Source organism: Bombina bombina, chromosome 1 (assembly GCF_027579735.1).
Source record: "Bombina bombina isolate aBomBom1 chromosome 1, aBomBom1.pri, whole genome shotgun sequence".
Classification (NCBI taxonomy): domain Eukaryota; kingdom Metazoa; phylum Chordata; class Amphibia; order Anura; family Bombinatoridae; genus Bombina; species Bombina bombina.
Genome location: NC_069499.1, coordinates 947,567,136 through 947,639,224, shown reverse-complemented (window position 1 = coordinate 947,639,224; position 72,089 = coordinate 947,567,136). Strand labels below are relative to the sequence as shown.

General features: G+C 37.3%; 1 protein-coding gene across 1 annotated transcript; it reads right to left on the bottom strand.

The window, feature by feature from the left end:
• Positions 1 to 36,606: 36,606 nt before the first annotated feature.
• RBM38 (RNA binding motif protein 38) lies at positions 36,607 to 69,127 on the bottom strand. The gene is made up of 4 exons (XM_053704238.1): positions 68,675 to 69,127; positions 65,966 to 66,089; positions 63,142 to 63,196; positions 36,607 to 37,490 (listed from the first exon to the last, which is right to left on the bottom strand). Exons 1-4 carry the CDS (start codon positions 68,840 to 68,842, stop codon positions 37,196 to 37,198), a joined length of 642 nt encoding a protein of 213 aa, XP_053560213.1. The 5' UTR covers positions 68,843 to 69,127; the 3' UTR covers positions 36,607 to 37,195.
• Between the last annotated feature and the right edge of the window lie 2,962 nt (positions 69,128 to 72,089).

The window sequence follows — 72,089 nt, the reverse complement described above, 5'->3', positions numbered from 1 at the left end:
AGTGGAAAAGAAACCTAACAACCTACTTGCGCGCAAACCAGATAACATATTCTCAAGTGCGCTAATCCGACATGAAAATATGAATATTTCACATTCCAATGTTCTTCAAATAGCAGAATATGTTCTTTTTATTCATAAATACATATTTCTATATCTATCTGATGCACAAATATATATAATGAACAAATGAAATTACCTGTGTTGGAACTAATCACAGCCGTAGGCCTCGGTGCAGGTAAAAATCAACTTTATTTTCAGTAGATTAACCTTCACAGGGTGAAACAGACTCAGGGGTACACTGAGAACAAACGTCCGACGCGTTTCCTGCCCGGAGGCACTTCATCAGGGACTTACATAGTCAAAACACAAACAGCTTAAAAAGGCTTACTTGCTTACGTAACGAAATTAGCACCTGTTCATTTTAGTTAAAGGGGCAAATGCTACCGTCTATGGAAGCAGGCTACTGCTGGGTTTTGAAAAAACCCTTTAAGGCTTTCAGCAAGGATAGCATTGTATCTAAGGTGCCATATGTGTATGAATCTTGTATCAATATTAGTAACACAAAAGATACAATGTAAACGCCGATAAATAATAGGATGTTAAAATATAATATTTCACATTCCAATGTTCTTCAAATAGCAGAATATGTTCTTTTTATTCATAAATACATATTCATATATAGATATATACAGATATATATAGGAATGCCTATTTATAAATACATAGAACATATTCTGCTATGTGCAGAACATTGGAATATGAATGTTTTTAAGTAAATACACAGTATAACAATTTATTAAATATAAATACTGCATAAATGTGCTTTAACATGTTTTCATCTACTTTAAGAGACAGCCAACACTGTGGTTGTGGCTCTGGTTCTGGGCTTAGTGTTGCACATTGCGAGTTGAGGGCTTATTTCTAACTCCGGTGTTCTGACAGATCACATTGCCTGGTACTATCTATCTAAGATCTCCTTAAATATGTTGACTAAAACAAGAAATGCTAATTTTGGCTTCTGTCACCAGTTCTGTTCTATGTAAGTAAAAGTATCAGAATAGTGTTATCGCCAAGTAGTCCATACATACAGGTGTATGTGCTAGGGGCAGCCTGAGGAATATTGCACAAACACGCGGAAAGAGAACAGAACTGGTGACAGAAGCCCGGCAAAACGTAGTTCACGAGCGTGACTCATCACGCACAACACTAAGCCCAGAACCATATCCATAAAGCCAGGGAAATAGTGACGTCACGAGTAGGAGGGATAAGGCAGCCATTTCAAGATGGCCAGTGCTTCAAAACAATATTTTTTCTGTCTCTCCCTCTCTCTCTCTCTCTCTCTCTCTTTCTCTCTCTCTCTATTGTTTCTCACTCTCACTCTCTCTCTCTCTCCCTCTTCGTCTCTTTCTCTCTATTTCTATCTTTCTTTCTCACTCACTCGCTCTCTCTCTCTCTCTGTAGATTTATTCAACAAAAGTGATCTTTCAAAGACTTCTCCCTTTGCAGTTAACATAGCAATAGTGTGACAACAATACAAAAAAATAAAAAATACAACAATCATGTGACAAAATACAATACAGTGCTGGACAACTACTACAACAGCATTGTTAAAAAATTGATTTTATTTTTAAACCCTTGCCTGTAGCACAGTGTGCAAAAACCGTAAAGGTTTCCCCAGAAGCTGACATATGGGGAGAAAAGTAGGGGAACAAAATCAGTTTTTCCCCAAGATGAACAAATGGGCCTTAGGTACACTGACAAAAAAGAAGTACACATGCTGTCCACAATAAGGTGACCAGATTTTTAAAATGGAATCTGGGGGCATTTTTTTAACCCCTTACAGTAAATTATATTTTGCCCCTTCAATCATCACTTGCAAAACTAACCGGCCAGGTCAAATCCCACTTATGTGTTTAATACCTGCTTTGTTCTCCTAAAAAAAAAAAAAAAAAAAAGGCCTAGAAAATTTTAGAAAGCCAGAGGGTTTCCCACATTGCTTCCCTATCTTCTACCACCAGTCCAAGCAGCGTGATCCATCGAGGCCGAGGATTCCAGGCCTGTATGGGACCAGCTCAAAAACCTACATAAAAAAAAGTTATTTTTTGATAATCTTATTCTTTTAAAGAGAACTAGAATTCCTTCTTTTCCCAAAAAACACAAGTAAAAATGTTAAACATATACTATAACATACCCCTACAAGAAACACAATACCCTTTTGGTTTTTGACACGCACACGTTACTCAACGTCAAAGATACACATCTCTTATACTCGCTTTAATAATAATGCCTCACAATAGGCCACTAGTAAAATCAATCAGCAGAATATACCCCTACTTTGTAGTTTTTGACCAATCAAATTCTTAGAAAGATTACGTACTTCTAAACATTCCAATTTAACATACTAGACTTATCCAACAAGGTCTCAGCCTCTCGGTTCCAATGCGCCTGCACATATCATGCTTCGGCTATTAACTAAACACTAACAACTAACGAGAACTTACCTTGCACCTTTGAGCCCTTGTAAAGCGGGGCTGGCAACCCCGTGCAGCACCTCACAACCTATATAGAGAGGGCTCCGAAACTTTTATCTTCTGCTGCGCTGTGAGCGCCAGTGGTGAAGTATCCAGGGGAATCAGAACTAATCAGTGTCTAAAACAGATAAATCTATCAACTTCCCACGAGCACCGATAGCATACACAGGGCTCTGACCGTCTTCCAGGGGACATTTACGGGGACATAATTTGTCCGGGGACTGTCCCCTAAAATTGGGGACGTCTGGTCACCCTAGTCCACATTGCACAATGAAATTACAGTGCCAGTGTCTGTGAAAGGAAAAGGTGCACAGATCCATAACCAAAGTGCATTGTGGAGAACACGGAATAGATTTAGCTGACCAGTGCAATGGGTGCATACAGCCATATCTGCTTCAGAGAAAGACCACAACCTGGTACAAAAAAATAGTCATTTATGTAATGCAGGCCGCAGTGAGTAATGCACATGTGCGGTATAAAAAAGCAGACACAGGGAAACCATACACTTTTCTGGAGTTTACGTTAAATATTTTATCAGATATTTTGTTTAATCAGACCCCTAATCCTCCCACATTTCAATCAGAAAATGTACAGTCAGAAAATGTACAGAGACTTTGCAGCACTCCAAGGTCATGATAAATTAACTACACAAAACAACTCAAAATACCCCTTTTAGAATATCCTGAGTTATCTACTTTTGCAAATGGTATGACATGATGGGGTTAATTTACTTTCCTGGGCTGCCATACTGTCTCAAAGGCAACATAGGCCCAGAAAATCAAATTTGCATGTAAATGGGCAGGCCCCATGTTTGGCCCTATAACTTCTCAAAACCCCATAAAACCTGTACATGGTGGGTATCGTTATAGTGGGAGTTGGCTAAACACAAATATGGGTGTTTTAAAGCAGTAAAACATATAAGGATGATGATAAAAACAAGCAAAGTACGGTGTTTGTGTGAAAAACGCATAACAAAAATATGACCACTAAATTTGATTTGGCCAGGTGTTGTGACTAAGGGGTAGATTTATCATAGTGCGAGCGGACATGATACAATGTAGCGTATCATGTTCGCTGCACATCGATAAATGCCGACAGCATATGCTAGCAGGCAGGGGGTGCCAATCAACCCGATCATATTTGATCCGGTTGATTTCTGTCCGCGGCCTCAGAGCAGACGGACAAGTTATGGAGCAGCGGTCTTTAGAAGACTGGTGCGGAAACAACACAATGTGGCTACAAAAAAAGACTGGATATATCCCTTTTGGAAGTAATTTAAATTATTGGGCTACCATAATGTCTCAAAGGCAACATATGCCCAGAAAATCAATGTGCCAAATTTCCATGTAAATGAGCAGGCCCATATTTGGCTCTGTAACTTTCGAAACACAATAAAACCTGTACATGGGGGGTATCACTGAACATAAATATGGGTGTTTTATAGCAGTAAAATATATAAGGATGATATAAACAGTGAAAAGGCAGTGTTTGTGTGATAAATGGCTACAAAAAAGGACAAGACACAGCCCTTTTGGAATACCCTGGGTTGTCTACTTTTGCAAATGGTATCCAATGATAGGGTAATTTTCATTATTAGGCTTCCATAATATCTCAAAGGTGACATAGGCCCAGAAAATCAATGTGCCAAATTTCCATGTATAAAGACTGAAATGAGCAGGCCCCATATTTGACCATGTAACTTCCTGAAACTAAATAAAACCTGTATATGGGGTACTGTTGTACTCGTAGGACATCGCTGAACACAAATATGGGTGTTTTATAGCAGTAAAACATATAAGGATGATGATAGAAACAGCCAAACTGCAATTTGTGTGAAAACCAAAAATAAAAAAACTAATTACCAATAAATTTGGCCAGGTGTTGTGACTAAGTGGTAGTTTTACCCAATCTTAAGACCGCTGCTCCTTAACTAGTCCACCACCTCTGAGGTAGCAGACTGCAATCATCCTGATCATATACGATCGGGATGATTGACACCCCCTGTTGGCGGAAGATTGCCGGTGAATGTGCAGGGGGAGGCATTGGACAAGTATTTCACCAGAAATGCTTGTGCAATGATAAATGCCGACAGCAATTTAGCGATGTCGGGCGGACATGATTCGCTACATTGAGTCATGTCCGCCCGACATTTGATAAATCGGCCCCTATGTGGCTACAAAAAAAGACTAGACACAGTCCTTTTGGAATACCCTGGGTTGTCTACTTTTGCAAATGGTATGCCATGATGGAGTAATTTTCATTCCTGGGCTAACATAATGTCTCTAAGGCGACATAGGCCCAGTATATCAATGTGCCAAATTTCCATGTATTTGGCCCTGTAACTTCCCCATAAAACCTTTACTTGGGCTTATTGTTGTACCCATGGGACATCACTGGACACAAATATGGGTGCTTTATTGCACTAAAATCAGTATTATAATATTCACAGTAAAATTGCTTAGAAAACATAACATTTCTTAATTTCTCACACTTACTTAGATTTTACTCAGGGGTCATTTTTCATTCCTGGGCTTCATAATAACTCAAATGCTACATAGGCCAAATTCCCATGTAAATTGGAAGGCCCCATGTTTAGCCCTGTAGCTTCCTGAAACCCCATAAAACCTGTACATGGGGGGTACTGTTGTACTCGTAGGACATTGCTGAATGCAAATATGGGTGTTTTTTTTTTATTTTTTATTAAATATTTTTATTAAGTTTTTACAACTAGTGTACATATATTGAGAATTTACATTTGACATCAGCGTACAAGGAATATCAATATAAATATAATTGTGAAAATGTAGTATTTTAGTTCTCAGGATTTTTCTGTTAGGTTGAGAGTCCATGTAAATATATCTCATTTATAGATACTGCAGTATTGGTGAAAAAAGTTCAGTTATTTAACAGATAGATAGTAGGGATGGGCAAATGTGTTTATATTCAAATTTGAATGTTAGAACAAATGTTATTGTAGAAATTCGATTTACATAATAGAATGTTGATAAGAACCAATATTTTTAAAAATTCTATTATCGAATGTTATTTACAGTTTTCGAATGTCACATTCGAATTTGAATATTACATTTATAAAACACAATTGTAGACTAGAAATACTATTTCAAATTCGAATGTGACATTCGAATTTGAATGTCACATTCGAATTCGAATATTACATTTATAAAACATAGTATTAGACTAGAAATACTATTTCTAATTCAAATGTCACATTCGAATTTGAATGTCACATTCAAATTCGAATATTACATTTATAAAACAAATGTGACATTCGATTCAAATGTGACATTCGATTTTGAATGTGACATTCCAATTCGAATGTCACATTTGAATTAGAATATTACATTTAAAAAACACAGTATTAGACTAGAAATACTATTTCGAATTTGAATGTCACATTCAAATTCAAATGTAGCATTCTAATTTGAATACTACATTTATTATACACAGTTGTAGACTAGAAATACTATTTTGAATTTGAATCTTACATTCAAACTCGAATGTCACATTGGAATTCGAATATTACATTTAAAAATTAAATGAATACATAGCTAAACATTCTATTATTCAAACAAATATTTTGAATTTTATTGAAAAATTCGAAAACGAAAATTCAAAAATAGAATGTTAGAATGTTATATAAACATTCAAAATTTGATTCAAACGAACGTATCAAAATTCGTTTTAAATTTCGAACTTTTAGAAACATTCGCCCATCCCTAGGTAATTTTAACAGTACAAAAATAAAGTTAAAGGAGAATATATAAAACAGTTCAATCCCTCACATTATGACATAACTGCTTATCATCTAAACACATAATTTTTATTTGACACAATTAATGATAATTCAGGATGTTCTTTGTTCCCATATGTATATTATGTCTGAAATAAAGTCTTGTTTGCCTACGAAAGTGTAATGTATTTTTTCTAATGATAAAACGTATTCAACTTCTCTGAGCCATATTGTGTAACTTGGTGTTTGGGATTTCTTCCAGGGTCTGGGTATAAGTCGTTTGGCACAATTGAGCATGCATTGGAACAGTTTAGTGTGATATTGGCAGGGGATGGGGGGTATGTCATTCAATAAGACTATAGTAGGTGTGAGTTCAATAGAGGATCCTAGGGTGTTGTTGATACATTTGTTGTGTTCCCAGTAATTTTTGAGAAGAGGACAAGGCCACCAAATATGGGTTAATGAGCCTATTCCACCAAAGTCTCTACAGCATAATCGGGGGGGGGGGGGGGTTTGGAAAGATGCTGTGAAGGCATTGTGGGGCCAGGTACCACCTGGAAATCAGTTTATAATTCATTTCTGCAATAGTTAGGTATATGGAAGATTTTTTTGGTCTTGGTGAAAATGCGACTCCACTGGGAATCTGTCAGGGTGATCTCTAGTTCTTTCTCCCATCTCACCATATAAGCTGGTTTCTTACTGGGGAAAGAGCCTCTGAGTAATTTATATATTATGGAAATATGTAACCTGTTTATCGAGAGGGACGTACATAGAACTTCAAAAGGGCTAAGGTGTCTGGTGAGATCTATTTTATGAGGATTATTAAGTATAACGTGACACATCTGTATGTAGAGGAACCAGCGGTGGAAGGGAGGTCTCAGAATCTGGGATACCTCAATCTGAGGTCGGGGTGGTCCCTTGTGCAGTATCAGGTGTACTGGGACGTTAGAAGGTATGTCTGCGATAATATGTGTTTATATTGTGCCAGATGGTATTAGGATAGGATTATTTAGGAGGGGTTTAGGGGGAGGGGGCTGACTATATATAGTATTGGGGAAGACATTATTTTGTCCCATATTTGCAATGTAGCTCAATATGTCTAGATTTGGCTGGAATCCAGCATATGTCTCCCAGATTTATGTCCCCAGCTAGAAGGGATTCCATATGAACCCATGGTTTATTGGGCTGAGAATGTTTCCACGCAAGTATTCGTGCCATATGTGTTGATTTATAATAATCTAGCAAATTAGGAGCTCCCATACCGCCATGATCTCTACTTAGGTATAAGGTATCTTTAGACAATCTAGATCTTTTCTGGGACCAAATAAATAGGTAAAATTTTTGCTGTTGTTTCAATAAGTATTGGGGGGGGGGTAAGTCAAGGGGGAGGACTTGGAAAAGATAGAGGTATTTAGGGAGAATATTCATTTTTATTGCATTGATGCGTCCCATCCTAGAGAGGTATCCTTGCTTGTTAAAAATTTCTAGTGTGTTTTGGGTGGTTTTTTAAAGGGGGATGTAGTTGAGGTCATATAAGTCTGACTGTTTAGGAGAGATTTCAATTCCCAAGTAATGTATTTTTTTTTAAGTAGTGAGGTGAGGTATTGGTGTCCGTCTTTTGTAATGTGTACCGGCATTAAAACTGACTTTTCCATGTTAACAGAAAAGTTTAAGACTTGCTTATAGACTTCTAATTCTTTGAGAAGGGTAGGGAGGGAGGTAGTCGGGGAGCAAATATGGGTGTTTTATAGCAGTAAAACATATAAGGATGATTATAGAAACAGCCAAAGTTCAGTGCTTGTGTGAAAAAGGCAAAAAATGAATATATATATATATATATGTATATGATTACTAAATTTGCTCAGATGTTGTGACTAAGTGGCAAAAAAAGACTAGAGCCCTTTTGGAATACCCTGGGATGTCTACTTTTGCAAATGGTATGCCATAATGGAGTAATTTTCATTCCTGGGCTAACATAATGGGGCCTATTTATCAAATTCCTTGCGGACCTAATCCGACAGTGCAGATCAGGTCCTCAAGACATTGCTGAATAAGGAGAGCAATACGCTCTCCGTATTCAGCATTGCACCAGCAGCTCAGAGCAGACGGACAGGGTTATGGAGCAGCGGTCTTTAGACCGCTGCTTCATAACTGCTGTTTCTGGTGAGTCTGAAGACTCGCCAGAAACACGGGCCGTCAAGCTCCCTACGGAGCTTGATAAATGGGCCCCATTGTCTCTAAGTCGACATAGGCCCAGTATATCAATGTGCTAAATTTACATGTAAATTTCCCCATATTTGGCCCTGTAACTTCCCCATAAAACCTTTACTTGTGGTTACTGTTGTACCCGTGGGACATCACTGGACACAAATATGGGTGCTTTATTGCACTAAAATCAGTATTATAATATTCACAGTAAAATTGCTTAGAAAACATAACATTTCTTAATTTCTCACACTTACTTAGATTTTACTCATATAAAATTATAGTTTATATATAGAAAATGTTGATGTTAAAAGAAAGCATGGGTGCACTTAATATGAAAGAGGTAAATTACAGTTAAACACACATAGAGCTCAGATTCTAGGTTTTGTTAATGTTCAGAACTAGGACTATAGTCTCCGTATTGAAGGGGTTAACAATGCTTTACAATACTTAATTGTTTGTTCATAATAATAAATAAATATTTTATTATAAAGTTTTCCTTTGTCTAATATCTGAACTACATTAATGAAAAAACAGATATAATATTACATTGTGCTTTTCTAAGTCAAGATCACACTGGAGAATTGTGCCCATTGAACTAAGTCACAGTTGTATGGAATCGTCTGATTGCGACAAGAAATTCAGCCTCCTTGCATTCTTCCAGTCTTCAGGGAGTTCTTCATCAAGGTCTGGTACTTCATATGATCCGCACAAATTAAATAGAGCAGCCTTGATGCTAAATGGGTTCAGTTAGTTGAATATTTCATCTCCAGTTGTTCAGACACTGCTACAATGCAGGAAACAATCAAACTCCATAAGTCTACCTTAATTTTTCTATGCTGGCTTTGAGCAAGGTCTCTCTACTGCCATGCTTAAGGTTCAGGTTTCAGCAATATCTTTGTTATCTTGAGTCTAATTGGTTCAGAATCCTATACACACTCTGTCATATTATCTTTCATTCCCTCATGACCATTTGTTCTTGCTTGATGTTCACATGAAACCACCATTTGAGCTACTTAAATATTATTATTTTTTTGTTCTTGACCCTCAGTTTTTTCTGATTGCAATGAGTTAATATCAGTAGATTAACCACTTCTTTAAATAATAGAAATAGTACATACTACTCCAGAGTTTATAGTAAAGGTGGTGACAGATTTAGATTCATAAAAGGATATTATGCAACTCTCTTTTTGTTCACATAAAAAATGTGGATGTAAAAACTCTTTGTAGTTTGGATGTTTTTCAGTCTCTACAATATTATGTGTATGTTACTAAATATTACTGAACGGTGGCTATTTATTTTACCTCTCTGTCATCATAAGGGTCAAATTGCCCGATAAGACTACAATTTTTTTGTTGAATTGTCTAGAGCTATCAAATGCAAATCAACTTTGAAACTTCCTGTTCCTGAAGAACTCAGGGAACATCCTACTCGAGCTATAACAAAATCTTTGGCACTGCAGAATGATGCTTCACTTTTCCATATCTGTCAAGCTGATGTCTGAAAGCTTTCTCACATTATGGCACACCAGACTGCCTCTTCTAAGTTTGGTAGGAAATTTTTGACAATTATTTTTTTGCATTTTACCTTATTTTGTTCCTATGCTTCTATTGTACTGTGTCATATTTAACTCATCTGGTAATAACTAGGAGAGACAAGATAATTAGAACTTAGATTGTCTGTTGCAGAGATTTCTATATCTTAGCCTATACACTAGTTTATACTAACCAGGATTCCTATATCTTCAAGGCCGGATTGGCCTACCAGGATACCAGGAGATTTCCTTGTGGGCTGCAGCAGCTAGCGCTGAAAAGCTACAATTTAAAGGGGTGATTAATGGATGCAATTGGGTTGTAGGATAACCTGGCACTTATTTTTTTTTTTTTATACAAACTAATATAATACTATTATATTTTCCAATATAATACTGACTCAATGGAAAATAGGGCTGCTCTCCATATTATCCAGGGCTGCTTTTTATCCCCAGTCCGGCCCTGTATATCTTGATTCATTTCTGTGATGGACATACTAGGAATGCAAGTTATGCAACCCAGGTCACCTTTATATAGGTAAAGGTGGAGTGATTACTTTCTGACTATGACCCCTTTTGAGAGGGTATTTCACCTATGAAGTATTAGATAGGGTATAGGCCAAAATATAGACATTTATGCTTTAGATTTGTTAATTCAAAAACATTTTTAGCATGCAGTTTTAAGGTTATGAGCAATAGGATGAGAGTTGACACTCAAGTTAAAATAAACATTTATGATTCAGATAGAGCGTGCAGTTTTAAGACACTTTCCAATTTTCTTCCATTATTACATTTTGCACAGTCTTTTTATATTCACACTTTCAGGGGAACAAGATCCTACTGAGCATGTGCACAGACTCACATGGTATACGTTTACTAGTCTGTGATTGACTGATGTCTGTCACATGATACAGGGGCCGGGAAATGGGAGAACAAAATTATTCTACTATGCAATTCTACTGCATTAATTGGCCCTTTGATGGAGCAGGTCTTTCTATTACAATTGAATCAACCTTTATGAACTGTGATTTTCTCAACCCCTTATTGTTTCTATTAATTACAAATATGGTGCTACTGTAAAATGCATTTAACTTTGATCAAATGTTGCTCTTTGCTTCACAGCAACAAGACTTATGTCTGACTAGCTCATTAAAAGTCAGTCAAAATTAAAGTTTCATGATTCAGATAGAACATGCCATTTTAAGCAACTTTCAAATTTACTCATATTATCACATTTTCTTTGTTTTCTTGTTATCTTTATTTGAAAAGGCTGGAATGTAGGCTTAGGAGCCGGCCCATTTTTGCCTCCCAAAGAACAGGCTTCCCACCCCCACTGGTCACCAACATCACCGTACCCAATGTAGGGGCTTTCATTTTTTTTTTTTTCTGTAGTGTAGTGATCCCTCCCAAAGGGACAGTCTAGTCAAAATTAAACTTTCATGATTCAGATACGACATGCAATTTTAAACAACTTTCAAATGTACTTTTATCATCAAATTGACTTTGTTCTCATGGTATATGTTGAAAGCTAAACCTAGGACTAATTTCTAAGCCCTTGAAGGCTACCTTTTATCTCACTGCAGTGAATTTTGACAGTTTTTCACAGCTAGAAAGCACTAGTTCACGGGTGCCATATAAATAACATTGTGCTCTCTCCTGTGGAGTTATTTATGAGTCAGGACTGATTGGGTAAAATGCAAGTCTGTCAAAAGAACTGAGATAAGGTGGCAGTAAAGATACAAGGTAACCACAGAACTAAAAAGTTTATTAATATAACAGTGTTAGTTATGCAAAATGGGTAATAAATATCTATCTTATTAAACAATAAAAATTCTGGAGTAGACAGTCGCTTTAAACCCTCCCACTTGTCATCACCATCTTAGGTACTGGAAGACTAGTATAAGAATCCCCCTCCAAGCGATCAGATTTTTAAAATCTAAGGACCCACTTTCCCCCTTCTAGCCAGTTTTTCATAGTGTAGGGACCCATGGCTACCTCTTCCCTTATAACTCCTTTTCTGTAGCTCAGGGTCCCACCCCTGCTTCCCCCCTCCTGCAATGGGCAACCCACCAGCCTCCCTCATTCCCAAACAGCACCAATACAGACAATATAAAAAGTATAAGCAGGGATAGAGGCGCCAATGGTGCAGGTAAATGGTGGTACAGATGGCAGTAATAGCCCAGTATACACAGGGTACTCACATTTATTGAAGGCACTCACTTGTACCTATGGAGACGGGCTGGATTTTAGCAGCAATCCAGCTGGCTGATCCGGGGTGAACTGGCTGGTTTGTGGGTGTTAGAGTGCAGATACTCTAAAGTAGCATAGCAAGGCAGTACCATATATAACACTGAGAGTGGGTTTATATAAAAAATGGATTTATTTAAAACATATAAAAAGGTTTACCACTCATCATAGTGTTAAAAAAGTAATTGGTACATCAGGAATACATGCGACGCGTTTCTCAGTTAAAAACTGTTTCCTCGGGCATGTTTCTAAACAAATATTTACTCCTTATATAGGGCTATGCTACTAAACAACACCCACACCCCACCCCCAACAATTGGCATGACACAAACCAATCAGTATCCCTCATTCAAAATGGATCCACCCCTGTGGTGATGTGATCATATAAATACTTGGTTAAGGATGTAATTACTTATAATATATATAGATGACCTTACTGCTTCTTAAATTGTGTGTATATGTATATAAATATTTCGTGGTGACATAGTGTTTTTATGGCCAATATTTGACGGTTACGAATGTTCGTCAATTCTATGTTCTAATTGGATGTCCTAGCCGTCAATCATCGTGTATTACTAGGACTAAGAATATCTTATAACTTTGATAGATTTCATACTCAAACATAACTACTTTCAATTTTTGGACCAGTTTTACCTACAGACCAAGGGAACGGCCATGGGCACCAGATTTGCCCCCAGCTTTGCTAATCTCTTCATGGGGATCTTCGAAGAAACTTACATCTACAATACAAAGTGGAGGGGCAATCTGGTGTTCTATGGCCGTTACATAGATGATCTACTGTTCATTTTTGAAGGCCCTATTGAAGAAGCTCAAGAATTTGTAAACTTCCTAAATAACAACAATATGGGTATAGACTTCACATCCAATATACAGATACAAACAATAGAATTTTTGGATTTATTGCTTACGTGGGAGCCTAATGGTACTGTTTGTACTTCTACTTACTTCAAGTCAGTAGACTGTAATAATTTCCTACATTACTCCAGTAACCACTATAACAACTGGAAAATTAATATTCCTTACAGCCAATTTTGCCGCATTAGGCGTAATTGTAGTTCTATTAATATGTATGATGAACAGTCTTGTATATTGAAGGACAGATTTAGGGAAAAAGGCTATCCAAAGGGCCTAATAGAATATGGCTACAATAGAGCTAGATCACTAGACAGGAATTCGTTATTATCCTGTAAGACTAAAAAAGGGACAGAAAACACAGGCCATCAGGGACAACCCTTATTTGTCACACAATATAATTCCAACTTTAAAGCAGTTAATAGAATTATAAAGAAACACTGGCACATCTTGCTCAGAGATCCCGTACTAAAAAAAGTGCTGGCCCCCCAACCCAGGATAGTGTTTAGGAGGGCGCCAACCCTGAAACAAAAACTAGCACCTAGTAAGGTAGTCATGACAAAGAAGCATATTAAATGCAATAGGAATGGGCCTAGAAGTCAGGATCACATGAATGGGAGGACTAGTAACAACATTGGGACTTATAGATGTGGACATAGACGGTGCCATATGTGTAAGTTCATCACACATGGAAGAAAATCCATAATATCACATACAACAGGGGAAGAACACCAGATCAGAGAACATCTGACATGTAACTCTGGTTATGTTATCTATGCACTCACCTGTGCATGTGGGGTCCAGTACATTGGACGCACCTCTAGGAAGATACGCCTCAGGTGGGGGGAACACAAACGGAATATAATCAAACATTCATCTAAACACAGTGTATCAAGGCACTATTGCATTAAAAGTAGGACAGGCAAATGCCAATTCAGTATTACACCTTTGGAGAGTATTCCCAATAGTCATCATTATAATAGATTCACGCGTCTGAGACAAAGGGAAACATACTGGATTTTCAAATTCCAAACACTCTTCCCCACAGGGCTAAATGAAGTTATAGATTCTATGGCTTTTGTTTAACATTATGGTTGACGGTTAGTCTACATGTATCCCAATAAAGACCGAAATAGTGTAGCACCCACAATTAGTTCTGACACCCTTTTATAGGGGGGATCGCCCTATATAGGGGTATATCTTAGTAGACTTATGAGCCCTATGATCCACAAACTGGACACCTGAGATATTTGGTTTATCTCGTGTTCAGATCGGATAAATGTATCATATTAATATGCTTCATGACCTATAGACTGGACACTTGAGATATAGGGTTTATCTCGTGATCTGATAAATATATCATATTAACATACTTTACACTTACCAGTGTTTATGTTTGATAGACCAAGCAATAGGTTCCTAAAGGTACACTATATTCATATACGAATCATCACTTTTATTCACACCTTTTTAGTTTTAGATAGAACATAAGTATATTCATATGTATGATTTAATTACATTAGCACAACCCACTTAGGGTTCTTATAACACATAGATTCTAAGTCTAGCACAACCCACTTAGGGTTCTTATAACACATAGATTCTATTCTTATTACAGATGTTTTATTTATTATATGGTGGCTATACATATATGAGTATGAGGTTCACCTATCACTTACACTTTAATTTCACTTATACTTTAATTTCACCCACTTCGTATCCATCCACGTTTTGGATGCACTAAAATGAGCAAATTTATTGCGTAATGTATTCACACATACATCACTTTTTACATTTATTCATGTAGTGGATGTATTTAAATGAGCAAATATACAGCGCTATTTATTGACACCATCACCGTTTAAATAATATTGATCAACAGATTGTTTACCTTTATTTATATTTATACTTATTCATATCCATTCACAGATCTAATAACATCACTTTGTAGAGCGATCGCTCTTTTTGATACCGATATTACCCGGGGTCCTGACCAATAGGGCACTTTGTTTACATTACCCGCTGACCAATAGTGATCCCCGCTCCAATATAACATCCGGCAGTAGAACCAATGGGATACACTGTCTACAATCACTATGGAGCAACTAATATATTTCCTCGATGGGCGTCTATTGTAGTGTACTACTTATGACAGCAAAGTAGGGGCACGCCCGATATTAGCCTTTCCATTGGACGCTCCACTTACTAGTAACAAGTTTTGATTGACGGCTACATAGACGAATCCTAAGCAAGCAGCCCAGGTCCTAGTAATACACGATGATTGACGGCTAGGACATCCAATTAGAACATAGAATTGACGAACATTCGTAACCGTCAAATATTGGCCATAAAAACACTATGTCACCACGAAATATTTATATACATATACACACAATTTAAGAAGCAGTAAGGTCATCTATATATATTATAAGTAATTACATCCTTAACCAAGTATTTATATGATCACATCACCACAGGGGTGGATCCATTTTGAATGAGGGATACTGATTGGTTTGTGTCATGCCAATTGTTGGGGGTGGGGTGTGGGTGTTGTTTAGTAGCATAGCCCTATATAAGGAGTAAATATTTGTTTAGAAACATGCCTGAGGAAACAGTTTTTAACTGAGAAACGCGTCGCATGTATTCCTGATGTACCAATTACTTTTTTAACACTATGATGAGTGGTAAACCTTTTTATATGTTTTAAATAAATCCATTTTTTTATATAAACCCACTCTCAGTGTTATATATGGTACTGCCTTGCTATGCTACTTTAGAGTATCTGCACTCTAACACCCACGAACCAGCCAGTTCACCCCGGATCAGCCAGCTGGATTGCTGCTAAAATCCAGCCCGTCTCTATAGGTACAAGTGAGTGCCTTCAATAAATGTGAGTAGCCTGTGTATACTGGGCTATTACTGCCATCTGTACCACCATTTACCTGCACCATTGGCGCCTCTATCCCTGCTTATACTTTTTAGATCTCCTCCTACTGGATGCTGATAGAGAGCTGCTTCCTGGTTCAGCCAGCTGGATTGCTGTTAAAACCCAGCCTGTGTCTACCGGTACAACTGAGTGCCTTCTCATATTGTGAGTACTTAGTGTTCACATACGTTTTGGTATACTAAAAATCTCCATTGATCTGCACCATTGGCGCCTCTTTCTTGTTGCTTTTTCCAATACAGACAATGACACTGTCACTGGCTTTGGGCTATAATACGAGTGGAGCACTAAGTGTAGTGCGCAAGCGATAAGGGGTATTTTGCGTATCTATACACCTGTTGGAAATAGCGTGCGTATTAGGAGCTGAAAGTAAACGGGTTTGCTTAAAGGGATAGTCTAGTCAACATTAAACTTTCATGATTCAGATAGAGCATGCAATTTTAAGCAACTTTCATATTTACTCCTATTATACATTTTTCTTAATTCTCTTGGTATCTTTATTTGAAAAAGCAATAACGTAAGCTTAAGAGTTTAGGAGTAAATTAGAAAGTTGCTTAAAATTGAATGCTCTATCTGAATCCTGAAAATGTAGTTTTGACTAGACTATCCCTTTAAGCACAATCGAATTTAACGCGCATTGGGTTAGCGTAACCTCAAAACTGTTCCGCAAGACAAAAAAGTTGCACAAAATTTTTTTTTATTACAGTATGTTTAATCATTTTTATACATTTTCTTCTGTGAAGAACATTTGTAATGTGAAATATTAATATATCATGTTGGGTTTAGTGCTTTTGAATTTGCTCCATTGGTTACCGGGTGAGTATGGGTCTTAGTTGTTTTGAGGTTTTTTTGCAGTTTTTACGCACAAACATTTTACCTTAAACTTGTATTATGAGTGCAACCCGGCGAGTGCAAAAAGCTTCAGTCTAGTAAAGTTTACGCTCAAGCGGGAGTAATAAATAGCCCTTTATCGTCAATCTGGCTTCATATGGTAAGGGAGCAGATGCATTCTAACCCTGCATTGCAGCGTTGGGACATAGGTATTATTTCAACACAGTATCAATGCTGAGCAAAGTACTGTGTGAAGTAAATATGCCCAACTGGTGCAAGGTGTTAAAATTGCATGCTAAATCTGAATCATGAAAGTATTTTTTTTTAATCTTTACTGTCCTTTAAATGTTTTACAAATATATCATTTAAATGTATGGTGTCATTAGAAAATAGCTGTTTTTTCCTGTGGAAACCACCACCTATACAGAAAATTTCAGTACTGCAGTATTGGCTTTTAGAAGCTATGCAAACAAGAGGTGTAAATCAGAAATAAACCTTCCAATGGGAGTAACAGAGGAAAGTAGACCAGTCCATTTAAATGGGTGTTCCTGCAGCAGCTTTAAATACAGTGGATCAACTGCTTGCTTCTTAAAGGGACATGAAACCCCAAAAAATTTTAAAGGGACATGAAACCCAAACCCCACGTCCTCTGAGTCAACCTTGTTACTTTCACCTCCAAAATAAAAGAGCTCACAATAGTGTAGCAGATTTCAGACAATGTGGTAGGCGCACAAACTGGTTATACTCACAAGATTGCAGTTAAAATAAGCCTTTTATTAAAATCATCAGATGCTCTTAATAAAGGCTTCTTTTAGCCGAAGCTTGTTGAGCTGTATTTTAAATAAAACCTGATGCTGCACCTGAAGACGCCTTTGTGATGATTTTAATAAAAGGCTTATTTTAACAGCAATCTCTTGAGTATAACCAGCCTACCACACTGTCTGAAATCTGCTACACTATTGTGAGCTCTTTTATTTGGGAGGTGAAAGCAACAAGGTTGACTCAGAGGACGTGGGCAGCTTGGTTCCCTGGAGATGACACAGAACTGCCACTTTCAACACTTTCTGCTTCTATACACGGTTTGGGAGAACCGGGGCTGGCAGCGAGCACCTGAAGGGAAGTGCTAACATTGCTTCATACTTTATCCTTTCTAACACACAGTCAAGAGTAAGGTCTCAATGAAGCTATTGGTTCAAAAAGTGTGATTTCAAAGCTGGAATCAGATGATGGGGGACTGGCTACGCTGCTAGGTATTCGCCCAGGCCGATCCTTGCCTTCATCAAAGGGGGAACCTGCAGGACGCCATATATGGTAGGATGAGCCATGCTGTCCTAACGGCGTTAAAGCCCAGTGCTGTTAGGACAGCATGGAAAGTCGTAATGGCATGAAGGGGTTAAAAGGACATAAAATGTTTCTCATTCATGAATCAGACAGAGCAAATAATTGTAAACAATTTTTCAATTCACTTCTATTATCTAAATTGCTTAATTATCTTGATATTCTTTGTTCAAAAGTATTCCTAGGTAGTAAAGTTGCCAGCTGCCCTCCATAAAAAACTGGACAATCTGTAGGGGAGTTATTACTATGGTCTATTGGGTTATACAACCCCCCCCCCCCAACAAAGCTCAACCTTAGACCCCCATTCTAATCATGTATAATTTTCCCAACTAAGCAGTGATTTTACCACTTTGCTGTCAGTAACATACAAATAATTGTAACTCTCTGGTTATGAGTAATACTTGTAAACAGTAGAGATTTGCCCCCCTTACTTCTTTCTGCTCCATATTTACAATGCATTTAGGCATAGGGAGCCTTTTACTTTTAACACTCAGGGACTCCAGTATTTTTCAGAAGATTTTAATGTATAGTATGTTAAAATACTGGACACCTGGCAACCCTACTAAGTAGGCTCAGGAGGTGGGAGCTAGCTGCTGATTGGTCGCTGCATATAAATGCCTCCAGTCATTGGTTTAGTAGTGTTTAGCTATCTCCCATTAGTGCATTGCTGCTCCTTCAACAATGGATACCAATAGAATGCAGCTAAATTGCCAATAGAAGTAAAATAGAAAGTTGTTTAAAATTCTCTACTTTGTGGGTTACATGTTCCTTTAAAAGCAGTACTAATAGAACCGTGTAGGAGCTTTATATTTATATCTTGTCCTACCTGGCTACAGAAAGAGAGATCACATACACATGCGGGTTTTCAACAAAATGAAAACTCCCCCCCCCCCCTATCTTTTAAATATTTCACTGTCCAACTGTTAATCTATGTTATACATCTGTAAACCATTTGCCTTTAATTCTGTGAACATTAACTCCTTAAATGCAATCATGTTCCAATCATTGGGGGGATGGTCTTTCATACTCTTTAGCCAGTAATAAATCTTTTGTCTTCAAGGGCCAAACCAGTATGTGCAACATCACCATGATGTATGTACGTGATAATGTCACACAGGGTTAGGAAGCACCAAGGGGCAGCCACCTCCTCACGGTTTGTATAAGAACAGCTCACCCTCAGCACTCACACACCTCATAACATCTACGGTCAAGCAACAGTTACTTGTAAAGAATTAAATCTGCCCTTTAAAAAGTCTCATAACACACTAAGATGCACGTAATCACCATAAAACAGTGATCAGTTAAACTACTAATCATCTGCCATGCCCTGGATTTTTGTTATGGTTATCCTCTGGTTTAATTTGAGGAGAATAAGACCCCTTATTTGAAAGAGGATATTCTCCACTTATTTGCAGATAAGGGTGGCTATTTGCCCAACTAGACTCCAAAGATGTGTTGTCATAAGTTCTTGTTTCAAAAAGGTAAGTATGACCTTTTATATCAGGCTTGGAAAAGACATATAATGATCAAGTGATCACCTGGGCACAGCATTTGCCACAAGTTGTGTTGCAGCAAGTGTCACAGAGATTTATCTGCATTAATTGAATCATAGAACACACACTCACAATCGCTATTGCTTTGCTTTATGTAGATTTGGGGGTTTTTTTGTTTGCCATTGTTGGGTATTTCTGCAAACTAAAAGTAATTTTTTTAAATTGCTTTGTCTGCCGGAAAGAAAACTAAGAACAATTTATTGTTTTTGCAATTTTTCTCTCTCCTTTGTTTACCCAATAATCATACAATCCTAATAATTTTACCTATTGGAGTGTATTAAATGTAAAGTAGGCATCTCTGCTTAAAGGGCCAGGAAAACCAAATGTTTTTTTCTATTATTTAGATAGAGCACAACATTTTAAACAACTTTTTCAATGTACTTCTATTATTTAATTTGCTTCATTACTTAGGTACCCTTTATTGAAAAGCATAGTTAGGTCAGAGTCTGTGTGCTATTTGCGGATTGGTGGCTGCACGTTATATTTCTCTCATATTTCTATATGTCTCTCTCCTATCTCTATATGTCACTCTCATATCGCTATATATCTCTATAATTATATATATATTATCTTTCTCTGTCTGCATTTTATAAACATAATTACTGTAAATGTAACCAATCATTGCGTTCCAGATCACATTACCTGGGACAAAAAAAATTGAGATCTGAGAAAAGGGAGGGGAGAAGAGAATGGAAAATACTTTTTCCCCATATTAGGAAAACATTTTTTAAGGCACAGTAAACACAAAAGTATACTGCATTCTCCCTTCTAACACTTGATGCATCAGTAACACAATACACAATTCTACTGATTATAGTTTGTTTGTAGGTAGTGGCTATGCCCCTTTAACAAACTTAGTGTGATCGATTTTTCTTAACAGTGGTATTATTTAGCTAAACCTGTGCTCCTCTCTGACATTTAAATATTTTTTATTACATTAGATTAGTGTTTAAACTCAAACATTTGTGACAATAACACAAATTATACATCAGCCAATGGTAGTTACAAACCATTGTCACACAGAGTATAACTGCATTTCTGGATTCCAACCCAGCAATTAAGAATCTGACACAAGCTTCCTTTTTCCCCACATCTACATTAAAAAACAAAAACAAATTGCTAACATTTAATTTGACCTTTTTTTTTTTTTTGCAATGAACCAATTGTGTTCATATATTCATACACCCAGTAAATAAGAAGTGCTTAGTGTCATGATACTGGCCTTAAAGGGTCAGTCTACTGTAGAATTTTTATTTAAAAAGATAGATAATCCCTTTAGTACCCATTCCCCATTTTTGCACAGCCACCATGGTTATATTAAAGGGTATACAACCGTATACAACAATTTTCATATAACTGCATGTAAAAGAAACTACTATAAAGAATAATATTCACAGATACTGATATAAAAATCTAGTATAAAACAGTTTAAAAAAAAAAAACTTACTTAGAAGCTCCCAGTTTAGCTTTGTTGAAAAGGTTAGGTGGAACACCCACTGAAAGTGGTTCTATAGCACACACAAAAAGCAGACTCCCCCCGCCCCTTCCTCTGAAAAGACTCTTTATAAAAACATGAGCAAGCTGGAGAAGGTATACATCAGTAATCTCCTAAAACTTTGGGGCTTGGTTAGGAATCTGAAAATCAGCACAATGTTATTTAAAAATAAGCAAAACTATACTTTTTTAAAAATTTTTTTTAAAAAAACCTATATAGGCTATATAAATGGATCATCTAAAAAACATTTATGCTAAGAAAAATCTAGTGTATAATGTCCCTTTAATATACTTTTTACCGCAGTCATGTGATCAGGGGCTGTCAGAAGAGGCTTAGATAGAAGGTAGTGCAGTGTCGTGCACAACTCCATGGGAGAGAGCACAATGTTATCTATATGGCCCACATGAACTAGCATTCCCCTGTTGTGAAAAGCAAATAAAAAAACATGCGATTAGAGGCTGTATGTAGTGGCTTAGAAACAGGCAGAAATTTAGATGATTAAAGGTACAGTCTACCATAGAATTGTTATTGTTTTAAAAGATAGATAATCCCTTTATTACCCATTCCCCAGTTTTGCATAACAAACACAGTTATATTAATACACTGTTTTTACCTCTGTGATTACCTTGTATCTAGGAACCTTCTTCCAGTCCCCTGATCACATGACTGTGACTGTTTATTATCTATTGTCTTGCATTTAGCATTGTTTTGTGCTAAATCTTAAATAACCCCCTGTGCCTGAACACAGTGTTATCTATATGGCCCACGTGTACTTTCTGTCTCTTTGTGTTGAAAAGAAATTTAAAAAGCATGTGATAAGAGGCAGCCCTCAAAGGCTTAGAAATTAACATATGAGCCTACCTAGGTTTAGTTTAAACTAAGAATACTAAGAGAAAAAAGCAAATTTGATGATAAAAGTAAATTGCAAAGTTGATTAAAATTAAAAGTCCTATTTGAATAATGAAAGTTTAATTTATACTAGACTGTCCCTTTAAATGTTATAAAGTATATTAATATAACGATGTTGGTTGTGCAAAGCTGGGGAATGGGTAATAAAGGCGTTATCTTTTTAAACAATAACAATTTTGGAGTAGACTGTCCCATAAAAGGACAAATTGTGCTTTATCCCCAAAAGGAGGCCAAAAAGCAAATTCTGTAACCTGCAAATCAAATAGCTGTTTTAGACAATTTGCAAAATTAAAATCAATCCAAATAAAACCAAAACATTAGATTAAAAAAAAAAATAAAAAAAAAAAAAAAAATAAAGAAAACAAAATCACTTGTCTCGCTCTCGCTAGAAGGGCCAAAAAGCTACTTTTTAATGTCCCTTTATTTAAAGGGACAAAACAAAAATGGTCTTTAATGAATTAGAAAGCATACAACTTTCCAATTTACTTCTATTATCAACTTTGCTTCATTCTCTTGGTATCCTTTGTTATAGCAGAGTCTGCATGAAACATGTATGGCATAGAGAGTTGTCTGGGAGCTAGGTGAACCAATGGCAAGAGGTATATATGTGCCACCGCCAATCTTTCCTGAGACTATATAGGTATGCTTATCAACCAAGGATACCACAAAAACGAGAGAGAGGAGTCGAGAGAGAAGTGAAGAGAAAGAGGAGAGAGAAGAGAGGAGAGAGAAAATACAATAAAAAGTAATTGAGACATAAGGTGGAAACATGATAAACCATAATATAGATTGCACACTATCAGTTTGTATTATATGAATTCTGCTCTGAGTATAGATGTCATTTACAACTATAAGAGGTCAAAATGAGATTGCTAGAGTTTCCAAAAATCTATTGAATACATTTAGGGATGGGGGGGAGGGGGGTTAAGGATGCAAAAGACACAGCCAAAAATGGCACTTATATACAGGCGTTGTGGCCAATAAATAGATTAGGTTCACACAAATACTGACCACTTAAATTTAGGATTATATAGAAAAGCAAGAGAGTGGAGCGAAAAAACGAAAACCTTCACTAGATTAAAATGCACATTAAAGTATTTTTTTTTTATAGATGCATATTATAAAAGTTCATACAAAATAAAATGTTTTACATTTAGAAGATCTTTTCCTAGCACAATTTGTATTGTTTTGCAAATAAAGATCAAAAACTTCACGTAAACAGTCCACTAAGGTAATGATAATGAGCTCCTGCACCGATCTATGCAATCACTGTGGCATGTAGCCTCGGTCTATGCAATCACTGTGGCATGTAGCCTCGGTCTATGCAATCACTGTGGCATGTAGCCTCGGTCTATGCAATCACTGTGGCATGTAGCCTCGGTCTATGCAATCACTGTGGCATGTAGCCTCGGTCTATGCAATCACTGTGGCATGTAGCCTCGGTCCAATTGTAACAAAACTAAAGCCAGGTTATGCACTCCAACCTCTCAGAAGTGGAATACGTAACATTTTCAGTTTACTTTTAACCACAATAAATCATGAACGCATGTTACAATGTTTTATTATCCTTAAATAGTTAATGGAGTAAACAATGGAGTTTAAAAGGGACAGAAAGCCTTAAAGGGGCAAAGGACAAAATGTTTTCTTGAATGATTCAGACAGAGCATACAATTTTAAAAACTTTTCACATTTTTGCTTCATTCCCTTGGTATCCTTTGTTAAAAAGCATAGTTTGACAGGCTCAGGAACCGCAATGCACTACTAGGTTCTATCTGCTGATTGTTGGCTGCTCATATATGTTCAGCTAGTTCCCAGCAGAGTTGCGGCTCCTTTAACAAAGAGAATGAAGCCAAAATTGTAATGCACATTTTTTGCAACATACATGTATTAGCATAAATGCCTCTAGTAAATGTTATAGCCGTTTCAAGAGTATACTTAAGTATGCTCAATGCACCAGCATTTTAAACTGCACTTGCTTAGAGAGACTCAGGTGCTTGTATCATCTGGTAATGACTCTATTTGCATCATTGCTGACAGGATACAAGCCCCACTGGCTCTCAGAGCAGCTGCAGTATTTTAAATTCTGGTGCACTTAGAATATCTAGCTATGCTTCACATGTACATGCAGAGAAAAAGGCTAACATTTAAACAGTATATTGTTAATATGTTTCTATCCAAAGATGTCATTTATCTATGTGCATTTCAGATTTGGGCACAATGTCCCTTTAAGCATTTTGTCTTGCAACTTTTAAAAAAATAATTTGTGCTGCCATGTAGAAACTAAGTTATTCTAAGTTAGAATGGATGCTCTCCTTAACTAAATGTCCCGAGACTAATTAGGGGCAGTTATAAAAAAAACAGAATTTTTACTTTGAAACATTTCTCTCTTTCAGGGTGATGAGTCCATAGGTGTCCATAACATGTGGGTTATATTTCCTTTCCACAAGGAGGAGGTCAAGAACCCTCACAAGATCTTTTAATCCCTCTCACCTTCTCTCCCACTCAATTTACGTATAGCCGAGCAGAGAGACAGAAAAGGTATGAAAGATAGAAAGCAGGGTTAAGAGGTGCAAATAACTGTCGCCCATATAGCAAAAATCTACGCGGGTCTTATGGACTCTCATCATCCCGAAAGAAATTTATCGGTAAGTATAAATTCGGTTTTATTTCGTAAGACGATAAGAGTCCATAAGTGTCTATAACATGTGGGACAATAGCCAAGCTGAAAGTCCATGTTAAGGACAGGTGGGGCAAAAATGATGTGACCTGAAAGATTTTCATGCCAAAAGCAGCTTCAGGGGAAGCATAAATATCAAATTATAATATTTAGGAAAAGGCATGAAGAGAAAACCAGGTTGCCGCCTTGCAAATCTTTTCTAAAATAGGCGTCATTCTTGAAGGTCCAGGAAGTAAATACAGATCTAGTAGAATGAGCAGTTACTCTTTTTGAAAGCAGTTTTCCCACAACCAAGTAAGCCTTACAAATAGTCAGTTTGAGCCATGATGCCAATGTAGCCTTTTGACCCTTTCAATGACTTGAAAAGTGGACAAATAGGCTAGGAGTCTGTCTTTAATAGCCTGAAGATAAAAAAAATTATGGCTCTGACCATATCCAAATTGGGTAGTAGGCGTTCCTTAAGAGTTGGAAGGATTTAGACACAGCGAATGAACAATTTCCCGATTAATATTTTCTGAAAACAACATACCTGCAGAAGAAACTCATATTTAGTCTGAAGGACCGCTTTATCCTGATGAAAAACCAAGAAGGGATGATCACAAGACAGAGCTGATAATTCAGAAACTCTTTCATTGGCAGAAAGGGCTAGAATAAAGAGAACCTTCCATAACAAGAACTTTAGGTCCAGACTATGACAGGCTTTCTGGCATGCAGTAGAGTAGAAATAACAGAATCTGAGAAACCTGTTTTTGAGAACTAAGCATTCAACCGCCACGCCGTCAAATTTAGAGCTTTCAGATCCGGATGTTACAAGGGGCCTTGAGACAGCAGATCCTTATTGGGTAGAGTCCATGGTGGAAGAAAAGACATCTGAATTAGGTCCGCATAACAAGTTCTGCAGGGCCACGCTGGAGCTATGAGAATTACTGAAGCCAATTTCCGGTTTGATTCTGGCAATGACTCTTGAAAGAAGGAAAAAAAAAAACAACTTAAGAAATAAGGATAAGACATTTGTAAGTTCTAAGGACAGTTTGCACTTGAATTTGGATCCCATTAGATCTATATCTGGAAGACTCCACCACAGGATGAATTGATCCAACCTATCCTGATGAAGTGACCATTCTACTGGATAGACAAACTGACAACTTTGGTAATCTGCTTCCCAAGTGTTCACTCCTGTAATGTGAAAGGCAAATAGGGTGCAGTTTTCCTCTCGTATAGCTAAGGGACTTATAGAGTCCCTCCCTCATGATGGATGTACACCACAGCAGTGACACTGTGTGAGTGCAATTTAATGAATTTTTCCTACTTCAGAAGGGGCCAAGACTGAAGGGACTGAATAAACGCACAAAGTTCTAGGATATTGATAGGAAATCTCGCTTCCTGAGGGGACCATACTTCCTGCACTCTTCTTGACTCCCAAACAGAGCCCCAATCCATCAGACTTGTTTCCGTTATGACTATGGTCTAAATAAGTTATAGAAATAAAGCTCCAAGGATCAAATAGGTACTTTCCCTCCACTATGAGATAGTTTGACTGAAGAGCTGATCTCTATCTGTTCCATTTGGAAACAATCCTTTGACCAATGTTGAAGCATGGACAATTGTAAAGGCTGAAGATGAAACTGAGCAAAAGGTACTGCTTCTGACGCTGCCACCATAAGACCCACTATTTCCATACATTGTGCTACAGGAAAAGGAAAGTTTGGAGACATTTTTCATCCACGTTCCTGAAGAAAATATACCATTTTGTGGGTATGAGCAGTAGTTAGAGAAAGAAAATGAGCTAGGACCAAAATATCATCCAAATAAGGGATTCCCTGTGCTTTGATTATTCCCAAGAGAGCCCGTAATACCTTTGTGAAGATGCGAGGGGCTGTGGCCAAACTGAAGGGGAGGACAACAAATTAACACATTGAACAAAGGCAGCCGCCTTTACAGAATCCTTTGAAACGTGAGACAGGTGAAACTGTTCCCAGGGAAGTCTGGTGTGAAAGCCTATGCGATAACCTGTCCTTGGGATATAATATTGAGAATTCAGGGTTCCTGAACTGATCAAGATCAGGCCTTCTGAAACAGAAGCAATTTGCCCCTTACCTTACTTCTAGACAGGGGGCCATTCCTTCATGTAGATTTCTGATTGGAATTCGGCTTTTTGGTCTGTCTGTTCTTAGACCAAGAAGATCCTGGTTTCCAAGAAAGCTTGGAGGATTCAGACTTCTGATCTCTAGAGCAAAAGGAACGAAAACGGTTTGTTTGTACTTCCCCTTAGACTTTGTTCTGGGGTAGAAAAGCCCTTTTTCCCCCAGTTACAGTCTTGATAACAGAATCCAATTCCAATCTGAAGAGCATCTTTACTTCAAAAAGAGACCGATAGCTTATTCTTAGACAAGATGTAAGCCATAAAGCTCTCAATAAAGGGACACTAAAGTCAAAATTAAAAACTTATTCAGATAGAGCATGCAGTTTTAAGAGACTTTCCAATTTACTTCAATTATCAAATTTTGCATGTTTATATACTCACTTTTTGAGGCACTAGCTCCTACTGAGCATGTTCACAATTTCATATAGTATAGGTATACTAGTCTGTGATTAGCTGATGGTTGTCACATGATACAGGGGGCCAGCAAAATGGGAAAAGATAAATTTGTCAGAAAAAATAAATACAAATTACTGCTTATTTTAAATTCAGAGAAAGTGTTACATTGCCTTTATAATATGCACTTGTTAATTATGCAATTATTCTACTGTATTTAGTGATCCTTTAATAAAACAGCAATAGACATATTCTTGACATCAATTTTAATGATGTCAAATACTGCATCACAAATTAAATCATTAGTCATCTTAAGGACTTTAATGCAGTTGCAAATATCTTCAGAAAATTGGTCAGAAACCATCTGAGAAAGAATCACACCAGAATTAAGACACAGCGGCCACACAAGTGATTGCTATTGCAGGTCTAAACTGAAAAGATGATTGGGAATATAATTTCCGAAGGACTCAAACTTGAGGCCCATTGGATCCCTAAATGAAGAACAATCATCTATAGAAATAGTAGTGTGTCTAAGGTGGAAATAGCTCTATCAACCTTAGGGAACATTTCCCAGGCTGTTAAATTATTTTCTGAACGTGGAAACATCTTTTTGAATCTGTTAGAAGGTGCATAAGTAATGCCTGGTTTCTTCCATTCTTTGGCAATATATTCTGTAACCAAGTCTTGTGCTTCAAAGGCCTTAGGCACTTTGGGCAGAGCTTTAAATGTCTCATTCAACTTATTCACAGGCTTGGAATCCTCTGAATTCTGTTCTAAGGTATTCAAAACCTCCTGAAGCAGGAAGTGGATATGATCTACTTTAAATCTAAATGTGGAATCAGTCTCTGGCTCATTTACTGGTTCAAGGTCAGAGGAGGAGATTTCATCCTCAGAACGAGACTCAACAGAGTCAGAACTTTCTAAGCTAGGTGGTAACTATCCCTGGGGAACAGGACTTTGCCTATTACTTTGCCTATTACAGGTGGTATAAGGTAAATCTGATTTTTGCTTACGCATACTTTGTTTGGAGATAGCTGCTAAAAGTTCCATCATGGTCTTTTGAAGACTTGTTTAAACTTTGCAAAAAATAACGATATAAATAAAAAAATTAAAAAAAAGTAGAATCCATTTGAGCCACATAAATAGACATGAACAAGAGCCATACTGACGGGATTATGGGTTGTGAATTGGAGATGTGGGACACAATTAGCACACAACTGGTTCATTTGTTCCACTGTAAGAGTTTTGCATAATAAACAGGGATAATGGACTGCAGTATGTTCCCTAGGGGTCTCTTCCAATGGATCAGTCATATTAGATGGGGAACATGACTCCAAAATAATAAGCAAAACTGAAAGTAAATGGAAATAAACAAAGTGTATTTACCAAAAATTCAACCCCAGAAGTCGGAAACAAAACAAAATTGTTTACCCTCAGAAAATAAATTCACCTACAAACCCCCTCAGCAGCTCCTAGACAAAAAAAATCCTGTAGAAAATATCAGCCAGCTATTGTTCCAGTGAGGGAAAGGGGCGCCCAAGGGGGGGTCTAAGCTTAAGTCTGGAACTATATGCAGGCCAAAGCCTGAGTAATAACACACTTTTCATACAAAAAATATAAGCCCCTCTCCGATTCCCCCTCTGACTCCCACCCTAATTGCATCCACAGCAAACTAAACCAGAAAGAGTGATGCTTCCCCCCCAAAACAAAAACAAAATTTATGTTTACCTGATACATTTCTTTCCGGATATGAAGAGTCCATGATGTCATTCAATTACTAGGGACTGGGTGGGACTATCACTCCTGGCCAGCAGGAGGCGGCAAAGAGCACCACAGCAAAGCTGTCACTCCCCTACCCATAATTTCCAGTCATTCGACCGAAGGGAAATGGAAAAGGGATAACACAAAGGTGTTGAGGTGCATGAGGTTTAGTCAAAAATAACGGTCTTAATAAAGGGTGGGGTCGTGGACTCTCCATATCCGGAAGGAAATTTATCAGGTAAGCATACATTTTGTTTTCTTTCCTAAGATATGGAGAGTCCACAATGTCATTCAATTACTAGTGGGAACCAATACCCAAGCTAGAGGACACCGAATGAACAGGGAGGGAGAACAAGACAGGCAGACCTAAACAGAAGGCACCACCGCTTGAAGAACCCTTCTCCCAAAACAGGCCTCAGCCAAGGCAAAAGTATCAAATTTTTAAAAAGTATGCAGAGAGGACCAAGTTGCATCCTTGCAAATCTGTTCCACAGAAGCTTCATTTTTGAAAGCCCAAGAAGAGGAGACAGCCCTAGTGGAATGAGCTGTAATTCTCTCAGGAGGCTGCTGTCCAGCAGTCTCATAAGCAAAACAAATCATACTTCTCAACCAGAGGGAAAGCGAAGTAGCCTTCTGACCCTTATGTTTTCCTGAGTAACAAACAAACAGGGCAGAAGACTGGCAAAAATTTGAGAGCATGCACAACATCCAAGTTGTGCAACAGACGTTCTTTATGAGAAGGATTGGGACAGAGAGAAGAAAAAAACTATTTCCCGATTAATATTTCTATCCGAAAGCCCAATTTAGTGCGAAGAACCACCTTATCCACATAAAAGATAAGGTAAGGCGAATCACACTGCATAGCCAAGAGTTCCGAAACTCTCCGTGCAGAAGAGATAGCAATAAGAAACCACACCTTCCAAGATAGCAACTTCATATCTATGTAATGCATTGGCTCAAACGGAGCCTGTTACAAAACTTTAACAACAAGATTAAGGCTCCAAGGAGGAGCAACAGGTTTAAACACAGGCCTTATTCTGACCAGGGCCTGACAAAAATATTGAACATCTGGCACATCCGCCAGACGCTTGTGTAACAAAATAGATAATGCAGAAATCTGACCTTTCAGAGAACTGACTGACAACCCTTTCTCCAGACCTTGCTAGAGAAAAGACAAAATTATAGGAATCCTGACCCAACTCCAAGAGTAGCCCTTAGATTCACACAAAAGGTATTTACACCAAACCTTATGGTAAATCTTTCGAGTAACAGGCTTGCAAGCCTGGATAATGGTCTCAAAGACCGACTCAGAAAATCCACGCTTAGACAGAACTAAGCATTCAATCTCCAAGCAGTCTGCTTCAGAGAAACGAGATGTGGATGGAGGAATGGACCAGGAGTTAGAAGGTCCTACCTCCAAGGCGGCCGAGATGTCATCTTCACTAGGTCTGCATACCAGATCCTGCAGAGGCCATGCAGGAGCTATTAGAATTACCGATGCTCTCTCTTGTTTGATACAAGCAATAACTCGTGGAAGGAGCGCAAACTGAGGAAACGGGTATGCTAGACCGAAATCCCAAGGAACCGCAAGATCATCAGAGCGGCCTGAGGATCTCGACCTTGAACCGTACCTTGGAAGCTTGGCGTTCTGCCGAGACGCCATCAGATCCAACTCTGACACCCCCATTTGAGGGTTAACCTGGAGAAAACCTCTGGATGGAGAGCCCACTCCCCAGGATGAAATGTCAGTCTGCTCAGGAAATCCACTTCCCAATTGTCCACTCCAGGAATGTGGATGGCAGATAAAAAATTGTGAGCTTTTGCCCACTGAATAATCCGTGCCACCTCCTTCATGGCTAAGGAACTCAGAGTTCCTCCCTGGTGGTTGATTTAAGCCACTGAATTGATGTCCGACTAAAATTTGATAAACCGTGTTAAGGACAATTGAGGCCAAGCCATCAAAGCATTGTAAATCGCTCTCAACTCCAAGATGTTTATTGGGAGAGCAGACTCCTCCCAAGTCCATAGTCCCTGAGTCTTTAAAGGAGTCACAAACTGCTCCCCAGCCTAGCAGGCTGGCGTACATGGTCACAATCAACCAGGAAGATCTCCGGAAGCATGTGCCCTGAGACAGATGGTCCTGAGCAAGCCACCACAGGAGAGTCTCTTGTCGACTGGTCTAGGATCTATCCTCTGAGACAGATCTGAATAGTCTCCGTTCCATTGTCTGAGCATGCATAAACTGCAGAGCTATCAAATGGAATTGAGCAAAATGGAATGATGTCCATAGAAGCGACCATCAGACTAATAACCTCCATACATTGAGCTACTGACGGCCGAACAGTAGACTGAAGAGAGACGCAAGAGGAAAAAATCTTGCATTTTCTGACCTTAGTCAGAAAAATTTTCATAGATAGGGAATCTATTATGGTTCCTAAGAAAACCACCCTTGTAGCTGGAACAAGGGAACTCTTCTCCAGATTCACTTTCCATCCGTGGGAATATTGAAAAGACAACAAGATCTCTGTATGAGTTTGCTTGTTGAAAAGATCGCACCTAAACCAATATGTTGTCCAGGTAGAGCGCCACTGCAATTCCCGAAGACCTGATCAATACCAACAGAGCCCCCAGAACCTTTGAGAAAAATCTGGGAGCTGTGGCAAGTCCAAAACGGTAGAGCCACAAACTGAAAGTGTTTGTCTAGAAAGGCGAATCTTAGGAACGTGTGATGATTCCTGTGGATGGGAACATGAAACTACGGATTCTTCAAGGTCTATGGTCGTCATGAACTGACCCTATTGGACAAAAGGAAGAATGAAACAAATGGTTTCCATTTTGAAGGACGGTAGAGAAACTTGTTGACACTTTAGATCTAAAATGGGTCAAAAGGTTCCCTCTTTTTTGGGAACCACAAACAGATTTGAATAGAATCCTAGACCCTGTTCCCTTACTGGAACAAACACTCCCAGGGAGAAAAGGTCTTGAACGCAGTTCAAAAATGCCTCTTTTTACCTTGTCTGCAGATAATCTTGAGAGGAGGAATCTGCCCCTGGGAGGGAAAGTTTTGAATTCTATATTGTAACCCTGAGATACTATGTCCACAGCCCAAGGATCTCGTATCCACACTTGACAAAACAGGGAAAGTCTGCCCCCCCACTTAATCCGATCCCTGATCGGGAGCCGACCCTACATGCTGACTTAGACTCAGCTTAAGGTTTCTTTGATTGTTTTCCCTTATTCCAAGATTGATAGGGCATTCAAGAAGACTTGGACTGTTCCTGCTTGGAAGAGGGAAAGCAAGACTTGACTTTTGAAGTTATGAAAGGAACAAAAATTACTTTGAAGTCCTTTAGGTCTGTTCTTCTTGTCTTGTGGTAAAAAAAGACCCTTTTCCACTCGTAATATAAGAAATTATTTCTGCCAGGTCCAAACAAGGTCTTACCCTTGTAAGGAAGTACCAGAAGCTTGGACTTGGAGGTAACATCAGCTGACCAAGATTTTAGCCACAAAGCCCTGCATGCTAAGACAGTGAAGCCAGACATCTTGGCTCCCAGTCTAATAACTTGCATGTTAGCATCAGAAATAAAGGAATTGGCTAGTTTGAGAGCCTTAATCCCATCTTGGATCTCCTCCAACGGAGTCTCTACTAAAATTGATTCAGACAAGGCGTTGCACCAATAAGATGCTGCACTTGCTACTGTGACAATAGAAACTGCAGGTTGCCATTGAAGACCTTGATGAACATATATCTTTTTCAAATAAGCCTCCAGCATTTTGTCCATGAGATCCTTAAAAGGAGCAGCCCCTTCTACTTTAAGTACTGTGCGCCATGAATATTTATTGGAGTCAGCAACAGGAAACATCTTTTTAAAAATACAGGAGACAGGGAGAAAGGAATCACTGGCTTCTCCCATTCCTGTGAAATAATCTCCGTCACACGGTGTGGGACAGGAAAAACTTCCACAGAGGAAGGAACATCATAGTATTTATTAAGTTTACTAGACTTCTTGGGGTTGACAACAACAGAAGTATCAGTCGTCCAAAGTAGCCAATACCTCCTTTAACAGTACAGAAAGGTGTTCAAGCTTAAATTTAAAAGTTTACTTCTTCAGTATCAGATGAAGGAATAATACTGTCTGAATCTGAGATTTCACCCTCAGAGGCTACCGACGTATCCTCCACATCAGACTTATGAGGGAGGGCAACCTGTGTAGCAGTAGGTGGAACAGAAACCTTACTATCTGAATGTCTAACTTCCCCCTTGCGTTTTCCCAGCATAGGAAAAGCAGAAGATACCTGTGCAGCAAAACCTGCAAATAAACTCCTCCAGGAGGCTGAGAGGAACTGCAGGGCACTGTACACTGTCACTTTAAGAATAAATATCACAGCTGCTTAATATTATGCAAAAATGCTTTCAAATAATAAACCAATCAGGCCCCCTACACCTCAGACAGGCTGAGGTGCCTTACCGTAACACATACATAATTTGGCTGCCAGAAGTCTCTAAAACGATCATATAGTAGACACTGAAGAGACTGAAATTCAAGGACGATGCTCCGTGAATATCCGACAGAGAGAAGTCACATGACCACAAGAGAGAGGAAACTACACAGCAAGTAGAAGGCGCACATTTCCCTCTGCCTACAACACCAGAGCTTAATTTACACAAACACTCAGTTTGTCAGTTAGCCTGTTCTAGCTAAGCAAGCAATGAAAACCAACTGTCAAATATCAAGTTTATACATAAATCCCTGTATAAAACATAAGCCACACACATACTAATAAAGTGTTTCAACAAAATTAGCCCAGAGGAAAAACGTCCCAATAAAGGGAAGTTTAACCCCTAGTCTCAACATACATAATGTGCCTGCCCACTGCCAAAGAAAATCCTGTATAAAGGATTTTAAAAATGTCCCGAGCTACTGCATATGGACATTTTACTGAAGTGCAAGTCTCCAAGACCTAAAAGACAAAAGCACTTACCTGCAGTCTTACTGTTCAGCAGGAAGACAGCTCACAAGGACACATACTCCCCTTACAGAGACCTGTAGAAAAAGAAAGAACAGTAACCAACTCTGGATTTCTGTACCATGGGCAGCAATGTGTTCGGAAGTTGTGAGGTAGTCCTTGCTTTGTTTCCCAACTGCTTAAAAGCCACCACTATTCTACTGAAGAGATTGACGAGGACTCAGCTAAACCCAAATCCTTGCTTGCAGGGAAAAGTACCCGAAAAAAATAAATTACATTTCTTCAGACCTCAAACATCACCTCCTCCATTGACAGAGGCAAAGAGAATGACTGACTGGGGATTATGGGTAGGGGAGTGACACTTAACAGCTTTGCTGTGGTGCTCTTTGCCTCCTCTTGCTGGCCAGGAGTGATATTCCTACTAGTAATTGAATGGCGTTGTGCACTCTCCATATCTTAGGAAAGAAAAAACATTTTTTTTCCCCCAAGCCAAAAACATAGTGAGAACTGCTATGGGGTAACAGAGGAATACAATAAGAGGGATTTTAAGTCTGAATTCCAGACACTCTGGTGTTAAACACATAATTAAAGTGCTATGGTGTAAAGGCTGTGAACCCCCAACTATGTAGTACCTATGAAAGGAGCGTACTAGGGATAGTTCCTGGGCTGTGTTCAGTGTCTGAGTCACTTACCTGGACAGCAGCACCCCTCCACTGTATATTACCAGTTTTCTGAGGCCTTTCTTCCTCACAGAATGCTGATCCAGTAGCGAGCCCGACCAGTGAAAATAAATACACTGCAGAGGATGCTTGCAGACATACCTGCAACACCTCAGGTGGGGGGCTAAGGGACTGGTTATGGCAGAGAGATTTACCTATGAGGGTACTTACATGCCATAACCGATTCCTTTACACATTTTGCTTCACTCAGAATCCTAGAGAAATTATCCTGAAGTCTTCCCTGAGTGAAGAGGGGTATTGGGTCTCAAGTCAGGTCTGAGCTCCCAATAAATAATGAAATAGAAAATAATAAAATCTTGCTTGCAGAGCACCTTTCTCCTTGAAGGCCAAGAACAAACTGAGTGGGAGAGGTAGTGAGAGAGACTAAAATCTTGCAAGGGTTCTTTTCCTCCTCCTAGTGGCAGGAAATGTATCCCACGTTACGGACATCTAGGGACACTCATCTTACAAAACAAAAGTAGCTGAACAGTAAGACTCAGTTTAGTGTCCCTTTAATGACTCAAGTTAATAAGCTTACTTTGGTAGCAATTCAGCATTTAGAACAGTATGATATTTATGACCACATGGCAAAATTAGAAATTTTAAGTTAAAAAAAAAAAAAAAAAAGGAAATACAGTAAAAGGATGAGGGAAAATAAAATAACTGTTCCGCTAATTTCTAAATGTTTTATACAAAGCATGTGAAATACAGGAGTTCTGAGGTTGTTTCTTTTTTTTTTTTTGCAATACACTTTTTAGCTTAAAAAGGAACACTAAAGTCAAAAATTAAACTTCCATGATTCAGCTTTATAATTTACTTATATTATCAAATTTGTTTCATTCTCTTGATATCCGTTGTTAAAGAGAAATTTTAGTTAGGCTCAAGAGTGTGCACGTGTCTTAAAGGGCCATAACACCCAAATGTTTAAACACTTGAAAGTGATGCAGTATAGCTGTACAAAAGCTGACTAGAAAATATCACCTGAACATCTCTATGTAAAAAAGAAAGATTTTACCTCAAAAGTTTCTCAGTAGCCACAGCCCATTGTAAAGGACTTCTAAGCAACATATCAGTATGTCTGTCCCGGGACAGCGGAAGGAGCGAGCTTTCGTGCACACTCATCTTATTTCCCTATTCAGTGTAAGGAAGCTTACAATGAAATCTCATGAGATCACAGTAAGAGTTCATGATCTCAGCACTGTTGATGCTGATTGGCTGCTGTTCATTTCTTCATTATTATTTTTTTACCTGCAGCCGAGTATAACCTTTTACACAGCACTTACTCTGCTGAGCTGAGGAAATTGTGAGGTAAAATATCTTCCTGTTTTACATAGAGATACTCAGATGATATTTTCCTGTCAGCTTTTTACAGTTATACTGCATCAGTTTCAAGTGATTTAGCATATGAGTATTATGTCCCTTTAAGTACTCTATGGCAGCAGTGTTTTACAACATTGTATGTAGCAATTATAAATTGTTCCAAGCACTGATGCTATAGAGTACTAAATATGCGTGCATGCTCCTGAGAACATATGAGCCAATCTAGATTTATTTTTAAACAAAGTACACCAGAAGAACAAAGCACATTTGATAAAGAAAGTAAAATTTGAAAGTTGTTTAAAACTGCATATTCTTCTATCTCAACCATAAAACTAACTTTGACTTTACTCTCCCCTTAACTTCATGTTAAAACACTGCATACATCTTTGTAAACTGCAGCAAGAACAAGACCTCAATGTTATACAATGTGTATTTTTAATATACCTATTTAAACTGAACAGTTACAATAATAAAATATTACAGTGCTTTGACTACAGAGTTCCGTGCTTTTGCTGCTCCTGAGCCAAGCTTGCACTGAAAGAGTTAAAGAGTCAATGCTCCTTTCTTTGCATATTGATATAGTCAGTAAAGGAAAAAATAATTTAGAGAGAGAAGAAAAAAAAAAAAAAATTAAAAAAAAAAATGGTGTACTTAAATTTGTTCTGCAATCCACAGCTCAAATGAAAAAGTTAATAAATATTTATTGGAAAAAAAAAACTGTAAGGCTTCACATAGCTTTTCTTTTTTTGTAATTTTTTTGGGGGGGCTACAGAAAAAAAAAAGTTAAATGGTTAAGTTTCTCCCTTTCCCTTACGCTGGGATCCTTTTATACAGAAGAAAGAAAATGGGATGTCTTCACAAATGCAACTGAAAAAAAAAGTGGGTATTTTTAAACCCCCTCAAAGTAATTTTACTTCTGGTTATTACAATTATTTTTTGCATCATTTCCTTCCAGTGAAAAAAATAAAAATAATATAGTACAAGGAAGATTAGGCATATCGTCTTTCATTGCATCCGGTCAGGCTGGAGCTGTTGAGGCTGGTATTGGATGTAGGCTGTGGGCGCAGGTGCGGTAGCAGATATTGGTTGTTGCACTGGACTGGTGTAGCCATAACCCACATACCCAGCTGCAGGAGAGGCTGCATATGGATACTGTTCATAGGCTGCAGTGGTATAGTGAGTGTAGGCATGAGTAGCAGCATTGTAGTCAATGTATGTAGATGGCAGGGATGGGACTGGTGTTGGGATGACCACACTTGGCTGGACAAGAGTGGGTGGGTAGATGTACTGTGGCGTTAGCCTGTAGAAGAGAAGAAAACAATTAATATATATGTATACTTTATATAAACTGTCACATTCAAACCAAGCTAACAATAATTACAGGAAAAAAAAAAAAATATATATATATATATATATATATATATATCTATATCTATATCTCTATCTCTATCTCTATCTCTATCTCTATCTCTATCTCTATATATCTATCTCTATATCTACACACCCCTGTTGAAATGTCAGGTTTCTGTGATGTAAAAAAAAAAAATGAGACAATTTCAGAATGTTTTCCACCTTTAATGTGACCTATAAACTGTACAGCTCAATTGAAAAACAAACTGAAATATTTTAGGTAAAGGGAAAATAAAAAAAAAAAAAATATATATGGTTGCATAAGTGTAAACATCCTTAACCCCTTAGTGACCAGACCCCTTTTCAATTTGTTGACCATCTGGGACCAAGGCTATTTTTGCAATGTTTGTGTTTAACTGTAATTTTCCTCTTACTCATTTACTGTACCCACACATATTATATACTGTTTTTCTCACCATTAAATGGACTTTCTAAAGATGATTATTTTCATCATATCTTATAATTTACTATAAAAAAAAAAAAAGAGGAAAAAATGAAAAATAAAAAAAATGCACTTTTTCTAACTTTGAGCCCCAAAATCTCTTACACATCTACAACCACCATAAAATACCAATGCTAAACAGTTTCTAAATTTTGTCCTGAGTTTATAAATACCAAATGTTTACATGTTCTTTGCAAGTTATAGGGCAATAAGTACAAGTAGCACTTTGCTATTTCAAAACCATGTTTTTTCAAAATTGTCGATAGTTACATTGTAACACCAATATCTGAGAGGAATCCCTGAATAACCCTTCAAATGTATATATATTTTTAAAAGAAGACAACCTAAGGTATTAAACTTGGGGTATTTTGACTTTTTTCATGCAACCATTTTACCACCAATCTATGCCAAAGTTTGGGGGGGGGGGGGGAAAAACAATTTAATTTTTTGACAAAATAGCAATTTAAGAATACATTTACTGATAATATTAAGGGTTACTGCCAAATAACACCCTAATATGTCTTCAGCAGCATCTCCTGGGTACAGTGATACCACCCATGTATAGGTGTGTCGGGTTCTCGGGGGGCTAAAAGCTCTTATTTTTAGAGAGCGCATTCCAGTTTTTCAACTTGGAATTTTCACATCGGTCATCATGCACCAATGTCCTATTTGGGACATTTCTGAAGCTGGCCAATGGAATTTACCCCCATAAAACCATATATTTTTGAAAAGTAGACACCCTAGGGTATTTCAAATGCTGGTATTTTAACACTTTCCATGCACTAATTCAACCACTAGTCTTTGTCAAACTATTGGGCATTCATTTTTTTGTGTTATTTTTCACACACATTGTACTTTAGGCATGGATTCTCAGTTCCTGTTATGCGTTACTGCCAAAAAACACCTCAATATGTGTTCAACAACATCTCCTGAGTACAGTGATACCACCCATGTATAGGTGTGTTGGGTTCTCTGGGGGCCAGAAGGCCTTATTTTTAGGAAGCGCATTCCAGTTTTTCCAACTTGGAATTTTCACATCAGTCATCATGCACCCATGTCCTATTTGGGACATTTCTGAAGCCGGCCAATGAAATTTACCCCCATAAAACCATATATTTTTGAGAAGTAGACCCCCTAGGGTATTTGAAATGCTGGTATTTTCACACTTTCCATGAACTTATTTAACCACCAGTCTTTGTCAAACTTTTGGGTAGTCATTTTTTTGTGTTATTTTTCACACACATTGTACTTTAGGCATGGATTCTCAGTCCCCGTTATGTGTTACTGCCACAAAACACCTCAATATGTGTTCAACAACATCTCCTGAGTACAGTGATACCACCCATGTATAGGTGTGTCGGGTTCTCTGGGGGCTAGAAGGCCTTATTTTTAGGAAGCGCATTCCATTTTTTACACTTTCCATTTTCACATCCCATGCACCCATGTTCTATTTAAGACATTTCTGAAGCCGGCCAATGTAATTTACCCCCATCAAACCATATATTTTTGAAAAGTAGACATCCTAGTAGAGCTGCAACAACTAATCGACAATAATCGATTATGAAAATAGTTGTCAACGAATCTCATAATCGATTAATCGATTAGTTGGTTTGCAATTAGTTGGTCTGGGCACAACACCAGCTGCTTCACTCCAATAAACTCCTGCACATGGTATTGTGTTTTATGGTTATGTCCTTAGCCTAAAGGACGTTTACAGACGTATACTTTTTACTTTTTCAGGACAGCATAAGTTTACAACTACCCCTGGCTTATGTACAACCCAGCTATAATAGTCATCATTTGGATTGTTTATATTAAATCAGGTGATTTGGAACTATGCTTTGCACGATATAGTGCCAAGCTTGTTGTTTACACCTAGCCCCTAGATTGATGGGAGTTATTTAAATTGATGTGCACTATAATCTGTTTGCACAATTATTAGCAGATCGCTTGCTATTGCTGATTATATGTACTGTATAAATAAATGTGTAAGGCTTTGTCCTGTTATTGATATACAGTCCTTAGCGCTTTTGATTTTGTTTTTTATTATTTTTAATAAATTGTGATAATATGTACCAGATTCAACCTTTATAACTATATATTCGTTATTTTTAGAGCGGACTAGATATTTCCCCTAACCTTATATCTGGTTATTTACCATTGCATATAGATATTCAAGATAGTTTTATGTTAGAATGAAGTCAAGGGTTACTTTATTGAGAGGTCCCTTGCCAATGTAGAAAACACTTAGCATTGGTGAAGAGCTAACAAAGATAAATATCCCACTTTGGTGAAATTGGCAAAACCCTACTTATACACCTCAACAGCCTTTTCTCTGCTGCATGAAATATAGCTGCAAACAGAGAACCAGCCTTAGCCAGAAGCATGTGGACATGTTGAGTTTTTTGCATTTCAATGCAAAGTTTCTGAAAGAGTGAATAACAGAATGTTATTAACAGTAATAGTCTAACTCTTTCTAGTTCTACCTCTTTTCAAACAGTTTGTGGTTTGGTTTTGTTTAATTATAAAACTGTGCTCTGCTGTTTAAAAATTGAAGAAACAGTTGTGTTAAAGTAAAGTTTTAGTCTGAAGTTTATATTTGTAACACTCATGTGGATTTTATTTAAAACATAGAAAACTATTATTGATTCTTTTTTTATCCGATTAGTCGATTAATCGAAAAAATAAATCGGCCGATTAATCGATTATGAAAATAATCGTTAGTTGCAGCCCTACATCCTAGGGTATTTCAAATGCAGGTATTTTAACACTTTCCATACACTAATTCAACCACTAGTCTTTGTCAAACTATTGGGCATTCATTTTTTTGTGTTATTTTTCACATACTTTAGACATGGATTCACAGCTCCTGTTATGTGTTACTACCAAAGAAGACACCAATATGTGGTCACCAACATCTCCTGAGTTCAGTGATACCACCTATGCATAGGTTTGGTGGCTTGTTTGGGCGGTGCAATGCCAAATGTCTGACATGTGTTTGTGATTTTTTTTCACATTTAACATATTTTCTTTGCCTATCGTCTTTTTTTGGGGGTCTTTTAACATACCCCAATTTATTTGTTTTCCATAAATGTGATTATATTTAAAAAGTTGACACCCCAAGGTATTATACATGGAGTGGTTTGATGACTTTGATGCAACCGTTTTAGGACAAAAAATTGGAGAAAGTATATGGTGGTAATTTTTCAATTTTCATTGTTACAGACACATTGCTTTTTTACTATGATTTAGGAGAGACTGTTGTAAGTTATTGCAAAAGAATACTTCAGGTTGTTTTCTGCAAGGCACCCTGAGTACACCTATGCCCCCCATGCATAGGTTTGCCCGGATTTTGGGAAGGTTATGTTACATGATTTTAGTTATTAAAAATGAGAGTATTTCTTCTGATAGGCCTATCTTTAGTTTGGGGCCTATCGCATACCCCACTTTGATTTATTGCATTCAAAGTGTATATTTTTTAAATGTTGACACCCCAAGGTATTGTATAGGGTGTGCTTTGATGCCTTTGAAGCAACCATTTTAGCCCAAAAAATTGGAGAAAGTGTATGGTGGTAATTTTTCAAATTTCATTTTTACAGACACATTGCTTTTTGACTATGATTTAGGAGAGATTGTTGTAAGTTATTGCAAAAGAATACTTCAGGTTGTTTTTTGCAAGGCACCCTGAGAACACCTATGTCCCCCATGCATAGGTTTGACAGGGGTTTTGGTTAAAAAAAAAAAAACAGGCCCAATTTTAGAAAAAAAGTAGTGAAATGTAAAAATCTGGCACAGTAAAAGTAAAAAAAAACAAAAAAACATCGAACTGTAAACATAACCAAATTTTTTTTTTATATATAACAGCAAATGTATTTATTTTTTAAAAATTGACCATTGTATGGTACCGCTTGAAGCAGTCCCCAATGCAGAGTGCAGGCTGTCCAGGGCAATCAGGACAGTGATATATGGTGTCCCTTCTCTTCCCCCTCTTGGTACAGACTCTGCATTTTTTTTGTGGTTTCTGCTTTGCGGCAGTAGGGGGGGGGGGATTTTAAAAATAAAATGGGTAGCCCCAACTCTGCTCTCTCCCATCACAGCCCGGGGAGCAGGTGCATCATGGTACAAAATCCCCGTAATAATCTGGAGCTGAAACTGTAAAAAAAAAGTCTTTTTAACTCTGGGTTTTGCTTTTTTGAACAACAAAAAAGCGTTGTGGGTTGCAATCTGCATTAAGTAAATTGCAACCTTTTTGTAACAGGCCCTTGTCTTCCGCATAATTAGGTAGGGCTGCAGAAGCTGATCAGCCAGATCAACCCCACCCATATGCCGGTTATAAGACTTGATGCACACTGGCTTCATTATGATCTCAGCTCTGCCACGTACAGAAACCGCCACCGTCCTCTCTGTGTGGATGGTGGTAAGAAGGTATACATCCTTCTTGTCTCTGTACTTAAGTGCCAACAGCTCCTCTTGGCGCAGAGCTGAGGTCTCCCCCCTTCGTAGCCGGGTGCGTACAAGCTGTCCTGGGAAACCTGCGCGGTTCTTTTTAATTGTACCGCAAGCTACTGTATCAAAGCAATACAGTATCTTGAACAAAAGGACACTTGTATAAAAATTGTCTAAGTACAAGTGATACCCTTTGTTCATTAGGGGTAATATCAGGTCCCAGACAATCTTGCCAGTGGTTCCCATATGTTCTGGGCAACCTGGAGGGTCAAGTTGGCTATCCTTTCCCTCATACACCCGGAAGGCCTGAGTATACCCATTCTCGCTGTCACAGAGCTTATACACCTTTACCCCATATCTGGAGCGCTTGGAAGGAATAAACTGCTTGAATCCCAGCCTTCCCTTATACTTCATTAGGGATTCATCAACGCATATATTCCTTCCAGGTGTATAAGCCTCTGCAAACCTGGCAGAAAAGTGGGTTATCAGGGGGCGGATTTTATACAGCCTGTCAAATTGGGGATGCTCCCTAGGGGGGCACAGGCTGTTGTCGCTGAAGTGCATGCAATGCAGAATCATTTCATACCTCTTCCTCGACATAATCTGGGAGAAAATGGGGGTAAAGCAGATGGGGCTAGTACTCCAGTAGGAGCGAATGGAGGGTTTCTTTATGATGCCCATCAGCATGGTCAATGCCCAGAATTTTTTGAATTCTGGCACATTGATGGGGGCCCATTGCTGCTTTGCCAAATATGTTCCAGGCTTTTCAGCACGGAACTGATGGGCATATAAATTAGTTTGGGCGACAATGTTCCCAAATACATCATCGCCCATAAACACTTCCAGAAACTGCTGGGGGCTAAAACCTGCCACATCTATATTTATGCCAGCATTTGCTGTGAAGGGTGGGATATCTGGCCTCTGGAGATGAGGTGTTACCCACTCTTCAGCAGCAATGGCAGCAACACGCCTCCTTCTGGCAGGGGGGCTAGCAGGGGGGCTGGTAGGGGGTCTAGCAGCCACAGATACATCACTATCAGTTGAGACTGCATCAAGTGATGAATATGAGCATATGGCAGGGTCAAAATTGGGGTCTGAGTCAGACATAGAGGCATCTGACTGACGCAAGGATGGCATACGCCTTCTCAGCACTATATATTTTCTGTGACATTTTTGTATCTGTCACAGAAAAAATGTACTAAATTTTTTTAAATTAAATTAATTAACTAAATTAATTAACTAAATAAACTAGCAAAAAAGTACTGCTATGCTACTGCCAGTGATTTATAGCGATCACTGGCAAGCTAGGGGTTAATGGCTCTGAAAATTAATTTAAATTAACTAAATGGTTCTGAAAAGAGCATCTGGATTTTTAAAAAACTACAACAACAAAAATTAACCCCTAAAAAAAATGCAGACAGCAAAAAAAAGTGCAGCTATGCTAATGCCAGTGATTTATAGTGATCACTGGCAAGCTAGGGGTTAATGGCTCTGAAAAGAGCCTTTGGTTCTATATTTTTTTAACAAATAAAAGAATTAAATCTCTCTTTGCAAAAAAACAGGTCTCTCTCTCTCTCTCCAACAAAATCGCAAGTGAGGAGAGGGAGGGAGATCCACACTGATCAGCGTCAATATTTACAAATATTGACATGATCAGACAAATGGGGTATTTTATTATTATTATTTTTTTTGGGTGGGAGGCTCAGATTGGGTGACCCTAGCTTGCCCCTATGATGATGCAGGCTAGGGACACCCCCAGAGGCCCCATGATGCACTGGGCATCGCCATCTTGGATGCCTAGTGAAGGGGGAGGGGGCTATTTGGGCTTTTTTTTATTTTAACCGTTTTTTTTTTCTCAATTTTATTTATTATTTTATAACCAAGTGCCTCGACCCACCGAGGCACTTAGCACACAAGCAGAGCATCGGAAGCGTGTCCGATCGCTTCCGATGCTCTGAAACACTGCCGGGCTCCACGTGGAGCAAAACCGGGAGTGATCAATCCGGTCCCGGCACTCGGCAACAGTATTGCAGGATGCCTAGACATCAAGGCAAGCTTGCAATACTGTTAGAGCAACTGGAAGCGATTTCGATCGCTTCCAGAGCTCTGTTTAACCGACGACGTATGCCATACGTCCTCAGTCGTTAAGTGCTTTTTTTTTTAGGACGTATGGCATACGTCGTCGGTCGTTAAGGGGTTAAACTAATACTTTATTGAAGCACCTTTTGATTTTATTACAGCACTCAGTCTTTTTGGGTATGAGTCTATCAGCATGGCACATTTTGACTTGGCAAGATTTGCCCACTCTTCTTTGCCAAAACACTCTAAATCTGTCAGAATGCGAGGGCATCTCCTGTGCACAGCCCTCTTCAAATCACCCCACAGATTTTGAATTGGATTCAGGTCTGGGCCATCCCAAACCTTTAATCTTCTTCTGGTGAAGCCATTCCTTTGTTGATTTGGATGTATGCTTTGTGTCGTTGTCATGCTGAAAGACGAAGTTACTCTTCATGTTCAGCTTTCTAGCAGAAGCCTGAAGGTTTTGTGCCAATATTGACTGGTATTTGGAACTGTTCATTATTCCCTCTACCTTGACTAAGGCCCCAGTTCCAGCGGAAGAAAAACAGCCCCAAAGCATGATGCTGACACAACCATGCTTCTCTGTGGGTATGGTGTTCTTTTGGTGATATGCAGTGTTGTTTTTGCGCCAAACATATTTTGGAATTATGGCCAAAAAGTTCAACTTTGGTTTCATCAGACCAGAACACCATTTGTGACATGCTATTGGGAAACTTCATATGTGCTTTTGCAAAATTTAGCCAGGCTTGGATGTTTTGTTTTTTTTTGCAAGAAAAGGCTTCCATCTTGCCACTCTACCCCATAGCCCAGACATATGAAGAATACGGGCGATTGTTGTCACATGTACCACACCGCCAGATATTCCTGCAGCTCCTTTAATGTTGCTGTAGGCCTCTTGGCAGCCTCCCAGACCAGTTTTCTTCTCGTCTTTTCATCAATTTTGCACCATATTGTCATCACTTGCTGACAGTCTTTACTGTGTTCCATGGTATATCTAATGCCTTGGAAATTCTTTTGTATCCTTCTCCTGACTGATACCTTTTAGCAATGAGATACCTCTGATGCTTTAGAAGTTCTCTGCGGACCATGGCTTTTGCTGTAGGATGCGACTAACAAAATGTCAGGAAAGACCTACTAGAACAGCTGAACTTTATTTGGGGTTAATCAGAGGCACTTTAAATGACAGGTGTGTACTGACTCTATTACTGTTACTATTTAACATGATTTTGAATGTGATTGCTTAATTCTGAACACAGCTACATCCCCAGTTATAAAAGGGTGTTCACACTTATGCAACAATATTATTTTAATTTTATTTCCTTTTACCTAAAATATTTCAGGTTTGTTTTTCAATTGAGTTGTACAGTTTATAGGTCACATTAAAGGTGGAAAAAGTTCAGAAATGATTTATCTTTGTCTCATTTTTTTACATCACAGAAACCTGACATTTTAACAGGGGTGTGTAGAGTATGTAGAGTATAATATATATATATATATATATATATATATATATATATATATATATATATAACAAATGTGCTTCATACTGTAGACTAGACAGCCACGTATTAGACAGGATCTAGTTTAGCAACTGTGTGCATGATACATAGATGGAAATCATTTTTTACCATACAATATACATACACCTCTCTCTATCCCTATCTATATACAGCCCCTTCCTTTGTCCCTCCTATTTACTTGTAAAGTAGGTACAAATATAAGATCTTAATTAGCAAAATGACAAGATAGATGTGTGTGTTTGTGTGAGGGTAAGTTTACCATAAACCGCTATACAAGACCACTTTCACTTTGGGGTTGCACCTGCAGCCTCCGCCAAGTGTAAGAGTAGTGTTTTGCAAAGTTGTATGTCAGAGTATTTTAAATAGTGTTGGTTTGCTTATGTATTGCTTGAGGGGACCTATTTGCTCTAAGGAGGTGTTGTGAACATACATTTCCTTTCAGTTTAAACTAGGCTTGTGTTTAACAAAGGGAAAAAAAAAAAAAAAAAAAAAAAAAAAAAAAAAATAAAAAAAAGGGTTAAATCATACTCTCATATGCACAATATTTTCAAAATATCTATTTACGGCACCCTTAAAAAGGCAGTAAGGTATGCAGCATGAGTGTGTGTTATATAGATATACATTTTTTTATTTTTTTTATTTTATTCATACACACATACACCTTTGTTATTTATATTGTGTGTGTTGACCAAACAGTTCCAGAATCCAGAAGCAGCGAGTTCTTTAGCAGAATGCTGACTGCAGCTGCCAGCACAGTCGTTGCGTTTGTCACCATTCTCCATGTGTAATATTCACCCCCCACACACACCAAGCTCACCCTCCTCTTCCTCCCTGATTGTTATTCTCTCTATTTATACCCTACATTTGTTATTTTGTAGCTCTGCCAACGAGGGAGCTGAAGTGGAAACCCTGACAGACCAGCAGTCTGAACAATGCAGAAATGCCTCCCCCTCTTAACAAAGGGTTATGCGCAGTGACCCTTTGTTGACTGTCCAGTGGGGCCCTGCAACATCTATTAGGAAAAGGTGGAAACTGAATGCAATTTTGTCACAAAGCGGGTATATATTCCCTTGTAACGCTTTATTGTAAGACTCAATCCCATAGCCCTAAATGTATTCTACATTCTTACCATAACTCATTCAGCTGCCCTACAAAATTATAAAATGGTTTATAGTTTCTTTACTGTCATTTAAAATAGCTGTTCTTGACAGTTAAAACCACCATGTATACTGCAAATAAATTAAATATTTCAGTAGGTTTTATTTTGGGGGGCTTTTTATAGAAAAGTTATGTAAACAAGGAGGCAGCAAGCAACTGCCTGGGGTCTGGGAGAAATAGGTGAAGTGCAACACACAAATATGGATTTGCACAGATCTTTGTGTGGTGTACTTTCACATTTATATATGCTTCATGCGTACATGCACAGTAAAGCCTCTCACCTAAATCAGTGACAGCTTTTACTAAAAGTATTTTTGCTAATGCAAGAAGATTGCAAAAATGCTCCAATTCAAAACTGTAGTGATTTATGCTTCAGTTTTGGCTGAAATGCCTCTCTCAGTATAAGTAGCAAATTCAACAGGCAAATAATCAATTTCAACTGCCAAAATAAATGTAAAGGATCTATAACAATTTAAATACCATACAGCAACTAAAATGGATCATTAGGAACAAAATAAAAAAGGATAACCTTTAACAGTACAGAGTCTTTAATGTTAAAAAGTGAATAAGATTATCTGCTATTTCCGTAGGCTCAGACCATTTTTTATGAGCATGTTCTTGAGAACAACTGATTAAGGCTTCAAATCAGCAAAAATAGCCTGTTCATATAAAAAAATAAAGAGCAATTTCCTGAATATTGTATGCTCGACAGCTACTATAACAACTCATTGGGAACACGTTAAGGGGAAACTAATTTTACAGTATAATGTTATAGCTATTGAGCGAACAGCATATATATTGTTGCACGTCACCATTCTGTCAGTATTAATGCTGCTGGATTTGTATTGTTAATTATGTTTTCATAACAAACTGAGCTTAACACAGACAGCCCCATTTGTTACAATAATGGCCTTGCGTAAAAACTTCCAAATCAGCAAAGTTTGCTGTAAGATAATGAAAGTATGTTAGGAGAAATGTTTTTCCGTTATATACAGCTATAACGTCACTACAACTTCAGATACCCCCGACAATGTATTTTCCAATTAAGCTTTAGGGGATTAGGAAAATATATATATCTATATCTCGTCAGAATACACTAGTGGGGAAGAGACTGAAGAATTGCCGCAAATATGCATGACACTTGTTTTTGTCCCAACAGGCTTCCATTCACAAAACCACCTTTAGCTAGATCACTTCTGCCTTTTTCCCCCCAAAAAAATCTTATTATTAAGAATCCAAAAGCGCAATACAATTTTTAGTTCAGTAACAAAATCTTTTCAACATGTTCATACAACAAGTATTAGGTCTCACATTCTGGATTCATATGAAAAATAAACAATTGCATTAAACTTAGTCTCTGTGTCTTTTAATGTTATAAAACTACAACTTTAACCATTCTTTCGTTCATATCCTATGAGAGAAATTTGCACTGCTCCCGACCATACAAAACTGTTGACATTGGAATCTGGTTCCGTTTTTCCCAGTCAGGTTAGATAACCAAGAAGAGAGAATATCAAGGAGAATTAGAGTATTTCAATATTAATGGGAGCTAAGAATTATTAGAATTTTTTTTTTTTTTTTTAAAGGTATTGTTCTTAGGCTAATTGAGATTCAATAAACGAGTCTCTATTTTCAGATCTGAAAGAGCTATACTCTTCTAACTCAAGTAGACTTGACACTTTTAGTCTCCACATTTTCAAAGTTGGGATCTCTTTTGATTTCCAATTTTTTGATGGAATAAATACCTAGCACCTGTGTAATCCTATATGCTCCGGCTGTCTTGACCTCTAGCTGTCAATAAGGAACGCTAAAAAACACATAATCTTAGATTTCCAATTTTTTTGCCATAAGGACTCTCACACTATTGACCAGAATTTTAAAGAGGTTTGTAAAGTTTGGTGGGAAGCTTTACAGATTTAACAACCAAACCTGCGGGTCAAGGAACTTCTGCCTTTTACTTAATTTTGGTATTACAATTAGTAAATTATTATTAAACATGTAATGCAAAAAACGTTTCTAAAAGAATTGTAATGTTTTTCTACAAAACTCACTATTGGAGTCGTTGGTAAAGATTTATCTACAAAAAACTCCAAAGGACTTTAATGGTGAAAAAAAATAATCAGAAACTTTTCTTTCATATAGGTGGAGAGAGTTCACGAGCCGTTACGTATGAGATATACATTCCTACCAGGAGAAGCCAAAGTTTCCAAAACCTCAAAAGCCTATAAAACCCCTCCCACCTCACTTTTTAACTTTGATGATGCTACTAAGGATTTCAGACAGACTTCTAGTCTGTTTGTTCTGGCCCTAAGAAAGGCCAGAAGGCCTCTGCTATTACTTTAGCCTCTTGGTTTAAACTTTTGATTCACAACGCTTATTTGGAGGCGGGTCAGCCTCCGCCACAGAGAATTACAGCTCATTCTAGTAGATTGCTTGCCATATCTTGGACTTTTAAGAATGAGACTTAAGTTGATCAAATTTGCAAAGCAGCCACTTGGTCTTCTCTACATACCTCTTCTAAACGTTACCATTTTGATGTTTTTGCCAGAAGCAGCCTTTGGTAGAAAGGTCCTTCAGACAGTTCTCAGTTTGATAATTGGGCTTATATATGGAGTATGTCATAAAAAGACATTTAATTTGGGGTTATGGATTAATTTATTTTTTATCCCTACCTTTGTTACTCGTAGACATCCACATATTGGGTATTAGATCCCATGCGTAACAGCTTGTGGACTCTCGCCACCTATATGAAAGAAAACTATTTACTTCTTACCTGATTAAGGTAGGAGTGAGATGGGAGGGGTAGTAATAGGCTTTGAGGTTTGGGAAACTTTGCCTCCACCTGGTAGGAATGTATTTCTCATACATCAGTGTTTCTCAACCACCTCTAACAGGCCAGATTTTTATAAAAGCTTAAAGGGCCACTCAATCAAAATTAAACTTTCATGATTCAGGTAGAGCATGCCATTTTAAACAACTTTCCAATTTGCTTCCATTAACAAAATGTGCACAGTCTTTTTATATTTAAACTTTGAGTCACCAGCTCCTACTGAGCACGTGCAAGAATAAGTGTGTATGCATTTGTGAATGGCTGATGGCTGTCACATGGTACGTGTATGCATTTGTGATTTGCTGATGGCTGTCACATGGTACAGGGGGAGTGGAAAAAGACAACTTAAAATTGTCAGAAAAAAAAATCTACTACTCAATGATTTGAAGCTCAGACTAAGTGCTATTGCATTGTCTTGTTATCTTGCATTTGTTGATTATGCAAATCTACTGTGTTGACTGGTCCTTTAACTACAGCACAGGTGAAATAATCAACTGAAGGGTGAGAGCAGGTTAGTTACCATGGTTACTGATCAGCTGATTATTTCACCTGTGCTCTAATACAGCTATAATGAAAACCTGGCCTGTTGGGGTACTTGAGGACAGCGGTTGAGAAACACTGCTATACGTAACAGCTAGTGGACTCACACCACCATGAAAGAAAAGAATAAGGTAAAATATAACTTATGTTTTCTAAAGGATTATGATCAACCCCTTAAAAACAAACACATTGAGATTTGTATATAAAATTCATTACGTAATTTAGCTATTTCAAATTCTAAGAACAAGAAATGTAGCCTGCTGACTTATCAGGGCTAACCCGGATAGATATTTAGATATATATATATATATATATATATATATATATATATATATATATATATATATATATATATATATATATATATATATATCCCTAATTGGATTTATTAAATAACTGCAAAACAATATACTGTATACCAACTTCATGACAGTGGCTGACCTTATCTGTGGACTAAACCCAGATTGGCTTCTTTAAATAAAGCTGGAGTTGTGGCTATTGAAAACCCAAGTACAGTAAAAAGGATGTAAATTTGTTTTAATACATTTACATTTTGGTGAGTTAGTCTACAGCAACACAACAAATACCTTGTAATTACAAGGTGTTTATTGTCCCTTTAATGCCTCAATTGGTATTCAATTTACCTACAGGTTTTTTTGGCAAGCTGTTTAATACTTTGAAATCAGCATTGTGTAGCTAATGACCTTAAAGGGACATTATACACTCATTTTTTCTTTGCATAAATGTTTTGTAGATCTATTTATATAGCCCATAAAGTTTTTTTTTTTTTTTTTAAATAAATGTATAGTTTTGCTTATTTTTAAATAACATTGCTCTGATTTTCAGACTCCTAACCAAGCCCCAAAGTTTTATGTGAATACTGTCAGCTACCTTCTCCAGCTTGCTCCTGTTTGTGTAAAGGGTCTTATCATATGCAAAAGAAGGGGGAGGGGGGAGTGTCTTATTTCCCCCCTTGCAGTGGGCTTTCCAGCTACCTTTTCAACAGAGCCAAACTGACAGCTTCTAAGTAAGTTTTTAAACAGTTTTATACTGGATTTTTATATCAGTATCTGTGCAACTTATTCTTTATAGTAGTGTCTATTAAATGCAGTTATATGAAAATAAGTGTATACTGTCCCTTTAAAAATGTTATAGATATATATATATATATATATATATATATCTCTTTTACAGTAATAACCCATTTTCCTCATTGTATAGACATTGTGCTCCCTTCATCTTTGAACTTCAAAATGCTGTCCTAGCTTTTAGCGTTAGAACAGCATGAAACATCTTAAAGGGACCGTCAATTCCACACACAAAAAAAAAAAAACACAACCACACCTTTCATGATTCAGATAGAGCATGTAATTTTAAACAACTTTCCAATTTAATTTTATCACCAATTTTGCTTTGTTCCCTTGGTATTCTTAGTTGAAAGCTAAACCTAGTAGGTTCATATGCTAATTTCTTAGACCTTGAAGGCCGTCTTCTAATCTAAAAGCATTTTGATACTTTTTCACCACTAGAGGGCATTAGTTCATGTGTTTCATATAGATAACATTGAGCTCATGCACGTGAATTTACCATGCAGACAGCTCTGATTGGCTAAAATGCAAGTCTGTAAAAGAACTGAAATAAGGGGGCAGTCTGCTGAGGCTTAGATACAAGGTAATTACAGAGGTAAAACATGTATTATACCTGTGTTGGTTATGCAAAACTGGGGAATTGGTAATTGAGGGATTATCTATCTTTTTAAACAACAAAAAAAAAATCTGGTGTCGACTGTCAATTTAATTTTATATGGCGTCCTGCAGTCTGCTCCTTTCAGGAAATGGGGGGGGGCACGGACTGAGGTCGTGCCCCCCATCATTCGATCCCGGCCTTGGAATCATGTGATTAGACGATAGCATGATTTTATTTTTCTAGCAAGAGTTTACATTGGAACGTTGATCTAAGCACCCAGCATAAAAGGAGTGAAGAGGACATGAAAGCAAATATTTTCTTTCATGGCTCTGGTAGAGTAGACCATTTGAAACAACTTTCCAAAATACTTCTATAATTAAATGTGCTTTATTTTCTTGGTATACTTTGTTGAAGGAGAAGCAATGCACTACAGGGAACTAGCTGAACACACCTGGTGAGCCAATGACAAGAGGCACATATATGCAGCCACCAATCAGCAACTAACTCCCAGTAGTGCATTGCTGCTCCTGCTTTTCAACAACATGATACCAACAAAACATAATAGAAGCAAACTGTAAAGTTTTTTTAAAATGTCAGGTTCGATCTTAATTTTTTATTTGCAACCCAAGAGATTAAGACTGACACCAGTGGTAACAGAAACTGTCACTGTACTTACAGGATAGTACACAAAAAGGTGCAGAAACATCAACTTACAGGGCCATGATACCCAAATGTTGAAACACAGATGTGATGCAGCACAGCTGTAAACAATTGACTATAAAATATCAACTGAACATCTATGTAAAAAAGAAAGATATTTTACCTCAAAATGTCCTACGTAGTCACACCCCACAGTAAAGAACTTTAAGCAGCAAATCAGTAGGTCTGTCCCGGGACTTGCAAGGGTGCGTGCCTCATGCACACCAATGTTATTTCCCTGTTCAGTTTAAGGAATTTTATTATGAAATCTCACCAGATCACAGTTCATGACCTCACCACTGCTGATGCCAATTGGCTGCTGTTCATTTCTCTTTTTTTTTTTTTATGTGCAACTGGACAGCAGCTGAAGTATAACTGTTTACATGGCACTTATTCTGGTGAGCTGAGGAAATTGTGAGGTAACATATCTTCCTTTTATCATAGAGATGCTCACGTAATATTTTCCTGTCAGCTTTTTACAGTTATGCTGCATCACTTTCAAGTGACTTTGCATGAGTATTGTGACGGAAGAGTGGGTGCCCAGGCTCACTGATGGGGGGGGGGGTTGAGCCCACATGATTTCCCTTATTCTGTGTTTTGGGGTTTGCCTCATGCATGTATGTCAATAACAGTGGTGTATTGCTATTTGTACAAAGAAAGATTTTCAGTGTCTCTGCTTAAAAGACTGATTTACATATCTGAGCAGGCTGCTTCAAAAGCAGTACATCTTCTAGGGACAAAAGTGGTATCTGGTCCATCTATTACCCTCATATCTGGCACTTCAAACACTGCATTTGTACATCCTCAGCCAGACTGACTACAATCTCAGCAGGTGATCAGGGGGTGGGATTGACAGCTGTCAACAGTGATGCCCCTGTGTGCTGGGTTACGATTGGTTGCTAAGATCATCGCTACGGGGCGTGTTGTGAGCCGACAAGAGATGGGCAGTTTTCAAAATCAGTGTTGCGAAAAAAAAAGTTATTTGCCTGACCTATACAGGGGTCAATTACCCAAGAGCTCACTAAGGGACTATAACAAGACTGTGCAAGAGGAATATTTGTATTAACCTGGATTCTACTGACGGTGGCTGATAGAACAGGGTAGTTTTTCTCCTAGCGCCAAAGTGAGTGTCGTCCTGTTTGTGCCTATTTTTAGTGAATAAAGTACAATTTATTTCACCATTCGTTTTGCTCATTGAAATGATCCCAGTTAAACAATGGTATAGAGTGATGGTCTCCTGTGACCAGTATTAGGTCCCTTTAAAATTCCTTAACACAGTAAGTTAATTTAGTACAAATACATCTCCCCCCAACAAAAATCCTTTAAAGGACCAGTAAACACATTAGATTTGCATAATCAACAAATGCAAGATAATACAATAGCATTTGAATATTAAATGAGTAGTAGCTTCATTTCTAACACATTTCAAAGTTGAGTATATTTCCACTCCCCCTGTATCATGTGTTAGCAATCAGCCAATCACAAATGCATATACGTATAGTCTGAGTTCTTGCACATGCTCAGTAGGAGCTGGTGACTCAAAAAAAGTGTAAATATAAAAGACTGTACACATTTTTTTTAATGGAAGTAAATTTGAAAGTTGTTTAAAAATTACACGCTGTATCTGAATCATGAAAATGTAATAAAACCTGAGTGTCCCTTTAAGGGCTGAATATGACCTGTGGGCAAGGTTTGCTTGGCCTAGATAGAGATATATATATAAAAAAAAAAAAAAAAGAGTGAGCAGCAGTTAGTTATAGGGCATTAAACCCTGAAATATTGGACACTATCAGCTTATTTATGAAATGGCTGCAGAAGACCTAAGAAGAATAGGTTTTTGAACTTGGGGTTACAATGTAGTGACACACACAAAATGACAACAACAAAAAATTACCCACACCTGTATGTTGTTCTCAGGCTATTCTTTGCTTTGGACAAAATTATATCTAGCAATTATTTGGTTTAATGTCCCTTTCAACATATTTTAAGTTTGTTTTGCACGAAAGAAAAAAAAAAAAAAAAAAAAAAAGTTAAAAATGTTTTTTTTCTTTTGTGATTCAGATAGAGCATGCAATTTTAAGCAACTTTCTAATTTACTCCTATTATCAAATTTTCTTCATTCTCTTGGTATGTTTATTTGAAAAGCAAGAATGCAAGTTTAGATGCCGGACCATTTTTTGTGAACAACCTGGGTTGTCCTTGCTGATTGGACAGCACCAATAAACCAGTGCTGTCCATGGTTCTGAAACCAAACATTTGCTGGCTCCTTAGCTTAGATGCCTTCTTTTTCAAATAAAGATAGCAAGAGAAGGAAGAAAAATTGATAATAGAAGTAAATTAGAAATTTGCTTAGAAGTAAATTAGAAATTTGCTTAAAAGTGCATGCTCTATCTGAATCATAAAAGAAAAAATAAATTGGGTTCAGTGTCCCTTTAAGCAAAAGCTATTAAAATTTAAATGGGGGAAAAAAAAGTGAATATTTGTGCACCAGCTACATATTGCTCATTAGTGATCAGGGACAACTACTACAAAGAAGTTGGCTTATTCAGGCCAGGAATAACAACAACAACACACACATAAAAACAGATGCCCCTTTAAAAGACAAACAGAACCAAATTGTATATAGTTTTGCCCTTGTGCATCTGACCTTTATTTAGCAGGTAAGGGGGTAATCTTTTAAGGGGACTTTTTCCACACAACTATTTGATTGAGAAAATGGAAAACAAACAGAAGCAGAAAGGAGGATGTTAACTATATAAAGCACAATCTGTTACTGTTGTTGATTGGGGGGTTTCCAAACAAAAATCAAATTTAAAATAAAAATAAATGTTGTAGTGCGTTATACACACCCCCTAGGTTTGCAGAGCAAGAGGAAGTAGTGATATTCTTATGGCTTATGTACTGTCCCATGTCTCCTGTGGACTGAGAAGGAATACAATTAGCAGGGATTATTGGGGTTGATATGTGCATAGAAGTTAAAGGGACAGCAAGCTGTAATTACAAAGACATTTCTGTTGTGCTGCTATAAACACTTGAGAAAAAAATAAAATAAAACATTGTTAGGACAAATGAATATCTTGTAGGCTGCAATAGTTTTTCAACAGCCAAACTCCAGCAACCACTTGTCTTATTCGGAGGAGCCAATCCAGTTTGGAGTCTGCAAACAAGGCAGCCACAGTTATAATGTGTGTAAGAAGTGCATTGTTTTACAAAGTAAAGTCAAAATTATTAAAAAAAAAAAAAAAAAGTGATTTAGAGTAAGTTATTTAACACAACGTTCCAGTTTACGTCTATTGAGTAATTTGCTTTGTAACCTTTGTATTCTTGGCTGAAAAGCAAACCTAGGTAGGCCCGAGAGCAGAAACGGAAGCTAGCTCCTAATTATCAGTTGCACATATATTACTTTTTTTCATTAATCAATTGTGTTCTGTTGCTCCTTCACCAAAAGGATACAAGAAAAAAAAAAAAAAAAAAAAAAACCATCTTGTCTAGGATGGAAATAAATATATGAATAAAATAACTACCAGTACATGAGAGAAATTTAAACACAAAACCTAAAGCTTTGCTTTTACAGGGAGAGTAAATACCTTGTAATGATGATACATTTCTGTTGTGTGTCTATAAAATATCAACCAAGCTTTTAAAACAAAACTGATAACACTGCAAAATTGTTTCTCAATAGCTCCACCCCCATTTGTCCTATTTGGAGGAGCCAACATGGCTTTTAGTTTGCTGACTAAGTATGGTCACAATCTATCATAGTATAGAGTGAATTGTTTTGCAGTGGTTGTCAGCTAAAAACCAACTAGGGAAAGATATAGCACAGCCAGCAGGGTGCATTTCCAACTATTAGAATGGGTAGTGTGTATATATATATATATATATATATATATATATATATATATATATATATATATATATATATATATATATATATATATATTTTGTGTGTAAAAAAAAAATTATAATATAATACATCTACAATATTCAGAGTTAAATTACATGAAAAGGGAGCAAAATAGATAATGAAAAAGTATATTGAAAAGTGGTTTTGCTACACATAACTAAACATTTTATATTCAAATCTCAATGTGTTTACTGTCCCTTTGAGCAAACTAGGCAAAGGCCGGTTTTATTCAGGATCTTCACAGTCTTTCAATGAACAGAACAGGCTCAGAGCACCAAAAAGTCAAGCGGTAACCGTATGGGCACATCAAGCAGGTTTTAATTTAAACCAACGTCTACTTCCTTTGAGAATGCAGCAGGAAATATGGGGAGCACCACCTTTTGGTATCTGACAGCACTTCCCAACCACATACAGAGACGGCACAGATAAAGGCTGTATAACAGCTAATCTAATTCACAGCTTCTTGTGAGATGGATACAGCTGTGAGGTGGAACAGCTCGTTTCCTGAACACTGACAGTCATGTAAAGAAATCAGAAAATGTCATTTGCAGAAGCAGAAAGTGCAAAATGTACATTCCCCAGTAAGATCTAAACTGGTTCCAGTCAAACGGCAATAGGGAGTGGATAGAGGCAACCATGTGTTAAATTAGAAGATAACCGTAAAAAAAAAAAAAAAAAAAAAAAAAATTACGCTATCAAAAGTCAGCTGCCCTATATTATGATAACATTAAGACCAATTAAAGGGGCCCTGAATATGCAAAATTTTATTTCAATAATTAAAAATCTTGTGATGTAGTAGGACTGAAGTATATTGGCATTTTAAAAGCTACTTGCAAAGAATAAAGTGTCAGTCAGTGGCTTAGATAAACCAATAACTAAAGCAAGGTGAATCGAACCACAAATTGGTGACCTGATATAGATAAAGACATTGGAGTCAAAATTAAACTTCCATGATTTAGATAGAATGTGCAAAAAAACACCTCTCTTGGTATACTTTGTTGAAACTTAGCTTCTTCCCATGGGTGCATACTGCGGTAGGTTCAGAACTGTGCATGTGTTGAGCACTATATGGCCGCAATGTTAGAATTTAATATGTATAGTGGTTTCAGAAGACTGTGGCAAACTTAGAGTACTTGTGTCAAGAACTTTATTACTCAACTGCAGATAAGCTACTGGCAAAATGTTTTTAGATTTGTGCATAAACAGTTATATAGCTGTAGCTATACCTTGTTTGACAAGAAATGAGTGCAGAGGATTTTGGACAAATCAGGTTTGCTTTTTTTTTTTTTGGCACTATTTCATGCACCAAACACTTGTTCTGAGACTGCAAAATAACAGTGTAGAACTGAGGGAGCGGTCTATTGAAGACTATAGTGGTGTGGATTTTAGAATAGACAGACTATATCTAATTTTATTACTAACACCATAGATCATTTAACATAAAACCTCAGCATAGCGTTTACACGTTTACCCAGAATTCCATGTTACAGTTGAAACCCCTCACAATGTGCCACCTTTTTGCTTTCCATGTATCAGTTTTAAACATGAATACTCTGATGCTAGTGCGGCACTACTATAGACAGCATTGGCTTAACGCTCAACCAGTATTAAAACATGAATTTCATTGCACACCCCCAAATAAATTTGTTTGGTAAAGGTTCAATGCACCTGCACGATCGGACATGCAGATATTATTTAGCACTAATCTAGAGCGCACCAACTTTGGACTTGTTTGAAAACACAAAAACTGGATTGCTCTCAAGCAAAGATACACAAAAGCGATACATTTTTTTCATTCCATTTGTAATCTAGGCCATAGTACATCAGTGCAACTGAGCAAGCATGTGATTTTACACATACATGAAAACAAACCATCTTCTGGTGACACTGTCCACTGAACAGGATTTCATTTTTTTTTTTTTCTTTGTTTTTTTTTTTATTGTAAAAGGAAAGAAAAAAAAAAAAACGCAATAACCTTATTATTTCACGGCACTTATATTTGATCATGAAACTAAGATTCCAGATAGGAGTATCTCATTCCAATGATGAAATTCACAGGTTCAAAATACAATACAGACAATATTCCATGCTACTAGTCAATATTAAAACATCCCTCAGCAGGGTTCTAAAACAGCCTTGGTTCACCAAGATTAAATCCATTCCCCTGCCCTTAACTTTTACTTGCATAACACCGTTATTTCATTCTGTAGCTAAATCACATCAGAGCCATTAAAAGGGACAGTAAATAAAAAGGTGATTTGCATAAACAAATGCAATAGCAGCATTTAGATATAACTTTGAAATTGGTGGGGAAAAATAAAAATAAAATTACTCATTTAAAGTTCAGACTATTTCTACTCCTCCTATGTGTCAGCTATTAGCCAACCACAAATACATATTCTATGAATTCTTGCACATGCTCAGTAGGAGCTGGTGACAATTTTAATATATAGAATATTTTTTTTTGTTAATGGAAGTAAATTGGAACAGTTTAAAATTGCCTGCTCTATCTGAATCAGGAAAGTTTAATTTTCCCTTTAAGATCAAAGCAAATATTCTAATTTTCTCTTGGTTTTTTTTTTGCACACATGACAGATAAAATCTAGCAATGACAGCAACAGCCACTCTTAATCTTTTGCTACAGATATTCTGCCAACTAATCGCAGTGACACTGGCTTATTTTATTCGTTCCTCTTCTGTTTGACACCTCTCTCTCTAAGGATTGGTAGCCAGAGAAAAGCATATCTAGCCGCAGTGCACTATGGATAAAAGCAAGTTCTTCTATAGTCATTAACAGAATTACGCTCTTAGTTTCATTAAAGAGACAGTAAATTGTAACATTTGTTACCTCTTAATGGGTTTCTAATGACTTGTTATACCAGAAGCGGAGATTAAAATGTATGAGAAATTGCTCATTTGTGTTTAAAACAGTTTGGGACAATATTGTCCAGCAATTGGGAAATAAACTGGAGAGATAGAGTAGGATATAGATATATATATATAATTTTCCATTGAGCAATCAGCCATAAATCTTAGCATAACCATTCATTCTACAGCAGAAAAAAAAAAAAAAAAAAAAAAAAAAAAAAAAAAAGTCCTGTTACACCCAAAAACACCTTCTCTATTTTGCCTACATTTCACCAGCACTCTCCACATTCCCCACTGAGTCTACACACAAACAATGGGCAAGTATTCTTTAGTTCTGTATAAATCTGCAGGTAAAAGTAATTTTAAAGTGAATGTCAATTTTGATGCTAAAGTGTCCGGTTTTTAAAACTTCGATTAAAAACAGGGGCACTTTAATTCATTAAAATTTACATTTCACTCCTGTTGTGAGAAAAAAAAAACAAAAAAAAAAAAAAAAACACTTTTTAATCTTCACAGCAGCTCCAGCTCCCTTTGGTCGTTGCAAGCCATTTCTGATGTCAGAAATGATGCATCAGTCACCCACCAATCACGACGCCACCCCCGGGGGAATCAGTGTCTGATTCAACGCTGTGATTGGAGGAAGCTGGATTCCTCATTTTAGACCCAGGAAGAGGCTTTGCAACGGGTGGAAGAAGCTGGAGCTGCTGTCAAGTTTAAAAAAGGTAACTTTTTTTTTTTACAACAGGAGTGAAATGTAAATTTTGATGAATTAAAGTGCCCCTGTTTTTAATCAAATTTTTAAAAACCAGACACTTTAGCATCAAAATTGACATTCACTTTAAAGTACATATTATATTTTATCTCTATCCCAACTTGTTTTGTGTCCGTTTAATTGGTAGGGGAAAGGTGTACTGGGCTCCACAATAGAAAAAAGTAGCAGGTAACTAATAACTGCCAAAGGCCTAGTAAAATTCAGTTTTTACACACAACAATTTTATAGCTTCTTGCTTATGTGAGGAAAACATCCATTCTTTTTATTTTTTATTTATACCTATGCAGCCAAGTATATAAACAATGAGCTTTATAATCTGATCTCGTCACATACATGAGTCCCTTGACCTGAGGTCACACATTCCTAGGGTTTTATAAGCTGGACGAGCACAATTGGTCTTCATAATATACCAGGATTTATCAGATGGAATCTGTTATGGTAACTGACAGCAGAAGTTTGACGTTAAACCAAAGACAGGCTGAGTAAAGCAAATAAAGAGTGTGTACAATCTTTTAATCACACTTTATTAAATCAGAAGTTCATACTCGGTACGTGCCCTAAATATAGAAGAGCTAAATAAACATTTCATTTTGAGAGGGGTTGTAAAATCAGGTCTCCACTAATCTTGCATGACCCTGTAGTACAGGGGGCTGCTCTAAAACTGCTGCAGACTTTGACCTATACTAGTTTACTGTGATACAGAGGTGCAGTTTTGTTTTTTTCCCTCCCCAACAGCTGTATGAAGATTACATTTACATATATACACACAATGTGTGATTTTTTTAAACTGCTGGGATAATGGTGTGCCACAGGAATTTTTAATGTAAAAAAAAAAAGGAGGTTAAAAATCACTGCTCTAAAGAGTGCAGTCATTAAAAAAAAAAGGGACAGCCTACTCAAGAATTTGTATTGTTTAAAAAGATAGGATAATAATTATTATTTATATAGTGCCTTTCTCCCAGTGGGACTCAAAGTGCTTTTTCCAGCACTCGCTCTCGGAATTAAATCAAATCGGCAGTTAAATAGTAATAGTTGTTATCAGTCAGTTTAATGGTACTCATTTTATCAACCTCAGAAAGATAAAGGTCTGAGTCGGCCCTGCTGGGATTTGAACCTGTGACCTTTGAACAGGCTTTTGTAGTCAGGGCATTTTACCAACTGAGCTACCTCACCGGCTTTATTACCTTGGACCTAAGCCTCTGCAGAATGCCCCGTTATTTTAGTTCTTTTGTCAGACTCATTTAAGCCAATCAGTGCTGAGTCAAAAATAACTCAACTGGGGTGAGCACAATGTTATCTATATGACAAACTTGAATTAGTACGGTATCGCTGTGGAAAAAAAAAAAAAATGCACTGAGTAAAGGAGGCGGCAGCCTTCATGGACTTAAAAATAGCATGAGCCTAACTAGGTTTATCTCTCAACAAAGAAAACCAAAAGAACAAAGCAAATTTTGAAATTTGTTTAAAATTGCATGCCCTATCTAAATCATGAAAGTTTAAATTTTGACTAGGCTGTCCCTTTAAAGTAAATAGATGATTGAAGACACAGAAATTAAAGGGGTAGAGTAAAAAAAGGAGCTCAGAAATGCTATTGCCCAAGATTATGGCCACTGGATGCAGACAAGAATTCAACTAAAATCCATATTCCACAAAAAAAAAAAAAAAAAAAAAAAAAAAAAAAAAACAAAAACCACACACAAATGCTCATTACCTTATGATGCAATTCTACAATATTTAATGGTCCTTTAATACCAATGAAATACAACAAGTCCTGCATTCATCTAATCTCCAAGTCAGTAATAAATCTTTAGGTTATCCTAGTTTTTTTTTTATATCTTTCCTATAACTGGATTTGTGTTTAATTAAAAAACCTGTTACACATTTTAAAATGAGAACCATGTGGCCCATAGAAGAGACTGCAGTATTCTTTGTAGCTGGACCAATGAAACAGTTAAGTGGGCCATTGTGTCATGCGTATGGTTCATACGGCTTTCTAGAACAGCTGCTAGGTCCTAATAGGACTTTAGTGGGGGTGAATCTAGGGAGGGTAAAGCTATTAAAGAGTCAGACAATAGGCTGCTACAGGAGTGCTCCAGAGGCCCTGCAGAACATCTGTCAGATATCAGTTGCAACCGGCTCTTGAAAACAGAGCGCCTGCTCTTCCCATGTGACCTTGTAGTCTGAACAATCAGACAGAAGAACCGTGGGTATAAATATATTTTAAAAAATGATTGTAGTCAAGAAAATTTAGAGGGGGGGGGGGGGGGGGTTAGAAAGAGAGAGAGAATAAGAGCACCCAATATTCCCTCCATCCTCATTATTTATTTAATTATTTTTTTTTTTAAATAAAATAGCAAATAAATAAGTGTCAGAGAAAAATGACATCCATATCAAGTAATGCATTTTCTCACACAGGACAATGATTTAAAAATTAGCTCAAGACATTTTCTATTAAAGTTAGGACCATTGCAAGGCTCAAAAAGGACTTTTGGACCAAGATATCATGTGAAGCACAGGACCAGTGATAGGAGACATGGATTTGAATTTTTAAGTGCACAGCTCCGTAAAAAAAAAATAATTAGAAATAAACTTACCCAAATGGCCTCTGAATGAAGGCAGGATGTAACTGTTGTACACCTATAGTGAAACCTGCAGGCGATATTGATAAAAACAAAAACACACAATTATATTATAATAAATGTTAGTGTACTCTATAAAAAGAGAAATATATATGTATATATATTTTTTTACTTAGTTACATCTAATAAAGGGTATTTTAAATTGGCAGATGTCAACTAATGACAAACAAAATTATTTTAAGTCAGGACTAGGCCTCTGCATGAGTGAAAACACAAAACAGCTCAGAGTTGTAGCAGTAGATAGTATTCAGACTGTGCACAAACCTGAAATTCCTTTTAGTTTCAAACCCCAATTTAAAACCACTTTTCTATGCATGAAAGAAATTTTAATTCAAACTTAATGGGAAATTAAACTCCACTATTCCACCTACAACCCTAAACAGAGCTTGTGACTTAAAAAAATAAAAAAAAAAAAAAGTATTTTTAATATAGATACAGCTCTAAGGCCCTACAGTACTATGCAAAAGAGTTGCTCGTGTAATAGAATCATTCACCTTTGTTTTCTTCATGGTGTGTTACACACAAGGAAGTGCAATACAAAAGAAAAGAAGTTGTGAAACAATCTGTTGGAAGGCAAAGCTGATCATTGGTAAAAATAAACAATCTAGATGCTCTGGGAAGATAAGTATCTCACTTCAGAACAGATTACTGCTGTACACGATTAGACGGTCCGGATTTCTGAATGGAAATGGGGATGCCACCCAGTCGGTATGTTACCAACATAATCAGTATTTTTAAGGTTCAGGTTAAAGTTGAAATCAAGGATTAAATATAGAATTAAAGATGCTATCCTGGTCAGATTTCTTCTAAGTGCAACTGAATCCAACTATAAACCGGTGATCATTTACAATCAGTCCTAGCATCTTAAAGGGACAGTCTAGTCAAAATTAAGCTTTCATTATTCAGATAGCACTTGTGATTTTAATCAACTTTTCAATTTACTTTTATCATTAAATTTGCTTTTTCCATCTTGGTATTCTTAGTTGAAACTAAACCTAGGTAGGCTCATATGCTAAAATTTCTAAGCCCTTGAGGGGTGCCTCTAATCACATGCTTTTTAAATTGCTTTTCACAACAAAAGACTTGATAGTTCACGTGGGCCATTTAAATAACTTTCTGTGCTTGAACACAGTGTTATCTAAATATTTAGCACAACACAATGCTAAATGCAAGTCAATAGATAACAGTCACAGTCATGTGATCAGGGGGCTGTCAGAAGGTTCTTGGATACATGGTAATCACAGAGGTAAAAAGTATATTAATATAACCGTTTGTTATGCAAAACTGGGGAATGGGTAATATGGGGAGTATATCTCTAGATAGCTCTCTTTTAAAACAATAACAATTATATTGTAGACTGTTCCTTTAAAGGGACAGTATAAACCCATGTTTATATCACTGCATGTAATAGCCACTACTATAAAGAAAAATATGCCCAGATATTGATGTAAAAATCCAGTATAAAACACACAGGACACTCCCCTGCATATGAAAAGACTCTTTACACAGGCAGGAGCAAGCTGGAGTCTGTTGATATCGGTATACTTCAAAACTTTGGGGCTTGGTTAGGAGTCTGAAAATCAGCGCAATGTTATTTAAAAATAAGCAAAACTATACAATGAAGGAAGAAGAAAGGCTGTATAGGCTATATAAATGGATCTGCAAATCATTTGGACAGTCCACTCCAGAATGGAAAAGATAGATGATCTCTTTATTACCCAGTTTTATATAACCGACATGGTTATACTAATATACTTTTTACTGCTACTTAGTCTGCAGACTACCCCCTTATTTCAGATCTTTTGACAGGCTTCCATTTAGCCAATCAGTGCTGACTCAAATAACTCCACAGGTGTAAGCACAATGTTATGTATATGGCCCATATGAACTAGCAGTGTCTGTGAAAAACTGTCAAATGCACTGAGATAAGAGGCTTCAAAAATCAGTTTAAAAGCCTACCTAGGTTCCAAGAAAACAAAGCAAGAAATAATTGGAAGGTTGCTTAAAATTGCATGTCCTGTCTAAATCACAAAAGTTTAAATTTTTTTGACTAGACTGCCCTTTTAAGTTCCTAATAGGTTGAATAATAATTTATGTTAATAAACATGGTCAGTATTATTTCCAGAAAAGGTGGCAACACTAAATTAGAATAAATGGTTAGAGACTATTCCTGCCTTGCAATACACCATAGTAAATAGGAAACCCAAGTTATGGGGGGGGGGGGGAGAGAGGAAGAATGCATCGAAAAGCACCAAATCAAGCTTTGTAAAGCCAAGAAATTCCAGTAAATTACTTAAAGGAACATTATACAGTCATTTTTTCTTTACATAAATGTTTTGTAGATATTTATATAGCCCATAAAGTTTGTTTTTGTTTTTTTTAAATGTCTAGTTTTGCTTATTTTTAAATAACATTGCTCTGATTTTCAGACTCCTAACCAAGCCCCAAAGTTTTATGAGAATAGATTCTCCAGCTTGGCTCCCGTTTGTGTAAAGGGTCTTTTCATATGCAAAAGGAAGGGGAGGGTCTTATTTCCCCACTTAAAGTGGGCTTTCCAGCTACCTTTTCAACAGAGCTAAACTTAGAGCAGCTTAGTAAGTTTTTAAACCGTTTTATATCAGTATCTGTGCATCATATTCTTTATAGTAGTGTCTATTACATGCAGTTGTATGAAAATGAGTTTACTGCCCCTTTAAATCAAAGTCTACTACATAAACCTTTAGAGACCTGAGACATTTGTCCTATCAAGAGCACCACTGCTAAAGGCATTTACACTTACCACTTTGGATATTCCTTGGCTTTGCTCCCAAGTAGGCAAGGTTGACATTGGCTTTCCGGCCATCAATGATTGGGTTGGGGTCCTTACATGCGCGATCAGCAGATGCTCGATCAGACATAGTCACCTGCAAAAGAACATATTCGTCAGTGCTTACCATATATAAAAAGGAAAATAAAAGCCTTTTAGTGGGATTCAAAATAAAAGGGCATTCAAGCCTTTTAATTATTTTTAAAGTGTATATATTTTTTTTTTTTTTTTTATTCGCACATAGCAATTAGATATTGCATAGCAAAAATATGCATCATTTAAAAACAAACCACATGCTGTTAGCAACAATTTTATTTTGCAGTTCAGGGACACCACCCTTATCTTTGCTGGACAGATATAAATGACCTCCTCTACTGATAAAGTATTCACTGTATTGCAGGGTCATGGCACAATACATATATACACAAACTTTGATCACAGGAGGAGAAAAAAAAAAAAAAAAAAAAATTGATTACACAGCAAACATATCCCTTTATTACAAAGTAATGATAAAAAAAATCCAGGGAGCAAAAGGGTTAACAAAATACACACACCGCACATTATACCACCCACTCTCTGCACAGCTCCCACCAGTACAAGGTCTAAGCTGAAAACCTTTGTCTTCTGTATGTATGCACCACCTGTGTGTTTACACGTTGGCACATGAATACGGGGCAAGCTGGTTTAAGTAAAATATCAGCTTCTTGAAAGACAATGCCAACATCAGTGGTACAGCTACTGTGTCATCACAAAAGCATTTTCACTGTTAAACTCTATAATAAATTGCTAATCCAGTATCAAAGCTAATTGTTTATAGTTCTGGACTGGGCAAAATCCAAGTCTCCAGAGGAGTCTAAATAACCAATGGCTGCTACACCCCCCCCCCCCCTCTCTCACACACAAAGTGCATACTGAAGTCCAGAAATAAAATTTTCTACTACTACTACAAGCATTCTATTAACAGTAGGAAAACATTACTGGGGGGGGGGGGGGGATATTGGAAACACACACCTTAGTATCTTAAATTTGCACTTTACTTCTCACAACTATATTATATTGGTTGATACTACAACAAGGGTGAGTGAATTATCACTCAGCAGCCAGTACATATCATGGTTTACAGTTCCAGTAATAAACACGTGCAACAGTTTTACTCTACTGAGAAAAATAAACAGCAAAGCATTTTAAACTCCCTTTCATCAGATACAAACAGGTATTTCTAGAACAAAAGAAAAATAATTACTGTATATGAAGTCATTACTTCATTGTTAGGATCCATATAGGACATACTTATGCTCCTCTAATATTTGTTATATTTCTAATAAAACAAAAATAAACTGAAACCAATGGATCACAATAGGAATCCTCATAATCCTACTAGAAAAAGTGAAAGACAGGTCATATAAAACCCTATTGTTAGTTGGTTCTGCTTACAAAAAACAGAAATGAATGACAGAACACTGTAGAATTCCTAACTCCAAAAAGCACTGAAACAGCCATCCAATAGGAAGCAACTAACATAATACCCCCTCATAGCACAAAACGGTGTTTTATTGGCTAGTTTGTACTAGAATATGGAGACACCATTTTGGATTATAATAATATCTTGCCTGAAACACCTTAGAGGGAGCTTTAAAAACAAAACAATAAAAGATATTAGTCAATGCCCTCTAGGTTTTTAAATAACAAATGCAATTTTAGCAAAAAACTATCCAGTCTAGATCCTAAACATTATGTATAGCTTATGAAACCCACTTGAACAAGGGCTTCGAAAAATATATACAAAAGAAAGCTCTACTACATGATACGATGAGGAATTAACAAAAAAATAATAATTATAAATATATATATACACACACAAATAATATTTAAATAAACATCAGCTAAAAACTTTACAGTAGAGGTGATCTACAAATCAAACGACAGAGGCTAAGTCATCTAGGAGATATAAATGAATTGGAACTGTGTCAAAAAATAAATAAAACTACAATCTGAATATTTAGAGAGTATCTTGTTGATGTTCAAGAAGACTAAACACAAATGAAAAATGCAATTGAAAGAACAGTTGCTGAACCTGTGTATGGTTTTCTCTCTCGAGTTAAAAACAGTGGCATTTAATCATGGCGTATCTAGGAGAGATTATGTTATTATGTCAAACATGTTTATTTATTAAACTGACTTTTGTATTCACTAGCAACAAGGTCTCCTTTAAACAAAACATGCAAACCAAGATAGGTAACAATCCAACCTCTATAGATGGCTGTGGATTTAGTAGAAAGAACAACAATAATTGGTTTAGTAATTGGAATATTTTGTTTAAAAAGTTGCTGAGTACTCAAAACCCCAGAAAGGCCTAAAACATGACATCATGGATAAGTAGACTGCACTTTGCATTAGTACTTGGAGTATTTTAATGCATTGCTACAAAAGAGGCTAGTTAGTCTTCAAGTGATAATAATTCAGGTACAAGCTACACAACACAAAGTAAAATAACAAAGATTACCAACAGGTTCATAATTGCATATTCAGTTTGACAAGAATAGGGTTTACTTCTGCAATTGTATTGAAAACAGTGATGACTTTGTACTGCGCTTCGGAATACGTTAGCTATCCTACACCCCCCCCCCCCCCCAAAAAAAAAAAAACCCACATAACTGCAAATTATCCCATCCAAATACTTACAAAGCCATATCCTCTTGATTTGCCCGTTTGTCTGTCCGTAATCACAACTGCTTCATCTATGTCCCCAAAAACCTCAAAGTATTTCCTGAGGGATGAGTCCGTAGTGTGGTAGGGTAACCCCCCAACAAAGATCTTGGTTAAAGTTGTATCTTTCTGCACTGTGTGCATTGTTGCAGGAGTCGGAAGCAGGTATTATACGAACATCCAATTCTAAGTCGGTGGTCCCCTAGGGGTTTTGTTTTAACTTAAGTGCATAGATAGCTTCAGAATATACAAAAATATATAAAATATTTGCAACTTAAATAATACATAAATATAAAATACTAATGTTAAAGGATTGTTAGCAGTAGCCGATTAAGAGGTAGTTGATGCTGGAGAAGGGTTGTGCTAGGGGTCATGGGGTGCAATGCTCGGGATCTCCATGTACCAGGCGGGCGCTCATCTCCCACTGTGAGCTGCTCTTGCTGTGCCGGGGACTTCACACTTCCAATGCTTTGTACTCAGCAACACCCACGCCCACTCCGTAGCTAGACACGCCCATATCATGTAAGGGAGGGGAGAGGGTCTTCCCGAAGCACCATGGGAGATGTAGTCTGGAAAATAAATGTGGAAAATACTTCTTTGGCGAAAATTCTGTGTACATATATGTGTTGATTTTTTTTATAACAATTGGTTAATTATAAAGTCAGAAAATATGTTTGTCTTCCACGGGCTGTGTTACTCTTTAACACGTTAACAACCCTTTATCTGCAAGCCATTCTTGGTTGGCAATATGTATGAATACTCTCTGGTTATAACAACCTTTCAGAAAGAGGGTCTTTACTCATAGGCATCTGCAGAAATATTACCAAGTGTAAGTGTGTGTGTGTGTGGGGGAGGTAATATGTTCATGTAGAAAAATCCCAGGGGGTCCCCACTCTGGGCAACCATGGCCATATTTATTTGTTGTTCACATGGTTTTGAAAAAAATTTATGAGTAACATTTTAAATAAAAGAGTAATACAATGGCTGCTGCAGTGCTGCTTCACATTGTAACTTGCAAAAATGCAGCAGTAATGTTCTAAAAGCTGTAAACTATATCAAACAATCCAGAAACATATACTTTGCATCAACACATCATCACTCGAAATGAGAAAAAAAGGATCCAGCTATTGAGTTGCATATGGGGAGAGGTAAAGGAGTTAGGTACAGGGATAGGCAAGGTGTCCATACACAGATACTGGTGTCCGTGACTAGCCCTTGCAGTATCCGCCAGAACCTTAGTATATCTTTTCTTTATGATTAAATAATAGGAATAAAAAAAAATATGTAGTGTGAATAAAGTTAGTGGCTTGTCAAGAGACTGCTAACAATATTGGGTGATAAATTACGGAATAAATAAAGCCTGAGTGAAATACTGGATGTTTATTTGCATCTGTATAATAACACCCAGCGCTATATAATGACACAGTAGTGGCACTGGCACATGGGTATAGCCAGACAAGGGCTGGTTATAGGATCAGTGGTATCTGCATCAGTATAATAACACCCAGCGTTATATAATGACACAGTAGTGACACTGGCTCATGGGTATAGCCAGACAAGGGCTGGTTATAGGATCAGTGGTATCTGCATCAGTATAATAACACCCAGCGTTATATAATGACACAGTAGTGACACTGGCTCATGGGTATAGCCAGACAAGGGCTGGTTATAGGGTCAGTGGTATCTGCATCAGTATAATAACACCAAGCACTATATAATGACACAGTAGTGACACTGGCACATGGGTATAGCCAGACAAGGGTTGTTTATAGGGTCAGTGGTATCTGCATCAGTATAATAACACCCAGCGCTATATAATGACACAGTAGTGACACTGGCACATGGGTATAGCCAGACAAGGGCTGGTTATAGGGTCAGTGGTATCTGCATCAGTATAATAACACCCAGCTCTGTACAAAGACACAGTAGTGACACTGGCACATGGGTATAGCCAGACAAGGGCTGGTTATAGGGTCAGTGGTATCTGCATCAGTATAATAACACCCAGCGCTGCATAATGACACAGTAGTGACACTGGCACATGGGTATAGCCAGAGGAGGGCTGGTTATAGGGTCAGTGGTATCTGCATCAGTATAATAACACCCAGCGTTATATAATGACACAGTAGTGACATTGGCACATGGGTATAGCCAGAGGAGGGCTGGTTATAGGATCAGTGGTATCTGCATCAGTATAATAACACCCAGTACTATACAAAGACACAGTAGTGACACTGGTTTATGGGTATAGGCAGAGGAGGGCTGGTTATAGAATCAGTGGTATCTGCATCAGTATAATAACACCCAGCACTATACAAAGACACAGTAGTGACACTGGCACATGCGTATAGCCAGACAAGGGCTGGTTATACGGTCAGTGGTATCTGCATCAGTATAATAACACCCAGCGCTATATAATGACACAGTAGTGACACTGGCACATGGGTATAACCAGAGGAGGGCTGGTTATAGAATCAGTGGTATCTGCATCAGTATAATAACACCCAGCACTATACAAAGACACAGTAGTGACTCTGGTTTATGGGTATAACCAGAGGAGGGCTGGTTATAGAATCAGTGGTATCTGCATAAGTATAATAACACCCAGCACTATATAATGACACAGTAGTGACACTGGTTTATGGGTATAGGCAGAGGAGGGTTGGTTATAGGATCAGTGGTATCTGAATCAATATAATAACACCCAGCACTTTGAAATAATGTTTTTAATTTCAGATGTAGCTTGGTGTCATTCACTAAAGTCTGTACTTTGGAAAATGTCTGCCACGGCCTTTGTCTGTGCCTATCCCTGGTTAGGTAAGATTATAAAGTTGGAGGTAATTAAAGGGACATGAAACTCAAACATTGTCTTTAATGATTTAGGGAGAACACACAATTTTAAACAACTTTTCAATTGACTTCTATTATCACATATGCTTTATTCTCCTGGTATCTTTTGTTGAAGGAACAGCAATGCACTACTGGTTTCTAACTGAACACATGTGTGAGCCAATGACATTCGGATTTTATATGTAGTCACCAATCAGCAGCTAGAACCTAGCTTACATAGATAAACCTTTCAAAAAGGATAATATGAGATGGAAGCATTATAAATAATAGAAGTACATTTGAAAGTTGTTTAAAATGGTATGTTCTGTCTAAATCATGAATGTCTAATTATGACTTTACTGTCTCTTTAAGGGGCAGCATTGTGGCATATTCAAATTTGTTTGCTATAGTGGGGACAAAAACATCCCAGTCCTAAAAATATAATTGTAGGCAAACATACATATAATAATAGTTACAATAGTTGCTGCAAGTTCTCGGCTTGATCACTCATAGCAGGTATAGGTGGGGATTCCTTGCTGCATCAATGTTTAAACTGCCACAA

Excerpts from the sequence above, each read along its gene's own strand:
- RBM38 (XM_053704238.1), bottom strand. The coding sequence starts at position 68,842 with ATGCACACAGTGCAGAAAGATACAACTTTAACCAAGATCTTTGTTGGG. Across the intron at positions 66,090-68,674 it reads AATCAAGAGGATATGGCTTT|GTGACTATGTCTGATCGAGC; the intron begins GTAAGTATTTGG and ends GTTCTTTTGCAG. Across the intron at positions 37,491-63,141 it reads TTCATTCAGAGGCCATTTGG|GCTAACGCCACAGTACATCT; the intron begins GTAAGTTTATTT and ends TCTCTTCTACAG.